Source organism: Echinococcus granulosus, assembly GCF_000524195.1.
Source record: "Echinococcus granulosus chromosome Unknown EG_S00009, whole genome shotgun sequence".
Classification (NCBI taxonomy): domain Eukaryota; kingdom Metazoa; phylum Platyhelminthes; class Cestoda; order Cyclophyllidea; family Taeniidae; genus Echinococcus; species Echinococcus granulosus.
In genome coordinates this window covers 1,663,701-1,735,789 of record NW_020170389.1, presented here as the reverse complement: position 1 = coordinate 1,735,789, position 72,089 = coordinate 1,663,701, and the positions used below count along the sequence as shown (strand labels likewise).

The following is a 72,089-nucleotide window of genomic DNA, read 5'->3' as shown; positions in this document are numbered from 1 at the left end:
GACCTAATTTATAAAGGATATGGTCTGATAGCATGACTTAAATAGAGCGTTAAACTGCTTTTTACGCAAATTAACTACCACATTGTGAAAACTCATTACTGTTTTTGGAAATTTGAAGTAGGAAATCTAAGCACTGGAGAATAATCAATAGATTTACTACTGGAGATGGGGTTCTGGACAGCAAACTTCTAAGCTGCTCATATTTTGAAGCAAAGGTTTTCAAAGAAATGCGTTAGCAGTAAGGTATTGTACGGCCTTCACCTCTATTCTAAACAATTCATTTCACTCTATCTCCCCTGAAAAAACGTTATGGAAGTCTATGTGAAAATGAGCCATCAAACTTTGGTCTTTTCACTCAGTTGATTTCACATTCCTCGTTTGTATTTCTCTAATAATTTGGATCTAGAGGTGCGACAAATAAAATGTCAAGAATGACACTCGAGTCAGGATGACCAAACAGCATAAGTGCTGATTGAGGTATAAATCTTATTGTGCAGTTTACGCGAATTGCCACGTTAAGGTTTCTGTGCTGAATGTACGAATGTGTTCAGTCGAGTTCTCGACCTTGACAGACACTTTCCAGTCAAAAATACTTAAAAATATGCTAATACACTTCCGGACACGAAATCATTACAAATAATAAAATAGAGATGTCAGAAATGATCGACTCTCGATCCCACTATGTAAATAAGGGTAATCGGAATAAATAATGGCCTCAGAATTTGCACATTTACAAGAGAGGGCCGCATAAAAAATTGAGGCAATATCGAAGTATTATTATTTGAGCAATTTTTTTTCCAAAGAAATAGAAGTGAAATCGAACATAAATAAAACAGCGATGAAATCACAGTTTGGAAACAGGTGTGTTTGATAAAATGAAGAACCTACTGCAATTTGGAATGAAAACGAGGTGGCTATAAGCAACGCACTCTAACTACGTTTCAAAACCGTTCTACCGAAAGATGATTTACCAATGTGTAGAACTTATTCGAGAGGGAGACGGGAACGACGGGAGGGAGATTTAAAAAATGCAATTTCTAAATGACCTTTCAACTCATTTGTTCTTTCCATTTAAAGGAATTTCCGACGTGACTTCGACTGAATATTAAACTACACCTCCTTGAATTGAACTGAGGGGCTGGCACGTGAGGTAATCTACTGTAAAGAGCGACAGAAAGGAGAAGCCTGACCTTGAGAATGGGTGAGAGAATGGGCGCGATGAAGGGCGAGAATTCGTTGCGAAAGACCTCGGGCAGGTAGATGAAGAGCATGAGGTATCCGTCGCGCACGTAAGGCTGCACGTTGGTGGACTCCGCAGTGCGAATGAACTCGGGCAGGATGGACTCCAGTCGCGGCAGACCCATTCCACCGAGTACCTCTGCCAGGCCCTGAGCAGCGCCCGACCGGTCCACCGAGGACTGCTCCGATGTCAGCGTCGTCATTAGCCATGGCAGAAGATCCTGGGTGAGATCAATCCAAATGAGTGCGGAACTCGGTGCAAAATATCCTGGCAAAGATCAACTATTCCCTCTTCAACCATTCCAAATATCACCATCAGGAGGGGAAGACTTATCAAGTTTTTTAGCAGTTGTTTTTAAAGTTGATTGCACAAATGCATATATTATAACCCTGAATGTTTTGTGAAGAACAATAGCTTAAATTTTCCACTTTTAACTAGCACCATCACCAGGGGAAAGGAGTGTGGAAAAATTTACATGTTTTCGCAATTTCCGTGAAACTTTATTGCAGGGGCACTTGTTTGTCCATTTATTTCGAATAGCTACGAACCTAGGTAGCCACTTTGATAATGTACTTCTTTAGAGCCCTGAGCTGTACCCTTGCAACATGATCCATAAAGGAAAATTCGAAGTTATAGATCCACCTGAATCTGAAAAGCTGTACTATCATCAAATTTTCAAAATCAAATTAGCTAAGACTGGGAACAGGTTAATTCAACTTAAGTAGGTAGTAAAATAGACAATTCATGCCGAGTTCACACCTTTCAAACACTGAAATCCTAATTAAATCTTTAACCTGTTAAAAAGTTGAGTGTGAAAAGTTAGAAAATTAATACAATGAATATCTCTGAATAGAGACTGGTTGTCCAAATAATGTGCGTGATGTTTACATCGTTTTTCACCCTTTAATCTCTAGCTAGTAAAATATGTTCAAGGCTCAAAACCCGAGTTATTCATGGTAAGGCATTATTTAGGCTATTAGTATTTATATGGATGCACAATCATATCGCATTGAAATGCAAATTCAAGCACAATATGCAAAAGATTAGCCACAGACTCGGACTTAAGGACTTTAAAAGCACAAGCATACGGAGAACCAGATTAGGGTAACTGGGTCCTTTCGCAAGGTCCGAAAAATCGCCCTTCTCGATTAATCTAAAGTTTACACCAAGTTTGAAAACAGATTAGAAGCACACATGTTTGGAAAGGTGGAAGTTAAATAAGGTCAACGAATCTCGTTTTCTTTTACAGAAACACGGCCGTAAAACGAGGCGAATTTATCAAAACACATAGTACTCTTCACTGGTGCTCTGAGCAAGACGTTTGGGCGATTTTAGAACTAACCAACATCTTTGCCTACAGCTTGTGATAAGTCGAAGCAAGCGTTTATCTTGCAAAATGGCAAGCGCAAAAGAGTCTGTACGAATCGCTAAAGTGTATGCCACCTTATCCCAAATGAATTGAAAGACCGCTATGTGTGAAAATGTATCCAAGAGACTTAAATACACTAATTCAGAAACACCAAAGGCAAATATTATTCACGAAATGCACTCAAAGACGCTTCCGTAGAAGAAGCCGCAATCTGAATTTTAAGACGAGCTCAGAAGGAAAAAGTAATTTAGTGAAATCTTGCACATTCATATTGGAGCCTCCACGCAAAAAAGAAATATAACAATGACAGGTTTTCAATGGAAACAACTCGACGCACTTATTGCTAACTTTCAATACGCTTTAAAAGTGAATGCTTAAATGTAAATATATACAACACCAATCCTCCGTAAGACTAAGCAAAATACAACTAAAAAAATGAAAATAAGACACCTCTATCTCAAATGTTTTTAAAGAATGCCCTTACTAAATGGTTTACAGCTTGACTTTAAGGTTTTCGCAGAACGAACTAGAAATTTGCGTTGATCCCAATTCTATGTTAAAAGTCATTATATCTTACGCATGAAGGGTCACAGAACAGGATAAAATAGCCAAAGCACCAGAAAATAGACGAAAATAACACAAAACGCTTCCGCTTTGAATGAAGGATAACACTACCTTCACCGTTAAGCCTATAGGTAAGTCTTCGAGTTGGTTTCATAACAAATCGGTAAACTTTGTGAGACTCCCTATAAAGCGAAACAAGTTCTTATTTTATGTTTTTAAAAAATCGCATTAAAACGTGATGTATTTGCCAAAATCGGCTCATACAAACCTTTGGAAATGGGCCTCCAGTTGAAGTCTTGAGATAGCTCCAGAATAGAGCCATACGGAGCAAGAGCTTGGCAAATTTATTTGGTGAGAGCGAACATAAGTCCAGATAAAACTAATGGGCGAAAAGAGGATGGATGGAAGTGAAAGTACCTTGGAGCAGGCCTCACCAATGCCTCGGACCATGGCACCGAGGGCGCGCGCAGTGACGGAGCGCACCTCGGGCACGGGGTCGAGGAGGCAATGGCGCAGACCAGGCAGGATCTGTACAATGTAGGGCTCGAGGTCTTCTCGACGCGCGAGCCTGTAGAGAGTGCCAAAGATCTGCGCCGCCGCCTTGCGAATCGATGTGGAGCGATCATCAAAGGCGCGGTGTAGCACAGGCATGATCAGCGCCAGGCTGGCAGCATCCACCACGTGGGTGAAACAGGTATCGCGCAGAGTCAGGAGACACGTCCCCTTGTCGGTCAGTGGATCCTGCAGGCTTTTGATCAGGCAGGGCACGAGGGCTATTTCAGGTGAGAGAATACAACCAATGAGCCACTATCATGTTATTCATTACTAGGTAAATGCAAAAACTATGGCTGTCATCAATATTTGATTGATACGCTAATTTGTATCAATAACGGATGACTTACTGTTTTCATCGTGAACTGTCGTAAGCTTTTATTCAGCCACTCCAAGCATGAAAATGAATAATTTGGAGGAATCACAGGCTCCTTTCACACCACTTCATAAGCTTTTATTAAAGCTATTCAGACTTACAGAGGACTCAGGTGTTTCATGTGACCTATTTACAAGATAATAATCAGGTATCCAACATCTAATGAAAACAGCTTGTAACGGAAGACCTTCGTAATTTCTTGATTACACACAAAACGACGTAGCGAAAACAGATATCATGAAAAATTTTGGGTTGATTACTGCGCTTATGTGGTAGCACCAACGAGCCATTTTTTATTGCACCACTTTTAAGTAGCGCCAAGGTTGGATACGAGACTATTCCCAGACATGACTAAAAAAACTAGTATTCGGAATCCCTTTTGATGAAAGCTGACCGCACTAAACGTGTCAGAAAGGTTTGGGCCTATAGATTTATAGAACAGCCTATCTATTTGACATATCAGTGCGACTACGATTAAATACAGTCATTTGAGAGGTCGGTGAATTTTATTCTCAGATGTTGACTGGTCATATTGTGAAAAAGAGCATTTTCAGTGCTCCAAGTGTCTCAATAACTCAAGCTATATAAAAAAATCCTTAATTCATAGCAAGACAAATGGATTGTTAAGTATTAATGCCTCTGCTCCAAAGGGGTTTACTGTTACAGTTGTCTTTTCTAATAGAAAACTGCCATTCCAAAGTCAATCCATTTACTTCAATATTGTTGTGAATTTGACGATTCCCGTTTTATGATCATTGTTGGAATTCAGTCAGACTTCACCGGATAAAAATCAGTGTAGAACCTTGGGGAAAAAACAGAAAAACAGCTCTGAAACACGTGCAAAACGTTTTAAAATCAAAGCCAGTAGGGAACCTGTCTAGCTTTTGCGCCTACTTTGTTTTTTGTAGAAAGGACCCACAAAAAGATGTAATTAAATTATCAAGAAGAAGGAGAGAGGGCATTGCGCACCTTGAACCTCGGGATTGCGAATAACTGTTCCTATGCGTTCAAGGGCACAGGCCCCGGCCTTCTTGAGGTTCACCTGCGCGTCGATCAGCACGGTGAGGATGCGGGGCATAATCTGCGGCAGACAGGAGGAGAGTTGCTTGGGTGCGCAGCTAGTCATTGTGCCCAATACCTCGACCGCCTCTACAGGTACAGAAGGATAAGTGAGCTCCCCGTGGAGGCAGACACATGAAGGGGTGCAAGCAGACGTACGGCACTTTGTTCGCCAAGAATTGTCCTCGTCAATGACTTTGAGGAGAAGTGGTAGAATGAGTTTGATGCCGTGAGCACTGATTTTGCTCATGACAGCCCGACTGGTAACTGAAGCGGCCTAAAGGCGCATACAGGATGGAGTTAGTCCAAACAGAAAAAGTCGCGGCTTAAGTGTTGTGTGGGTCGGTAATTACCTCACGAACACCCAAGTTTGGATCTCCGAAACAACTGAGCAGTTGGGGAACGAGCTTCACCACATAGGGTTCAAACAGTCGCCCCAGCACGAGCGACAGGCGTTCAAACGCGAAAAGAGCACCTTGAAGAAAGTTGTAGGATAATAACCTCGAGAAGTCAAATATGCTTATTAAAGCAGTGAATATTCGCGATATCTTACGAGGGAGGGGACTAGGCTACAGCCATGACTGACCCATCAACTATATTATTATCCTTTGGAAGAAAAAAACGGGTGTTTTATGGGTTAACTCTCACTTTCTGCAGAGAATATTTCGATCAGGGGTGATAAAAAACGACTTAATAATTATTTACCAAATCCTAGCACATTCTTTCCAAAAAGTACTTCAAGATATCAATCAATAAAGTGGTTGATACTGGGCGGAAGGGATTAGTAGAGAAAGAGGTGAATATTATCATTTAAAAACGCGGCATTATAAAAACACTAATAAATCTAAAAAATGCTGCTAGAACCTAAAATGAAACTATTTCCACTTTCGCAAAATAATATTATGGATTATAACCACCTATAATATAGCCAACGGAAAGAAACTTGATACACTGCGACCTAAAACAACAGTGGCGAAGTAAATATATTCGCACAGTTTGGACGTTCACTGATAGAACGCAACCAAAATCCTAAGAATTCAGGAAAGGGCACTATATCACCGTGCTACAAACGTAGGTTAGATAAACCATTCCCGCCACAGATCTTAAACGACCCCCTAGTTACGGTGGCTTAGGGCCTTAGTTACACAAAGTGGACTTACTCTCCTTGAACTTTGGATTCTTGTCTTCCAGAGCAGCTAAAAGCCTATCAATGATGCCCCTCTGCCTCAATGTGGCAATACCACATCCGCGGACGATGCCAGCCAAGGCGTACGCAGCTCCACGCCTCTCCGCGTAACCCAAAGAGGAGAAAAGCGTAGTCATGAGACGAGGGAAAACTTTCTCTAACTGCTCAATGGGTAGCTTCGGAGCCAGTGGGGTCATCGCATCCTCGACGGCCTTTTGCACCTGTACACACACACGCACACCGGAGGTAGTTTTAATAATACTTCTTTAAAAAAGAGGCCATGCATCACTAACGGATTCTTGGAAGAAAATTGACTATCACAACCCAGATGTTTTATTATTCTAAGATGACACCGAATGCCCAAAAACTGAAACATTAAATTATTCTCAGATCAAAAACACCTAAATTCTACTCCACTGTTTAAAACTCAATCTGTTTGTCAAAAAATTGGGTGTTGACAGTCGCCGTAAACTTTCAAATGTTTGCGAACCCAGGTTTAGGTAAAGAATTCGGGAGGATCACATATACAAATACGAAGAACCAATTGTTGTCCAAAAAACCGGCTCAACTTTGCGCCAATACATCAAAGGCAAGCTTTAAGATCACTTCACCTCTAGAACTCGCAAAAGCTATTTTGATAATTGGTCCTCTTGCCTTTCCAATCTCTTCTAAGTTGAAACTGAAGCGCGTTTTCTAACCCTCCTGTGAGTCTACATGCACTTTCGGATCTAGTCTTTACCAAAGCAGGTTTCATTTTGGTGTTACCTAACACCTTGGTATCAGTTCAAGCCCCTCGTATGGTTATATTGCGACTAAAATTAGAAATGGCCTGAGCAGAACATCCCAAACTTTTTTTTACTAACCACACCCACCGCCAAATGTGTCAATCTTTGGTGTTTCAGGCTGCTTCCACCCTAACTCGTGTAAATCACAAAAATACCCCAGTTATGATAATTTTGTATTAATAATTGCGCATTCACATTAATTCAAAATTGACAGTGAATTGTTGGAGATAATGTCGGCTCTCAATCCATTTATTACTTAAGGAAATAGGATATTTTATAGCTAATGACAACACTTACCACATCAGCGGGAAAGCTGACAGCTGAAAGAAGACGATTGAAAATAACTCCAACTCGAGTATCCTCCTGCCCAAGGTATTTCGCTAGGGAGCCGAGAAGAACAACAACTGACTGTCGGACCATATCCAGCTCCTCTATGTTCGGCGCTTTGTTTAAAAAAGCCTCTAGAACTGGAAGTAGCTGCTGCAGATTCGTCTATGAAGACAAAGAAGGAGAAGGCATTATACCGCTTAGGATAAACGAGTGAGAGAGGAGTGTAACCTACAACTCCATAATTTCGAGTGGCTCCAAGACCAGCCTGCAAGAGGGCGCAGCGCACTTCCTCCTGCGAGTCGTGTAGACCCTCATCCACAAGAAATCGAAAAATTTTCTGGAGCCATATGCCAGCCTTCTGCTGCTTAATGTTCACATCTATGACAATGGGAGCTTCTTGTTGAGACGCCAGATAGTAGCCCGGTGTCCGGGAACAAGTCACTATAGCTTCAAGAGCATGGGCAAGACCAACTCGCTGTTTGGTGTACTTTGGTGGCAATGGTTCAATCGGCTTCCCGTGAGCATCCACCTTCGGTTGAGATTTCTAGAAATCAGAGGGGGAAGGATAAATTGAGGGTTCCTTTATGATGAATAGAGGAAGTGTTAAGTATGAGTAGGCACGCACTTCCATTAGGCAACGGTAGACCTCCAGCCAGTAGTCAATAACACGATTAATCTCGTCCTGAGACTTCCCATTGAGACACCGTTGAAGGGCACAGGCAGACGCCTTTTGGATGTCAGCAGATTTTCGAAGGCACTCCAAAAGAAGTCGAGTTGCCAGTACAGGGGGAGAAAGAACGTCAGGGTTTCGTGGACGTTGAAGCAAGACAAAAAGATGATGCTGTTTTGGTCTTTTCTCCTCTTCCTCGTCTCCAATCTTCCCCTCTTGCTGTTGTTCTTGTTGCTGGTCCTGCTGATCATCATCAACTGGTTCTGCGTTCACCACCATCTTCTCCGATTCACAACCGTCACGCAAACCCACAGCAGTCCACAGTCTTTAAAGCGGTAAATATAAGAAGGGAATTAAGTTACTTAATTTGAACTAAAACAGGTGAGATACTCAAATCCTACCGGAAATTTTCATCTCATAACTATAAAAAGGATGCCATGATGAAGGCATTACACAAACTAGCAGGTGACAAGCTGGCAAGCTCCGTGTACCAGTACAGACATCATTGGTCAAGGTAGTTGGCAATAGTGATACTGCCTGCATGGAACGACATACGGTGAAGTGTCTTGCGAAGACTATGAATCCTCGAGTGTCAATTCACTCAGAAAACTCCAAAAAATAGCAGAAATGCGCCTGTGCTAAACTTCCCATTGAGCAATTCTTAAGTATATGCTATTGATTTACTCATGAAGAACGATAAATTTGATGCCAAAGAACACCAAAAAACAGCTTTCACAAGATACCTGTCAGCATCGATAGCCACCTCCACAAAGGGATCGCACCGAGAGATAAAGAGTCTCAGTTGGCTGTTAGCAATGAGACAGAGAGTGGGCCAGCTAGTAGGGTCTGCGACACTCTCGTCCATACGCAAATCTCCCTCACCCATGGCCTTGTTAGAAACGACCGCCGTGGCAGCTCGCTTCCTCTTCTTCTTTTGCACTCTGTTCAGATTTCCATCGGATGATTTTGCACCTGTGATGGCGACGACAGAAGCAATATCCTCCGACTGCTGCTTTTCCTGTTGATCTTCAGCGTTGTTGCCATGTGCGATAGGGACAGCGACGATAGTTGTGAGGATAGGAGGAGAGAGGGAGTGAGTGAACAGATCCGGGAAGTGTTTCGCTAGATTAATCATGCCCTAAAAGGGTATGGAGATCAAAGCCTGTCTCAAGTAGTCTGGGCCAGTCAGTACAAAACTCACCGTCAAGGCAGAGGACCGAGTGAAATGTGTCGGTGCTACAAGACGTTCCATTAGGTCATAAACTATGGGAGTCATAGAGATCAGAATAGTTTCCCTCTTTTCTGGCTGGTATTGCAGCAAGTAAAGGAGGTAGTGAATGTGAAGCTTTACTGTATTTTGGAACACATCGTTAGAAAAGGCTGACAGGCCATCATCGTCTCTGCTGTTGCCTTCAACAATTAGACCCAACTCCAGAGCCAAAGAGTGTTGTTCAATTAGGTGCAGTAAGAACTGAAGGAAGAATTTCGTCAGATACTGCAAACATTGACATTACCTATTTACACACCGCCATCAACTCACCTTGTAGATAACACCAAATTGCAGTGCCTCACACAGCTTGGAATAGGAGCCAATATTATCATAAAAACCAGCAGTTGGACGAACCTGGTTCCAAACAGTAGCCAAAAACCCACCATAATGAGCACACAGAGCCCATCTTTTCTCCTCTTTCTCCTCATTCCCAGTGCTTTTAAGCTCTTCAAAGTGTGCAAAAGTAGAATGTTTGACGAGAATCTGATCAAAAATGGGGATGGCAGCGGAGATAATGATAGCCCCTGAGGCTGTTCGTTTTATGACCTGAAAAGATGGAAAATATCTCCATACCGACAGCCACACTCAAAAGCGCAGATATCGCTCCCAAGCTCACATCTTTTCGAAGACACTCAGTAACTACCTCAGACTGTTCTCGCAGAGTAAAAAGTCGACAGATTGCATGCCACTTCCCGTTTTCCGCGCAAATCGACTCCTCTTCGACGAAAGACGCAACCTGGAAGGAGGGCACCGGTGGCTGGTTCCTCAAACAGATTCGGGGCGGTTTTAAAACCCTGATGGACCAGGCAGCAAAGTGCTGAGCCTTCTGTCGACGTATCCTTGCATCGGTAACGGCAGGAACCATCGCCACTTCGGCCATCAGACGTCCGAGACGACTGTGGGCAGCGATAGCAAGGGGGGAAAGGAGAGGTAGTTGCAAAAGATGGACAGTGAGGCTCCAAAGGTTGAATGAATTGCGTAACAGAAATTCGAATGAAGCTGACTGGCTGTCCTCATTCTCGTTGAGAAGGGTGTCGTTTAGGATGGTGAGAAGATCCATTAAGTGACTCCCCTCTGTGAAGAGCTAAGAGAAACGAAGAATCGAAGTTAACGTAGGTGACTTCTTGAAACCGAATAACCGAGAGAAATATGAAAATGTACTTTGGAGATGCGTTTGCGTATATCCTCTTCTTTTTCCATCTCAGCCTTGATAATTCCGAGTTGTTTCGGGGTTAATTGTGGGGCAACGGAGGCCAAAAAGTCGGGCTCCTTGCCACCTGCTGCTAGCCGTCGTTCCTTTTGCTTGGCCTGAGCCTCTAAAATGTCCATTTGGGTCTCATGAGAGTATAGTTTTCCTTCTCTCTTAATGCTTGACCTGTTTATCTGATAGCGAGGGAGACTATCTAAGAGCGCTCGATTGTAAAGGGTGCCAGGTTGGGCTAGCATTATTCCAACCTCGTCTGCAGTGACATTTGTGTACTTGGAATTTGACAGTTCAGAGCAGAGTCGGGTAGCCAAGTGGGATGCGAATTTCACTGGAGACCATTCTATGAGGCGCTGTAACATCAAGCGATGCGCCTAGGAAAATCAAAACATAAAATCTTTAGCATAAACAATCAAGGCTCGATGAAGATTTCTCGCGAAATTAACAAATTCAGGGTCATCATTTTCTCAGCACATAATATACAACTTAAAGATGGTTCATTGTCGAAGCTTACATTCTAGAAGTAGAGTTGAATAGATTATCTTGGAAACGTAAAGCCGGTGAGTCAAAAAAAACTCAAATGCCAACAGGTCCGAACCTTTTGTTAACAGACACACTATAGGCTTATCGTTGGGCTTTAAGTATTGCCTTGTGGTTTAAAAATATGAAAGCTGCACTTACCACATCCAGTTTTGGCAGTTCAAAAAGTCGATCTACGACGTTGTTGAAGGCCTCAATACCTTCTGCTTCATTGAAGGCCGCCATTGCCTCCGCTTTGCGAGGCAATCTGATAATCGAAAGAAGATCTATCCATGCGTTCCGATTATAGTCGACTGGAATAAAAATAGTCGCAGTGAAAACCACCAACGTATATTCCGTCCTTAAAGAGTTCCGCCATCTCACCTGCAAGTGGATGACTGAGAGGGTAGAGAGTGGCGCAAAATAAGCCCAATTTCTGTCCTTCCGATAACGCCTCTTGAATTAATGAATCCCCGAGAGCTGGTGTAAGTCTCGAGTTAGTAAAGATGGACTCTACAAGTTTTAAAGTAGTAGCCGAAGCCGCCTTGCCAACCATGGTCACAAGCTGTACCAAACGTCGGCCAAACCGCGGTGCATTTTCTACTCCCGCGGCCAAGAGATCGCTTGCCCTGTTCAGGGACTCTAACACCAAGAGATTGAGGTGGTTCTGAATTATCGATTGACCGACGACGCGGTTACGCTTGCCCTCTTTGACTAAGTGGATGAGGAGGCAAAAGTGGATGTCCTCCAGGACTTGACGTGAGTCGGTGTAGAGCCAGAGCAAAATGAGGATGCGATAGAAGGCACTGTAATTAGGCACATATGCGTTGAAGGAGCGTTGCAACAGTCATGACAAAATTCTCATAAACGTACCCCCTTTGGGTGTGGGAAAACTCATTGGCGTGGTGCGTTAAGAGAATATGAATACACGAAATGAGATAGGAATGAACTACAAAAGAAATCGAGACGGTAAGTGATTAATGTCAAACGAATCAGGTCACTCACCATCCGGAGAGGTGGTGAGAAGAAAGCGATCCTTGAGCCACAAGGGTATAGAGTCCTGATCTTCGGGAGTTACCTTAAGGCCACTCAGAACAGACCACATATTTTCTGGAATCTTGCCCGGTTGGCTAGTGTTCATAAGCCACAAACTTGCTGCTGCGACCGCCTGACTCACAAGGGGCGACGCAGGAACCTCCTGTTTAGCCGCTTGAGCTGCCGTGGCGAGGAGGGGAATGTAAGCTTTAGGGAGCTTCCCACCTAAGAAAGAAACGTCGAATCAGACCATACGGTACTGGTAATGTCGGAAGAAGTATTATGGATGTGTCTACTTGATCGGCGAGTTTCATCAAGGAACCGGAAGATTGCCATTTTCACTCGATGCGAGGTCTTATTCGCGAACAACTTTTCCTGATAAAAGAAAAATGCAGTGAAAGCTCAAAAGATGGCCAGCACTTCACTTTAGAGACTCAGGTGAAGAGATAACACCAAATTAGTCCTTGAGCAAACACCTTTTATTTTCAGTAACTTTTAAAACCATTGAAAATAGTGTGCAAATGCTTACCTTAATGGTCGTTTGAGCCTTCTCGTTAAGCGAGAACTTCGGCAGTTTCAACCACAAGCCCAACTGTTTCAGGGATGATTCGATCATGTCCTCATTGTCTAAGAGAAGACAAACTTCAGTCACCAAGGGGTTCACTGAAGAGCTTAGGCTTGAGCAAGACTACTCACCCTCAGAAGTGATCATATCAATGAAACTCCTCTGCACTTCGGGAAAGGCCTTCGCATTTCCCGATTTCGGTTGTGACAGACTGCCGAGAGCGTGAAGGAGCGTCAGTTTCACCTCCAAAGATGCACGCCGACCATCAGGACCGTTAAGTTTCGATAGTACCTATTACGAATGCTTGTTTAATCCTTTCCTGACGCCCAACATGCACCTCTTTCTAGCCTGCGCCTTGTTAATTAGATCTGGATGTGAATGGATGCGAAGCGATACCCTTGGTACTACTCAAATTTCAAAAGAAATCCTGATCGACCTCTCGGAGACAATGGGTAATGGAACAGAACTGACAAGCCGGAAATATGTTACAGAACTTACTCGATTGTAAATGACGATGGTGACGCTTTGGACACTGCAAAGTTTTGCGATTGAAACGAGTGAAGAGACACTAGCTTCACGGATGCTTGGGTCGGTGGCAATGAGATTACTAATTAGTGGATCAATTATTTCCGCACCGATTTCACCAATTGTTAATTCAAGTTCCTTTAAAATCACTTCAAAAACTGGGGAAAAAAACAACTTTGGTGAAGATGTAGACTTGAAGCATACCAGGAATGGCTGTTTCCGGCGACCGCAGAAGTTTCCTACCAACAACTGGTAAGAAGTGCTTCTTGAAGGAATTCTCATCAATGCAGTAGTTCAATATTCCTCCAGCTTGCTCCTGAAGGACAGAACTAAATCGGGGAATGGAACTCACCAAAAAACGGGTTGAAGAATCCTGCTTCCCGGAGAAAGCATACTCGAGTAAAGTGTTCACAGTTTTGAGCTACATTTGTAAAACTTTAGATGAAATTCCTACCTTATCCAATGATTTCACGGTTTCATCGTCTTTTCGCAGAGCACAAGCAAGAGAAGCAATGGGTAGACATCTTTCAATATGCTCTAACGAATGCAACATAGAGAACACCATTTTCAATGAAATAGGTGCCTGAAGATGCCATAACTTACACCCAACTTACATAATCCCATAGTTTGCAACACAATTCGCGACCCACTTGATGGTGAATAAGTCGTTTGGAACAGAGCAACTCGGAGACGCAAAAAACCCACGAATTATACTAATAACTACTCAGGAGAAACGAAACGCTGATATACCATTTCCCTAAAAATTCTTAGTTCGAACGGGTCATTAATATCCAGTTGTTTGAGCATAAAGGTGAGATATTTTGCTGCAAACACAGTTCGGGAGAAAAAACTAGGAAAGTTATAGGACCATAGGTTATATAGTACCTGACCGTAGTGGTAACTTGTGGCAGGTAAATTCCTGCAACTTTGGACAAAGTGTCTGCCTTATCCTCAGAGAGAGCACGAATAGTGCACTCTACTACGCGTGCAAATGCCTTCCTGTTATTTAGGAGCCACGACTTCTTTAAATACTCAACAAGGATGCTTTCGTAACTTATTGCTGATGATGTTCCCGACTCGGCAGTCGCCTGAGGAATGTTGAACATCACCACCATATTTAACAATAACAAACACGGGCACCGCACTAAAGCTTGAGCTTAGGAATGGTCAGCGTGACAACTTGCAAACAGCGCATGGTGTGCCAGTCAATTATAACAATCAGTTTCCACCCCTTGTACCAACTCCAAGTCTCTAAGAGCTTAGGCATATTTATAATTAATAGAATTGACTCTTAGTCCATAAAACCACGTTACCTTTTAAGAAGTTATGGGAATTGACCAAAACCCTCCAAAAAACATACTCTGTTTATGTTAGCGCACAGAGTTATATCATTTGCCATTAAAACTTTAAAAGAATATTTCCTCAGCCTAGACCACAATTTTTAAGCAAATGCTGCATACACCCAAATCTTTTTGACGTTCCTGAGGTTAAATTTCGTTGTATTTCATAAGGTGGCGAGACTGAAGCAGAACTAAATATTGAGCTATTCTACATTCTGAAAGTTAATTTATAAATGCAAACGCGATATCTATCACCCTCCCCCCCTTAAGGCCCATGTGCCAAGTATCCTACTTCATTACGGGACCGCATGGAAGTGAAAGACAAGAACGGGGGTCAGGAGAAGCCGGGTATCAAAGTGACAGAGCCGCAGCCACAGATATTAAACGCAAACAGCACGAAGTAATAGCCTAGGGCCCAATCTCGCATTTTTTGATAACTTGCTTAGCACCCCCACCTGCAGAACCACCACCTTTAACCCAAGCGGTTGGATTCTGTAGTGTTCCCATTAAGAAGTAGACAATTTAAACCAAATTTGACGTTTTCATGATCATTCTTGAGCAAGAATTAGCTAGACTATCGGATCCTGTGCATCAAACAATTATTTTTGACAAACTATATAAGGTCAAACTACTTCTCTTAACTAGTGGTTTATAATAGTAACATTTTTTTCTTTTGCACCGTGGTCGTATTTTTCATTGTTTGGCCTTAGCGTTACCGTAGGGATTTAGGCATGAGTGACGTTTATTCTTAAGCGAATTTAACTTATCTAGTCAAACTATTCATCACAAAAGCTTGTACTTGAATTGTTATGGTAAAGTAGTGCTGAGTTTTGATGCTGAAGAGACCTTGAAACCAAGGGTCCAATATTTTATTTATTTCACCTAATTATATGTTAACCAATATTGAACTCGTGACAGTATTTATCTCTTCACGTGCATGCCACTTCAGTACACTGGAAAAAGCGTACTTCATTGTGAAAATCTGAGCGTCTAGTGCACAAATCCGTGGTTGTGTAATGCAGCATTTCTTGCTCAATTTCCACTGAAGTCGTTTTGGAAAATCATTCAACTTGACCTGTAATGCTACTTTTTTTACAAGATAGATTTTCGATTTATTACAAAAAAGTAGCTACTGTAGCGTCCCGAGACTCCCTTAAGACAAAAGAAGACACACTACTCGGGCAGAATATATATATTCAGCACGGAGAAGGTGTCTGGGCTATCGGCATGGCCCAAAAGGCCAGCCCACCCAGCGAGGTACAAGGGGGCTAATTCAAAGTCCAAAAGTGGCGCCTCACCAGAACCGAGGGATAAACCACTATTGTATTACACTACTACATGTTACTTGCGGCAAATTAGCCTGCGAGAGATGCTAATCGATTTGCAAAACATCTTCAAGGCCCACTTACTGTCTTCTAAAGTCTTTTCTGCATTTTAGCACAATCGGACTAATAGATGTGTTTATGTAAACTGTACAACAATTGACACCTTTTAGCAATAAGTATTGGATTAAAATTAATGCATTCTTACAGTGTTCCGCAGAAAATTCATTTCTTTTATTTATTTCGTCAACTAAGAGTTGAAACTAGCAAATGTTTTTGCTGTTATCCCTATCAATTAAACTCCAATATAGCACTTTTTAAACACTTTACTGAAATAAGATATTGGCTGAAACAGAGAAGAAAGTTAGAGCTAGAATTTTAATGAATGAAGACATATGACTGAAATTAACTGTGGTATCTGTTCGGTATTTTTAGGTAAGATCTGTCCTCATTCCTCATTTGGATATGATTTAAAATGAAAATTGAATAATTTAGCAGAAACAAAGTAAGTTTGATAGGTTGAATACCCGCAAATATTAAAATCCACAGATCGGATGATTCCAAAGTGGGAAAGTAGTATCGTCCCTTCTCTTCATAACTAACAGAGTTTGAAAAAGTTGCATCACCTTGAGACTTCTCTGGAGACGAAAGAAGGCGTAATACATGTATTCGACATACAGTAGGGGTTGAGGCCACTGGCATGGCCTGGAGGGCAGCCCACTTGGTGATGGTACAATAGCGGAGCACCCAAGCGACCCTTTACCAAAAATCGTGAACTAAACAAACAACATTATTACATAGCCCCCCCTTAGTTATCCTCCCGCATCAGTCATTGTTAAAGCTGTAAGAACAAATACCCACAAACCAACCGCTCCAGCCATAGCACTGATCCCTCTTGGCACTTCTACCAGGTTCTGAGTTCCGCCTTGTTTAAAGAAAAGAAGAATGTGCAGGTCATCACGTGTGTCCATCGATGGTCATAGGAATACTTACCCAAAATCAGAGTCATTTAAAAAAGATGAAGTTAAAATAGCTTCGTGGATATAAGGTTTGCATCTACACATCCTTTTTACCTAGTTCTCTCTTCAGTGATGTCCAGCCATACGTCTGTCTAGCTTCTAGCCAGCTAGTAGGAAGGTGGAGGAGGTATTGAGTGTTTGCTTAAATAGCATCTTTATCCAGGTACAGTAGATAGCTCCGCAGCGATCTTTTACAGACGGATCACGACTAATGTTGCCTCAGTTGCCAACTGTTTTCCTGAAGAACACGGGACTGGGATATTTGCCGAAGCTAAATGCCATTTTTAACCCTTCTGTTATGAGTCGTCACAAATTCTCCCATCCGCAGCAATATGCACTTCTCCGTCATTTAAGGTTTATCACCCAGCAGTATAAATCGGGGGAGGTGTCCTGTAAGATCATGTTCGCTTTCCACTGCCGCCAGCATAGCTCCTTGCGACTTCCATGAAGGCGAAAAAAACCATGGCACTTGAACAGAATGGGAATTTTTGACCTGCGGTATGGCTTGGGGACTACTGGCATGGTCCGGAGGCCAGGCTACGTGGTGAAGGTACAAAGGCGGAACTCTAAGAGGTCCGTTGCCATAACTGGGTGTTAAACAAGCGATTAAATTATTACAATATATGTGCTTATTAATAATCACTGGACCAAGTACCAAATAACGAATCATTGTATGTAAATACAAAGCATATTTTAATTCATTTAGCTTGTTAAATCCCTCACTTCTCAGGGTGGGTAATTTGTTGTGGTTTAGTATTCTATTCATTTTTTAGCATACGAAGGTCAAATATGCAACTAGTACTTGATCGGTAGTCTTATGAAAGTGTGTCGATCCACATGATCAAAAGTTATGTGATAATTTGCAAAAACACGAAATTACTTCTGCTTTTCATTTTTTTGCGTTATGTAAACTTCTGCTGCGGTTGTGGTCAGTACTTAATGCAAGTGAATCTTCACCATTGCCGCAGATCAGGAAAGACGATAGAAGAAACCTAATTACAGTAGAAAAAATGCAAAACTGATAACTTTGAAAGACACAAGCGGACTTTGTGGGGGTGACATCAAATGTTCTAGTTCTTATGGACGCTTTTGAATGGTCTATATCTGAGCCTATCTAAAGTTATTTCTGCTGTCTATCGCATTCATTCCAAAAAGTGTACTGCAAATCTATCCTTATTTTGTGTACTTTGCAAATATAATGCAGAATCCCCCATTAAATTTTTGTAGCAACCATCCTTGGAAGCATGTGATTTAGTGTATATATAGAATGTGGCCATCTGCCGTTGTTTATAAAACCGATCCCTATCTTCATATCACTAATAGAATGGTCTTATTTTGTTACGATAATATGCACATATATGGTAATTTATTAAGAAATAAAGTAGTAATATTAGTTAGGCGATGTAAGTGTACTTAAAGGGACGGTCACAAATACTCACAAATCTGATACATTACCAAAAGCACTGGAGGAAAGTTGTCATGGAGGCCTTCACCCCTTCACTAATCTCATGTCAAGTTTGAGGATGGGTCAGGTGGTTCCTTTTAAGAGCTGAAAGTACCGGTCTTGAGGAAATGATTAGTTCCATTTTCATGATACATGCGTAGTGTAACTCCACAGCCACTCACGATAATAGGTTATGTTCCCCTTCATGAATAAGAAAGATCATCATCTGCTCGTCGTTGAGGCAAATTTGGGGTGGTTACATATATATGGTTTATCATTCGTTGCAAGATTGGTCTCTGACCTGTGTGAGGAGAAGAACTTAGTACTACTTTTATTCAATGAGATATTGTTGTAAGAAGTGCTTTTATGTCAAATTAGGTGTCAGTTATGATTAATTTATGAGTTTTCAATCAATTAAATCAGTGCCCAAGTCAATTAATTTAGGGAAAGGCTAAAGACTAAGCAACTCGCTTCTATCCCATTCTATTTTTCAATCAGACCTTAAATTTGCGCATCAACTAATTTAAATGTCATTCTGAAGGTGAATAGACCCCAGTTTGAACGTGCTCATGGAGGAATGAGAATGTGTAGTTGAATGATCACTAGAATCTACAGCGACTTCTGCTACTGCAAGTAGGGATGTGCCAAGTATACATTCTTGGACCAATTTCCTTACACAAGCCAAATTAGTGGTATTTGCGTAAAGGGTGTATTCACAGAGCTAACCTCAAAATACGAGTAACACGCTCCGGCAGAAACTACCTATATAAAGTGTATTCAAACCACTACACACAATAGAAAATGCCTTTATTCCATGTGTAAATAAAGAAATAGACGGAACTAATCGTGTACTAGGCAAGTGTTTGTTGTGGAATTTGTGATCTCAAAAACATCCATTAGTGTAGTCTGTAAATCATTGTATTCATCGCACAAAACATCGCAAGGTTTTAAAACATTCAGTCATTTTTACTCAAAACAAGAAGCGCTCAAGTAAATATGGTGAGGTAAGTGACTGTTGATGTGCACTTAATTACTTAACTTCATGGGTATTTTGGAACTGGTTTTTAATCACATGTTAGCGTAATCTGGATATAGACTGATTGGAAGCATCAAGGGAGTTGCATTCTTCTCAACTAATGTAGGAAGTTCAGAAGAAATCAAATCGTTTAGTTGATATTTTAGGAAAAATACAGCATAATTTCACCCAAATAATATGAAAAGAGCCAGTGTATTCTTGCCTGTTAGACTCCTTTGATGAAGCTATCTAGCACAATGTATTCGCTTCCTGCAAACTTGAGATGCACCAATCTTTAGGTGACTTTACTACAAACGGAGGGGTTGAGATACAAACATAGAATGTAGCACAGATATCCAGGCCACCGGCATGGAGGCCGAATCGCGAGAGACTGGAAAGGCCTTATAAAGGACTCCCCTCGGCCACGTCAAATTCCCATTCCTTCCCTCCATTGCGCTGGCATTTCAATGCAACCCAGCTACCTATTTAGATTATTCCCTTTTTGGGTCCTTGGATAAAGACCGAAATAATTTTTTATACAGCTGTTCTTCTATTTCCGTTAAAATATTACCTCGCAGCATTATTACCCCTTATACAATTTTGACAAATAGACGTATCCAGCAGCTGAAGGCTCCCGTTTTTTAAGTCTTGGAATTTAATCCAGTCATTTCAACTCGGAATTGTTCATTTGGATTGGATTTCCCAACATTCACAAAGATATTTTTAAAGACATGACGCATAGACCCAGAATCAGCCTTATTGCGAGAATACAAAGGGACCAGGTGACAAGTCATATAAATGATACCAATATTATCCTATCACCGAAGACAAATTACTGCAGAGTATGAAGATGAAAATAAATGTCATTATATTACCAATGTCTGTGTTATTGTGTTTAAAATTCAAACAGACGCAATATTTGATCCGCAGCATACTAAACTTATTATCTTGATGACATTTAATGGTATTTGAATTGTCCATGTCAATCGACAACTCCCGTTTGCCGCTATTTGATAAATATTGTTTAATGCTCCCAACAAATTTACTAAAGATGTGACAAGTTATCTACTAAGGGTACTTGAAAAGGCGTAGGTGATTAAATCAGGCTTTCAAAGGCATGAAAACTCATAAAACGTGAGGCAAAGTGAAATGAAGACTTCTAAATTTTGCGGATAGTTTGATGGCCTTATTCCAAAGTTAGATTGAGAGCGCTTTATTTGCAAAAAAACAATTAACTATGTGAAAAGGCTGAAATGCACCAAAATATAAAGGGGACAAAGCGGAGGCAGCAGAAATGCTAAGACAATTGTGTGCCCCCAAAAAAAGAATGAAAAGAATCATTCAGCAAAATGTTCGACTTTTGATGGGTGCAAATCAAGGTGTAGAATTCGCGCAAGAGCTGTCAGATCTGTCTTGCATTTGGTAATAAATGCTTTGCTTGAAATGAGAATGGGAGGCCAATTCTCTGCTTTAATGGTTCACAATCAGGAATCTCCCATGCACAGAAATAAACACCCTCTAGTGAACAATGCCCTCATGCGTTTGTTTTGTACGGGGCCATTTTTGCCCATTTGGCGGTGGTAATGGCTGGTCTAAAGATGTCTGTGGCATTTCTGCCAGCTGTCAAGCGGCTAGAAAGACTGGCAAAATACTATACAAATTTTTGCTTACAGGAAGACGTTGTCGTTCGAAAACGCATTTGAATAAACGGACGAAGACAAATGACAACCTTTGCTGGTCGGTGTTATTCACTGGTGCCGCCACTACTACCACTTTGAAGTCATAAAGCAAGGAAACTCCTTCATTAATTTAGAATGACTATCAATGTAGGTGATTTCTAGATAAGAGACTTTCAGAGCTACCTCAGGAAACACTAAATGTAAAAGTAAGGTAAAGACTAATCTGATTATTTATACTAAATGCATAGTGTTTTAAGGCTTAAAGCTATTTAACCATTTAAAATATAACTGAATAGTACACGTAAAAGAAGAATTTTATACCCAGTATGCGAAGTTACTCGGATATGACTTGCAGTCCGGATTGACTATTCGTGGGTTTTGCAATTACTCCTAATTCGTCCTTTTAGATGGTAAGTTTAAGAGAAATTAACCAATATAAATCAGATTGGTTCTATCCACTTGGATATTACATAGATTACTTTATCATCTGACTGTCGTTCCCGCTGCTATTCCTGGAGTTGATAGTTCTGCACCGGTGAATAAATTGCTGGTTGGTGAAGGTCTAATTGGTGCGGTAGGATAGATGAGGCCGTGTAAAGGAGAAGGACCGTCTCAAGCGCACTCGAAATTATGTTGCCCGAAGCAAATGCACAAATTTGTCATCCGTGGCAGCATATTTGGCGTCTAAACCATGATGTTGGTGCAGGCATTTAGTGTGTAAATGTATCAGCCAAGTATTCGGAGAGGAAGATGGGTAGAACTGGTAGAGGAGTGGATGCTGAGCCTTCCCTGACGTACAACGAAATGAAGAGAAAATACGAAAGTCAAATCGTTGGGTTGAATTCCATAACAACTCTTATAACAGGGTGCTTTTGAATTATGGTTCAATTAATTCGTGATTGTTCTGTTGTCTCAACGTTAAGTAGACCACAGAATTTGCAAGCTCACTTGGATTCCATAAGTAAAGCTTATAGTAACTAGGTATAAACAACTGTAAAAATTTAAATGACACTACTAGTCGGACACCTATAGTAGTAATTTTACTGAAGAGTTAAGCAGGTGAGCATCAATGCATTAGCTTATTAATTCTTAATTGTTTTAAGCGTTCTCACCGCCAAGAAACTTCGAATCACTTGACTTATGGCCGCAAATCAAACGGGCATACCAAAGGCCTGGGCCCAAAGCCAATATGTTGTGATCCTCTTACGTACTTTGACAAGTTAGTAAATTTAACGCACAGACTTCCACCTTCGTCCAAGTTTTGTGCTAGTTTTAAACGAGACATCAAATTAATGAACGAAAAGAAATGCGGTAGTGAGATCGCTGGCGTTACATCGTCACATGGCAAACATCAACGCCCTACAAGACAGGGGCGCAGCTTTACCTACCCTACTTCACTTTGGATGCACTTGCTTTGGGGCTGATTTACCACGGGCGGAATGTGTTTGGCCGTACTGTCCCACCTCTACAGCTGTTAATACCGCACAATTTCTGCCAGTGCGTGTTTTGACAAGCATTTTCTCACCATACAACCACTCTCCGGGGTAGCTTTGTTTACCTCTCGCTGCAACATGCGAAAGGATACTTTTTCGGTCGTCACTGTAAGCCAAGAACTGCCTTCACGCAACGGATTCCTCTTACAAACGGGAGATTGGACGGTAAGGTGTCGCTTTTTTCATACAGATCACAGCCACTTCACCGTTCCTTCACTCATCGACCATATAAATTGCGATTGGAAACTATTTTGTGCTCCACTGGTGGTGAAAGATTGGGTTGACTGAAGCAGATGGATTTTGCCACTGAGTGATGTAGTGTTAAAAGCACCCAGTAAATCTCCAAATGTATCAGAACTAGTTGCATTCTTGCTTATACAAACATCATACAATCAAAGAATCAGACGCCAACTCACTGCAAGCTAGCAGCAGATTACAGCGTTGTGAATGCACTGAGGCAGGGCTGAACATCGCAGCGCCTATTTCTCGGCCCAGTTGTCGTGTGAATGGGCCACTGAGCTGGGCAACGACGCCCCGATCACGTGACTCGGAGTTTGCCAACATTGAGGCCATTTAATCAAAATAAGCCTAGTTTATTTGCACGGTGGCAGTCAAGTAGGAAATCGGATGCTACCAACGCGCGTGAATTAATCATTTGCAGTCGGGAAGAGGTTATGTGAACTTGAACTTTATGTAGTGTAGATTAGGAACCAGTTTTAACATAAACTGAATGAAGCTGACCACCATGAGTTTCACTTGTGGAATCCCAACGAAAATAAGGTTATTACATGTACTTCGTGGTTACGTTTTCACCCTAGACCTGTATCTCATTTAATTTTTTTTAATATCGCTTATTTCAAAGATACTTATTATATGTGCTTATTCCTTTTCTTGTTTTTATTGTTAAGTTAATCTGTTAAGACATGTTTTAATACTACGTCTGACATAAAGATTTAACTGAATAACTTCTCAAGAAAAATCTGGATAAAGTTTGGTTATACGCTAGCAGAATGCAACGAGTACAAGGGGGAGGAATATGCTAACAGCCTGTCAGGTGCCAGTGGTGCAACATGGATATGAGAACTCGAAACTTCGTAAGAGTTGCTGCTCCCTTTTTAGATTTTCCTCTTCCTCCTCTTCATTGCACACTTGCAGATTTTCAACTAGGATTTCTACGCTTCCAACCCGCCTGAATACTTGGCTGATCCATTTACATGTTAATTACCCGCACCGACATCGTGGTTTAAAAGCCATGTATATTGCCACGAGTGACGACTGTGCGCATGTGTGGCTGTTAACATCATTTTCAGCGCGTTTGAGACGGTCTTCCTCCTCCAAATTCCCTCATCCCTCCTGTGGCACTAATTAGGTTGTTCCTCGACCAGCAATTTATTCACAGGGGAGAAACTATCAACGCCAGGAATAACAGACACGACAAAGTTCAGCTGATAAGCAATCAATATGATATCTATGTGGGTGGAACAGTTGTTTGCTTTGACCTCGCCTATTCCTATCACTCACCCATGAAATATAAACATTCATAAACTTGCATCATGTGTTGTAACACCTATTTATATCAGAATGTGAATTCTCAATACTATCCTCCACAATAGGTAATTTACTACCTTTCTTCCAACAATCAGTCTTGAAAACGCTGGTTTTTTATGAAGGACCAGACATGCATCCAATGTACATAATGCTATTTATCTTTTCCACTTTGTTGGGGTTTATTGTCACTCTCGACCGTTGACCTAGATTTAGATGATTTGCATTTGGGCTTGGTGTGGATCGTTGGTCGTGTCTTACGCACTGGTGTTTTCAGGACGCTATTAATCATTAGAGTGTAGCCGGTGTCAGTAAAAAAAAGCCCACCGACAAGTATTGGCAACCCTTTCTCTCCCTCCCTCCTGACAGAGTTGTGCAAAAACAGTACTGATGTACGAGTAAGTGATCGCCTCTATTTCGATGGTCCATTGGGCAGCTTAGCCATTGAAGAAGATGGTACAGACATTGCTAAATCACTTACCATCATCAAACGGGCACAAGTAAGCATGTGGGGACACTGTGCCTGTGACTACATCCATTCTGACGACAGTTCTTTTGTTTGAGCAGCAACTCCCCACATCTTATTCCTAGTATAGAGTTGATAAGCGAACATTTTATGAAGGAGCACAAAACGTATCTAACGGTTTTTGTGCGGATTATACACCTTGATTTTCTCTTGTCTATCAAGTAAAATGAATGGATTCCTTTATTTTTGCAGTACGGTTACTTTACCGACGTTTACCCGTTCTCTGTACTTTGCCTCCCATGTCTTCCTGGGCGTTCCCGCTTCTTGTACAGCTGATTTTATGGCTGTACTATGTGTATTAACTCTGATCTATTCACTAAAATCTTTCAGATCCGTCCATTAATTTATAAAAGTTCATTTTCAATTCTCCAGAATTTCCACACCGAAAACTCCCCTTGGGTCTAGCTTATTTGCTTGGGTAAATCGGTGGCAGTCTTATGTGGTCTCTCCTACCGTGGTCATCGCAGATACAAATGGTTGTGCATAAATGGTGCTTAATCATGGTTTCTGATTGGTTTGCGACACTCCTAATGGATGGATCAATTTGTTATTGTAGTTTCGTGGAGGCGCATGTAAAAATTACATTGGATCTCACAGGAGAGAAGAAACATTGTAATATTTGAGAAGTTTGATGTATCTAGACGAGCAAATGGCTTATTAAGAACTTGTAAACTGCTTTTATAGCCGGAAATGTCTAATTTGGCTACGACACTTCATTGTGTGATGAGAAGACAGATTTGTAACAAAATTGGGGTGCATGGTCCGGAAATTACATCAGTAAGACTGCTATTACTGGGTCCAGATTCAAAGTATTCTGTAAAAGTTATGTCCATTTAGAGCTCTAAAGCCTATTGTAACATTATTTTTCACACGCATCCATCGAAGGGACAGTCCCATCAATAAGAGCAGAAGCTGTGATAACAGTTTCCCCTCCCCCATATCTGAAGGCAACCTGTCCGGGCAGAATTGACCATGACAGTTTGTGAATACTGTCATTCCTTTAGCATAAATAATAGAGTGTGTTAGTTTACGAAAAATAAAAGGCGCGTGACGCAATAGAATCAAATTTTCTTTTCATTTCTTAAGATGTCTTTGTTAGGGTGCCTAAGAAAGCTATTTTTCGGCCCCGGTCACATACATTAATCAGGTAAGATCGAAAAACACAAGATAATGCATTGGTTCAATGACATTTCATTAGATAGTTGTACAAGTCTATTAAAACTATGTTGAAATACCGTTTGTTTCTTTAGCACCCCATGACTATCAATAGCGAAATCCCCATTTTACATTTCAACAGTGAAGATAGCATATCTTTACTGACTGTGTGAAATACGTATGCACTACATAAACGCACACACCGATTCCAATATTGAATCTCAACAAATACTTGCATTAGCAAAAGGATTGAATTAAAACCATAGAGTTTACTGTTCCTCCATCCCCACCACCATCAAACCGCACTAATTGAAGTGCATTTGGTAATTACTAATGGTTTTATTCACATTCTTCGGGATTAAAATGTTATTAAATCAGACAGATTAAATTGCATTTCAACCATAATCCTATGTATAAGTTGGCCTAAATGATCGTACAACGTCGGCTCCCTTCAATTAACCGGTACATTTGAAGTTGAATTTCTAAGAGCCAGTCAAAGCCCATTGTTGTAACTTCCTTTCCAAATCCAGCCTTTAACTGACACATTTCCATTCCTAAATAAATTCAGCTAAGGTAATGCTCACCTCGTGTCGTTAAGCATTAGTTGAGGCAACAGCATTGTTTACCGATCTATAAAAAGTAATAATTCTAGTCTTGACGCAATGCCTAGCTTCTCTGATGACACACAGTAAATTTTATTTCAGGAATTCTTTAAAATGCCTTGCTGTACGAAATCTAATAATTTATCAAGAGCCCTATACAAGTGAAATATTTTACGTCAGTGTTACGCCTCTTCAAGTGCCACTTGCCTAACGTTGTTCCCATTTTAATATTACCAAAATTGTTTCTTATTAGAACTTGGATGCAATAATTAGAAAGTGGTAGCATTTTCAGCATATTCACAAGAATACGACTAACTGATCTGAATCTTAAAGTTTGTTTAAGCCCATTGTTATTATAGGACATTTGAACGTAGGTGGATAAAACCGAAGTGTGTAACAAATTAAGGAAACCGCTGCATCTGGCGCCCTTTCCTGTGATGGGATTTTGTTTAACATTGGCAGAACACCGTGAAATTCTTCACAATCAACCAAAGGCATCCAATTTGTACCTTCATCTCACCCAAATTATTGTCAGGGTCATCCTCGTGGTACTTCTTAAAATCCACAATACCTCTCCATTAAATGATGGCAACCGATACGTTCTGCTAGGTTTCTGGGCGCTAGTCACTTTCATGAATTTCAACGGCCATTAGTACACATTAATGTAGTGTTTGTGCCCCAGAATAATCTCCTTTAAAGGATATCCTACCATGGCGCTTAAACTTGCGTTTTTGGTCCTTTTTTGACAAAATAACGACTTTCCCCAATCATTTTATTGTAGACTCCCGAATACACCATCAATGTAGTGGTGTGCATTGCAATCTCTAATATTATGCAATAGATAATCATTAAAATCTGCCGACTAATATGGAAAAAAGGTACAACGTATACATGCTTGAGTGGTTATGATTTTGCATACCTGATGGATTGCTTTATCCTCAGCCAGACAGATCGATAAAGGTGATCTATATTTACGAATGGGTGTCGTGGTGGTCTGGCCTGTCGAATCATGTTGAAGAGATTACAACTTTCGATCTAGTTTTGTTTAGCCAGGCGATGTAAGCAGCAAACATTCGATCGCTCCTTCTCCTCTGTCAAAAACGCGTGAGGGACCACCTATTACGCTGTTTATGTTTACTAATTCCATCTTAGGGACTAAGGTGACTGATGTATGTGGAATGATCAAGCCGAGTGTAAGAGCACTTGTAGGATATTCACATGCTGTCATCTAACATGCGATGGGTACACAAGAACGCTGCTTAAAAACTGTAACGAACTTTTAGAGATGGATTTTATTTCTCTCTACTAATTGTAATAAATGGTGAAATCACTTTTTTCAAATAATGTATAATCTAAAGTGTTTGGATATACCTCGAGGCCTAAGCATAGCAAATATATCGACGTACAATTTACAGTTGCATGTCTGGGATATTTTTATAAAATCTAATCCGGTTGCTACCACTTATCATTAACGCTATATAATCACTTTACACCCACACACTTTAATCCACTCAGGAAACGATAATATTAATCGAGGAAATAAATCGATAATGAGGGAATTTTGATTCCTTATTTAGTTCCTCGAGAAAGCACAAAGCAAAGGTCTGAAGAGCAAATGTTGTAGTACTACCAACGTTTCATCGACTATGTGGAAACGGGTAAAGAAAATAATAATAATAATAAAAGCCGCTTTTACATCATGCCTACGAAAGGCATTAATAAGAAATTTCCCCTTCAAAGTGGTCAAAATGTTTTACACGAAAAAAGGCCTTGTTGGTGTTAATGAGGCGTTCCTGCGTGAGACGGGGTATTTTTATTTACTCTTTCTGTTTGTATGCTGTCATTGTGCTGTTCGCTTGTTTAACAAGATAATTATAATGCCGATTTAGCCGATTTTCGATTCGAACTAATTTACACCTTAAGTTCCAGTTTGGACAAAAAATTTGGAAGAGAATGATATTGATTGTAAGGGAAAAACGCTAAAATGCTTGATTGTGTTACCAACCTTCCATTGGAGTCTTGAATATCCAAACTTGTAGATTAACTTTCAGGTTTTATGATATCGAACTGTTTTATTATAATCATATCACTGTCGTCAATACAGCGACTTAGTTGTCAAAAGGAATTTCTCAAGCTATCTTTGTTTGATAATGACGTGAAAAGCTAAGACTTGTAAGGAAAGGTCTTTTGCACCGGATGTTAATAATGCGTTCTCATATCTCAAATTATGATTTTCAATCAAATTGAGTGCCTATGTTTCACCTAAAGGTGTCGTGAGAGGTTTTTATTCTAGTAAACAGTTTTGCCATGTGATTTAAGAAGGCCATACAAATCGTATTAATACATCATGCGCCAGCGGTGTGAAAGTCGTGATACTGCACAGGTAGATCACGCATCAAGGTACCACATATGCAATTTATTCACTGAACTTGTGTTTGAGAGCAAAAGTGAAGAATGTATCAACGATCATTGCCACAGGACTGCTGCCATTTACAAATAATTCAAAGCAGCCAAGTAAATCTTTCAAGGGCATGCATGTTCTTTGTCTGGGGGCATGGTTGCTACTCCCGCTGGGTATCGAAATGCCACTCATTTTACATCGCACAGAATCCCAGATTGGGTTTGTTTGACCCCCTTTAGCTAGTTCAGCGATGACTAGTGGACTAAATAGGCACTGGAACACAATTGCAGCTTGGGCGTTATAAACGGGGGCCTCATGACGAACCCTATCTTTGACGCAGGCTTGGATGACTATTGGCATCTATATCAGATGAGTCACCGGTACTGTGGGTGATGGGACAGAAGATCGGTGGGCAGCCCAATTCTTACAACATCCCCCAAACCATTTGCTTGATTTCAAACCAATTCTACCTCTTCCTCCCTTAAGTTGTTGCCAATTGACATGAATCACTTTACGACTTCGGTGAGACAGCGCTAATCACTACCATAAATGTCAAGTTTTTAAGACTAATTCAGTTTTATCTTAGTCCTCTGATCCTCCATATTTTGTCGGGGAAGAAAACTCCGTGTAGAGGTAACGGGAATCAGGTCTGTCATTCAATCAGTCGTGAAGGATGGGTTTTATTGTGTTTGCGGAAGTTCACGTTGCGGTGCTGAAACACAGGACATGTGGTGAGAACAAAGGCGCGTGTCGCGTCATGTGGCTGAGAGCACCGTATTTTTTCCCTCTTGCACTGTGCTCTAATATTTTGACAGAGGAGTAAGTAGCTCCCTGCGCACAGCCTTAGGATTGTGCTAGCAATGGAGCGTGAGAATCCTGTCACTTGTGTTCATCTCTGCCCATCACGCATCCCTGATGCCTAGGTGGATGATTAAAACGAGGGCAGGAGGCTGTAGGCATCAGGAGAGGGGGAGAAGTTGATTCAGGGAACGCAACCTGTAAGCACGATTACCACAAAAATAATGATCACGTGATGATTGTTTCTCCTGAAACGGTTAATGAAATCTGCATGACGCCTTAGTAAACATTTCATCATTTGTCCTGCAATTTGGTAATAGTAAACTGGAGCAAATCCATTCTCAGGCAGGCCCTTGATTTCAGTCGTTTTTAAAAAATGTGAGTCTTACCCAGGCCTGCTATTCACTTGACGTTCTGATACACCGGTTATTATTTCTCCCCATAATGTACGGTGTAGGAATGGACCTCTACCTTTAGTGGAATTAAGTGTTACTGGACATGTTCGATTAAGCCCAAGGGAAGAAAAGGCACGCATATCTCGGGGTGGATATCCCTGAGGTCACTAAGAGGAGGTCGAATAAATTAATTATGGCGTGGATATTATGCTGAGTCTTCACCTCGCGGCCTTAGCTGATTAAAATAACCGAAGACATATTCTTTCGTTATTAAATGTACTTTAGTCCATCACATTTGCGAATTTCAGGCAAAGAAACTTGACAACTCCAAGCCAGTTAAGTGTTCATATCTGCGGGTCACCTGTTTTTACCATATTTTTGTGGATTAATGAAACTGAAGTTAGGTATTTTTCTTAAGGAGAAAGCCAAATAGATATCACTGGTAAATAATTTGGCGCTTGTAGAAGGCGAATAAGGTCATTTTCAGGTAAAAGGAACCGAAGAAAGTGACTTCGCACTGCATATACGTGTCATAATTCAAAGTGTGGGAATTTCTGAGGAGACACTCCATGAGCACAAATTCGGATAGGTCTTGTGGAGCAGAGTGCAATGGATGAGAAAATTATGAACTGCAGAAACTGGTAGGATTCAGCTACTTCATACCGGTTGGTGCGGTCGAAAATCGATCAAATGCCGTGATACAGGTATCGTGTGCAGTTAATGTATACATTTTCAAATTAAACGTTTGTGGGATAAGTTAGCACGTGCCAAGGGCAGGGTTTATTTCAATGGTTACCCATAGTAGGCCGATCTATGTCATCGAGTGTGAGGTAAACTCGTGTGCCATTTTATGACCAACGCGTCGTTGACCTTAGGGTACCTGTTTAGAGGTAGTCAGATCGTAGTTACTTTCAGGGCATGATAGCATGTACAGAGAGCCTTTAAAGAGGTGGGAACCGTTTACTTTCACAGCGTAAGATTTTTCAACCCGAGAACTTGTAGCAGTCGCGATGCCCATGGTGCAAAACACACTGCTTTGTGACGTTATATCGATTGGACCAGACCACTATGACAATTAGGAGCCTCTCGTTACCATGTTCACACACACACACACCCCGGCATCACACAGGCTGGAGACCCTTTGTTTTATTGTCCGAAATCTAGAGGCATCACACGGTACGGATCGAAACAAAAAAACATAACAATCGAACTTTTGCCAATACCAACGTAAACATACAAACGGGTACGTTTTTGAATTGTTATAAAAGTAGAGCAATTCGAATCACTCGTACAGCTGACATTCACCTCAACGAAACGAAGTGTGGCGATTTCATCAACACCAGGTGGCAGTCATTAAGCCGTGGTTGAAATCTCAATAACTTAAAACTATTAAAGTTTATTCAGAATCATTCCTAAGTTCATTATACTGCAAAGCAATATCAAATACCATTTTTGACGACCAAAATAGAAAACAAAGCAAAGGAAATATTAATAGCTGCCAGGCTGAGATTACACTGATCCCAAAAACCTCACACAAAGCAGTTTTAGGCAGATTCACTCATCTGAACAGGTCCTCTGGCAATATTTAAATAACCTCTTAACCACACTCACGATCAATAAAAATATTACATCTGTGTGGTATAGTATCCTGTTTCTGAACAAAAGTACACCAAGAAATGTGCTAACAAGCGAGGGAAGGAGAACTGTGCGACGGGAAAGCCGTGGTACACGCTTCTTTTGTCCTGCCCAGCTGTACAGGCTGCTGACAGAGCTGGGAATTATGAAAAAGACGGATGATTGATGTTAGTCCGTTTGAACTTTGTTTTTGCGTATTTTCATAATACGCGTGCGAGATTGTTGACTTGCGCACTTTAGGCCCCTAGTTTTAGCAATCAGTGCCCAAGATTTAACAATTATTAGAAGGGCTATATATATATGTATATATTTGTAATACTTCGGCTGCTTAACTCTTGGTTTTGGAAAAAGGGCCACTTTGAGTCCCCACCATTGTACCTTCGCCGGGTGGACTGGCTTCTGGGCCATGCCAGCAGCCCCGAGCCCTACTGTCCGAGTATTATGTCTTCTTTCGTCCTCAGGGAAGTCTCGGGTAGCTATAGTCTTCTCTAAATGAATCCAAAAAATTACCTTCTTATTGTTTTACACAATCAGAAATAGGGAAATTTTGGGCTGTAAAATATCCCCTCCCCCGCTTCATTGCTTCATCCTTTAAAACACTGGCATTATCGTTCCGGTTTAGTATTTATTTGAAATGTTTTTTATCCCATCTGTTATATCGTCTACACGTATTATGAACATTCTAGATTTTATTCTCACCCACGACCTATACTGAAAATCATACGTATTTGATTGATATTCGGTCTACTCATGAACATAGATTATCCCAAGCTCAAAGACCACTTCTCGTTTTCATCGGTTCACCATTTTAACATTTACACTTATAATTGATTTATGTGGCGTATAGATGACGCCTTGTGCTGATTCAGGAAGTCACTTCTTAACTTTGCCTACCAAGTAATGGTTTGCTAAAATCTTAAGGTATGAATAATGGCGACTTTTAAATTATGGAGACGCTATCATGTTTTCACGAGACCACATATGTGGCATGCTTAATTTGCATAGTCATGTATCGCTCTGGCTAAAATGACAACTCGGCGAGTAGTGTGTATGAAATGAGGGAGTGTGAGGCTAAGATCGCATAGACACGCCCACACAGATTCCATTATTCAACGTAACACCATCTACTCATGAGAATGCCGCAGACGCTTTGTCAGTAAGTAACGAAACTATGTCAGTGTGTTTACTTAAGAGGCCATTTTTGCTGTTCGATACGCACACATATACAAGCGCACAAGCGCTTACACTCAGAGAGAATTTGCTTGGCTAATCAGTCAGCTTTGAATACAAACCCAAAACTAGGGATATCACTTTTACAAGCCTTGTACTCGTGTGGAGTAGAATTTTGCCAATCCGAAGAGCCACTTCGAGGCCATTAGTTGCGCACTTTGATCATTACCAAATTACTGATCACACGAGCGAAACCTCCCCACGTCACTCAAATGGCTAATCCTTTAGGTTAACTGAATCCCTACAAACTATAACCTCAGCACACATCCGAGCACCGACCCAAATAAGTCATTGACCAAGGGCCATGTCAAGACATGCAGCCGGTGTAAAACCAGCCCCGCGCTGAAGCTGCGGCATCTCAGATTTCCCAAACTTGAACCATAGAACCAGGATTGTATTTCTAACTACTTATTCATCCTACCCTCAGAGCGGGTCACGGCGACGTGCTCTAACGATCCTCTTCCCAAATGGCAAATAATGCCGTCATTCCCATGCGACTACGCTTCATTGTGCGTCACCAGGCGGAACGGATGGGCAGAGACGCGCGCGCCAACCAATTTACTGCTGAATCAGCCAACCCACAGAAAATCAATACACGCTCACGCAGAACACGTGCCAATCAGCTGATCAGCCTGACGGCAGTTCGTATTTGAAATATCGTCCCAGCTATGGCCGCCATTAAGGTCAGCTCTCGCGCCACGCCACTTAATCATGGTGTAGATGCTGCCACTCAGGAACAGGGCATGGAATAGAGAAAAACAAGCCTTGACCTTTAAAGAAATACATTAACTGGATATGGCGAGAAAGTAGTATTTTTAGTACGAGAAAGGTCCTATAACGCTAAGGAGAGTTGACAAGACCTGCTGCGGTAAGCGGAAGGGAAAATAGGGAGGGCAGAAAGCGGAGAGGAGGATGAAAGTAAGTCGATTTACATCAATTTTTTTCGTTTGCTGCCACTCAGGTTGGGATCGGAGAGGGGGGAAGGGAAGAGGCAATTCTAGGGGAGAGAACGTGCGTGGATGGATTTCACAACACGTAGATGTGTGTATGCTAGACAGGCCGCACCGTCGAAGCTTACAGCTCAACACCAGAGGGTGGACCAGAGGAGAGGGAGGTAAAAACAAGTATCAAGAGGGGAAAGAGGGAAGACAGGGTGGAAAGCGGAAGTGGCGATCACAGATAAAACCAGACTTCTTACTGCTGTTTTGTTTCTTCTCCATCGACCCGCAGCAGGGTAAGTTAGCAGAAAAGAAGTGCCGAAGAGAAGGGAGAGGGAGGGCAGGAGTGTAAGAGTAAAGTATTTTTCACCTGTATGGGTGCTGCTGTTTCTGTAGGTGACAATGCAAGAATTAGGAATTTCGGCATAACTAACCCTGACCGCGGGTATTTAGATCTCGCGCAGACGGTAAGAGAAAATAACACTAGTATTACACACTCACGCACACGAGAAAAGAAATAACAGGTTCGGGGAAGGTAAAATAATCGCCCAGGTAAATGATAGCCGCATATAACTGCTTTTGAAAGACACGTAGCTTCAATTTTCCGCCTCTCTCATTAAAATTAACCACAAGGGGAGGCAGTGACACTCGAGGCTGGAGGGCTTGTGAAAACAGCGATTGTCGTCTTTTCACTACAAGTAGTGAAGAGAAGGACATAGTGGGTAAACTGTGACCAGGAGAGGGCGAGAAAGATATGAAATTTTGAGGGAGAAGACCCTAGAGCACACACGTGCGTACCAAAGCACGTGGAAAAATGCATCCATTCGTAGGAATCAAAGTAGGACCCACGCAGAACTGTGTGAGGGAGAGTGGGTGCACGTGAGTTTTCATGTCGATAAAATAGGTTTGTCGTAGGACTACCATGACGAAAACAACGACAATGGGGTGGAAGAGAGAAGGGAGAGGAGTGTGTGTAGGTGTGTATTAACTTGAGCCGAAATCGATTTGTGTGTGCAATCTTGACTTGCGCCTTTCGTTTGAGATCATCCACACGCACACACCAGCAAGAGCACGCGCAGTAACGAGGAATACTGAGAGCAGGGGCTGTGTTCTTATCTCATGGCTGCCAGAAAGAGATCTCTTTTGGAGGAGAGAAAAATGAATAATGAACTTGGGATGACATGGAGGTAAGTCGGCAAAACGGAAACTTCCAACACAATTCAGTAAGCTTTGAAGCAGTCACTGCTTTGGTAGGCGGTGTAGACCACTTCTTCGGTGTTGGAAACAACAGGCTGGACCATCTTCAGAGTCTGCTGTTCATCGACAGCGTTTGTCGCCGTGATTACCTCCTCGAAACCTGAGTCTGAGCTGCTAGCGTCATAGGCGTCCGTTGGACTCATCCCATGGGCTCCACCTGATGGCTGTGGAGAGTGTGACTCCACTTTCTGTTGGTACGAGAGGTTATGATGCGTCTGGGAAGCTGCATAGGTCATCACTGCCGCTGAAGTGGCCGTTGCTGGTGCCGTTACCGTAGTTACTGAGTCCAAAATCGTTGTAGACACTGTTGCAGCTGCCATTGTCGCCGATGAGTTTGGGGTTGCAGCTACTACACCTGCAGTGGTTTCATAAGGCGAGGCGTAGCAGTGATTATCATTAGCAGAAAGTTGTTGCTGCTGTTGATGGTGTGAAATAGGCAAAATGCTGTACATATTTGAAGGTATATGGCGCGAGCCGTAACTCATCTCAGAATCCTCTGAAATGAAAACACAAGCCACTATCAAAACTCCTGTGTAAACAGCTAACCTCATTCGATACCAGAAAAATAACAAAACCGAGTTAAATTAGTTCAACTGTGCAAGTTCGTAGAATCTTTTACCCACAAGCAAAGTTCACGTCAAAGAACACACTTAGGTGGGCTTTCTGGGGAACCTAAAACCATGCCTCCACGAATAAACGAAAGTATGGCAAGGGTTAATCCACCTAAATGCTAGTCGCCCGAAACGCTTGATCCTCTCAAATTTATTAGTGAAATGTACGTGAATAGTGAACTTTGGCGAAAAGAAGAATACCAAATCAATCAAAACCTATTTTCATCTGTCCCTCAAGTAGACGTAAACATACTGACGGCTCACTTAGCAGCTGTGGAAGCAATAATTCAAAAGTTGGGGGGCAATTAAACGAGCTTCGCATCGATCGAAGTGACACCGTCGAAGAGGCACAACTATGGGACAAAACCCCTCATTAATAGGCTAAACTTAGAAAGCGGCTTAATTTAATCAAGACAGATTAGATATGATGGGATTTTCCTAGAGGGTTTCACAATAAACGCTATTTCAGAAGTGACACTCATTATTGCCAGGCGTCTCGGAGCCAGGTGATAATATGATTCAAGCTGGCTGTAAAACCGGGATTTGCAACTTTATCTGTGGTAAAAATGGATGCGGCAATCCAACTAAGTGTATGTCCAACGGAGAGTTGAAAAACCCGTCAATGTTAGCCTTCGATAACATAACTAGTGAAACAAAAACCCGCCCTAAACCCAGTCGCATCAACACACCAAAAGCGTACATGTGACATGTCTATGAGAGAAACGAGATCTGTTACGCTAGTTCAACTACAGCTAGATGACAAATAAAATTAAAACATGCTAAAGTCAAGCTTATGCAGAAAATGTAAGGCATGTAGGGGAATAAGCAAACTGCTTACCGGAAGATGTCGTTAAGACCGAGCACTCAGAGTAGTTCCTGTTGCGTTCACGCCAATTTTGGATTTTTAGAGTACGATTGCGCTTAGATTCGATCTTTTTTCGAAGAGCCTGGCGACGCTTCATAAGCTGTGAAAATCGCTGTTTTTCACCATCCTCGCAAGCTTCAAGGTACTCATTTCGTTGTTGCAATTGCTGAAGAAGTGGGAAAACATTATAAGTCAAACAATGCAATTGAAGTGAGTTCGCACCACTACAGGCAGTTGCTATCACATACTTGAATGGTCGAGGTGGCCTTCCGCAAAACTGTGAGGGTGGTTATCCTAGGCGCTTCATCATCAAACACGAGGAGCTCCTTCAGTGCATCCATACAGGTTCGTAAATGCGCGCGTCTGTCAAGGTTTCATTATAAGATGTCTGAAAGGAGTGCATACCGGCTTTTTTCAAGCTCATTGTGGGTACATCTAGTGGAGGGAGCGCTTCGTCTATGAATAGAAGATGAGTAAGGCGAGGAGAAATGTGCGGGCCCATCGGCATAGAAGTGTCTGGAAGACCCAGTACGCGCATCCCACCGCTCTGAGTGATGGCAAGTACTTTTAGAAGATTCTATCACATATAAATGAAAAAATAAGTAAAATGTGTGGAAAGTAGTAGGCATATGTAAAAAAGAAGGGCAAAAAATGTTATGAAGGCATACCTCGATCTATCTTCTGCGCAGCTTGAAGTAATAATAGGAGTCCATCTTTTAAGGGAGATTCGGTCATGAGAGGAACTCGAGCCGAAAAACCAAAGCGTAAGCTACCGCAAATAGAAATGCTGCCTAGACGCTTAATTTATAAAACGGTTTCGAGTTCCTCATTGGCTAAGGCCGGAGCGATCAATAGTACCCACATGCTTGCATACTGCTTGTTGTAAAAACACCATGCAAAATGACCAATCAAAGCTTGAATAGATGTCACACTGTCGTACGCGCGCGTATATACGTGCGTTGTGTGCGTCGTGCGTGCAGGTGGGACAGAGCTAATAGCAAGCGAGGATTGCACTCGCGTGATTCCTTTGCCCATGCAAAAGCCTTCTGAGTCTAATGTGGAAGTCACGTGCACATTTATCTACCCACCTACTACGTTAGCTTTCATCTCGAATTTATCCGATAAAAATCCTTCAAACAGCGCAAAAATATCGCTATTACCCGCAACGAGCCAACGGAGTGACAGCCCCCCTCTGATGGGCTTCACATGAAAGATCTCAATGTGTGATTTGATCTAGATTTTGTTTGTTAGTTAGCGTTCAGAGACAAGTGTTCATAAATTCTGCAGTTTTACCATTATGACTTTTTCTCACATCTATGTTTTATTTAAGTAAAATGGGTTGGAAATGACTCTCGTTACTCCACGCGGTTTCAGCTTAAATTCTGTGGAAACGCCGCGGCTTGGGTGCTTACCGCAAATGTTATCGGCTCTATTGCATAAATTGATGCATGACTAGTTCTATGAGCCGATATTTTATGCATAAACAGACTTTAAGTAACCTTTTAAGGCAATTGTTTCTCCTGCAATTTTTTGGAAGTAGACACATTAATCAGGAGGTTTTCGTACACGCGTTGAATTTGCCAATTACGATTGGTTCCCTTAAGGTCATCAAAGCGGCTTTCCAATTGGGCAAGAGCCTAGCGGGTTGCACTGCTGCAGCAGCTAGAAATCGCACTGACTTCCAGTTGAGAGCCCACGTTTACTCACAGAGTAAATCCTTTCCTCGAGGAAACAGGTCTTTTAGAATTTGGGTCTTCGAAGTCTTGTGCTTTCTAAAATTGAAGAGAACGGATAATTATTGCAAAACTAGGACACATTCAAAATCCGTTACCGGGTTTTTACCTTACTTTTCACATAGCGTATGCTCTATATTAAAATAAACACATTGCCCTGTAGTTTATAGGTAAGTTAAGCTTTGAACCAGCCGGTTAAATTGTATATGTCTCACCAAGAATGAAAATATATTTTCACTAGTGCCTGAAGCAAATTGTTCCACCTAGGAAAATTAGGCCGGTAGGCCATGAAGATAAGGCCGCGTCACGATCCTTTCATTCCTGACAACTCATCTGCTTTAACCTCTAATGCTGTTGCGGAATATTGGACGAGGTTGCGCTACGCATTCGACATCAACGTGACCTACGCTGTTGTGTAAAAGTGTTTGTTTTTCAATCATTAGCTTCAGCAAAAAAGCCTTCTTATTCATTCAACTATTTAAACTCTACGTTCCTTCTGTAGCCATGAACTAGGCCCTTCTAATGACCTTTTGACCAATTAATTCACCTTAGCCTTGCGCAGGGTTTGCAAATTCGCTTGAACGCGAAAATCAGCCATTATATCAGGCGTCGAGTCTGAGTGTAAACACAATTTGCATTGATAAAAAATATGAGAAGCTAAAGTTTTAAACGATGCAGACTCTGAACGACTATGTGTTTAAATTTGGACTTGAAATTAACTCCAACACTTACTTACAGACGTTTCCTTGCATTGCTTTATGATTTTAATCAGACATTTCCACACATCAAGCCATGGATAGATCATACACGATTCTACATTACAAGATTTTCTTATTTCTTATAATGATAGTCAGTCACAATAGAAACTCTTAGCATGAATGTCTACGTGCATTTGTGTTTTTCCTAAGGAGAAGGAATTTCCTTGCGTAAACAGAATAAAAAGAAGTAAGAAAAACAGCCCCCGTTGTCATCAATGGGGAAGGAAAAGGCCTCTCCTTTTGCTTGTTTTGGCCAGTCACAAAAGTTCGTCAAAAATTTAACGAGTTTGCTCAGTCGGCTGACAAAATTTCCCTTTCTCATTAGGGTGTTTTATGCAGAAAATGCATTCATATGAAACAATAGAGGTCAAATCCAAGCATGGGTGGTATCATAACTGGTGCTTACCGAAGTGACTAAAAGTACACGCGCATTTTTAATCAACAAGGGTACATTCATGCAGGCCGGGGTAACTCAAGTAAGAACTAGAACTACAAAAACTACTTGTATATGACAAATTGGGAATTTCCAAGAGTTTGGCATATGGGACTTGAACAAGGAATGTCTTATTTACATTATGTGGTCCTCATATCGTTCAGACTGAGTTGAAACAGTAGAGGTAGGTGGTTCGGTCTGGCGCTCGTAAAAGTGTAATTAGTCTACCACCTGTTAGCCTCGTTTCACCTTCAAATGATGGGTCCGGGTGATGAATGATTCCATCCATTGCTCTCATCTCCCCACGTGGAACCCCCTCAGTAGGTCAAGTCAAGGGGAAGGGGACGGAGGCATTGATTTGATCTTTATTCCTCAAGAGCCTGTCTAGTAACCCCAAAATGAATGTTTTCATGCTGTCTCTCGACAGGTTCGTCATCACCATCATCCCATTTCACGCTCGGTCCAATTCCTGGAGGGAAATATACTCGTGGACACTATGGCCATTACTTCAAAGTTCCTGACCCTTTCTACACAAGGGTGATTTTAATATCTTTAATCTTTTCTAAATATTACTCATGGCTCTTCATGAGGATTTGCACTAATACGATTGTCATTTAAGCCTTGTCTCAGCCATCAAGCAAAGTTTGTTCTTTTTTCCTATAGTGTGCATTTCTAAATTCAAATTCTACTATGCGAGATTATTTAGTTCCATAAAGTATGAGGGGGATGCTACACTAACTAAATGGCTACATTCTTGCGCAATTTATCTCCGGTGTGATAAGATATACATTGAGCTAAAAAAATTGGGGACTGAATTCACACATCTAATTACCAATGGGGTGAGTTTACACAAGTCTTTTAATTATCCACCACATCTCTTTATACCTGACTTGTGTCTTGTGGGCTGTGCTACTCACCCAGGTGAGACAGTTGGTCTCAAGCTGGCGCTTAGCAATTGCTTTTCATTCTATCCGATAAAATGCATTGGGAAGGCTTGCAGTTTTGTGAAAGGACTAGTGTTGGACAGGAAATTCTAGAAATAAGTGCTTGTGTACATATCCATCAATGATGACGCATCGAGCACCTGTGGTGAACACAGACAATACTCAAATAAGGAGGTGCGCTTTGAAAAGTACCGCACGCCCGTGATCGGGCTTTACCCAAATTCCTAATCACGCGCTCCTCCTGTCGTGCCCCATTCGATAATAGCTATTTTCCACCAATGAAAATAGTTAATGCTAGAGGTGTGATCTTACCATTGTACTGGATTGCTACTCTTTCTCTTCCTCTTTATTTCCAAAACATGCTGCTGTCATTGCTGGTTTGACAGTGTTGACAGCTTAGTATGCACACGCAGTTCGGAGGTACACTGCTGACTGGATGATTGGACCGAAATGTCAGGCCCTATGCACTGTTTTTTCCGAAAACATGCTCTTGTGATTAGGTTAGAGATACAAATTCTCAACCACTCCCAGGTATGAATCATCACTCCTGCCAAATACGTCTGAATGGAACCATCGATTTTTGGGATCACGGTGAAACAGAACTGGGTATCGACAGTGCCGGAAGTTCTTCTCAAAACAGCGGTTATAAGAGCACTTCCAACATATCAGAAAAAAAAACATAAATTCCTTTGAATAAATTACTGCATTCTAATGTGATTTACGAGTTATTGAACCATTCCAGGTGTACAGGAAAAGGTCACTAAAGTTTTTTTTTCTAATCCCCAAATGACCATGTGAAAGTGAAAAAAGTGGTATTGAAGGTACCAATAATGGCAACTTCTTCCTCTTCTTTATCATCAAACTGCGCACGTGGCATGGCCTCATACGGCACCATATTTGTCGCCATTTTAGGAAATTTACAAATATACATAATAGTGCGCGCTAATCTTAGCATACAGTATAATGGAAACCACTTGTTATCATATGAATAATTTTTAACAGCGATACAACAGGAATACAGTGGGCTCGTTCCACGGAGTTAACTGCCACCTAGTCAACTAAATTCTTCAATAAAGAAGGGGAGAGTCGATGCATGACTCTACCATTTGGACGGCTTTTTCCACTAATAACCATTCATTGGTCTCAAAGGGTTTGCTATTTGACAGGCAATGTTTGGACTGCTCTATGCAAATCATGCATCAGTGACGAATGTTTTGTTGTTAAGGTCGGAAGCCTTCCTCAATTCTTCTGTGTTAACACCTAATCTCATGGGAGAAGTAAGAGAATGGCCTAACGAGAATATTAAATATATTCAAACATCTGCCAAGTTACATTAATCTCCTTTGTCAACCAATTAAGATCACTGATGACGCTAAGTAGGAGGGTGAGAAACGGGAAAGCCCTTCTACTAGCCTTTAAGTCAGCAATTTTATTTTACTGTTGCTGAGCCGACCGAAAGAACCACCTCATGAGTTGACTGTGAGGGGCTATTTTACCGGACCTATATCGCAAGAATGCAGAAGCAAATTCTCACAAAGTTTAATGCCTTTAACTGTAGAGAAAGGGACCAAGTAGAAGGCGCGGAAGGAAGAATAGTCCTCCATGTGTTACTTATCACCTTACAAAAACAGAATGCACAATCGAATATTCCACCATCAAGAGTTATTAAGGCAACATTGGGAGAAGGTGGCATAAATGTTCTTTACTCACCATCACCTTAACAATTTAATTGTTATCCATGTTCATTTGAGCGTGCAAGGTCGTCATAGTAACATGGGGACACGAGCATAAACGTACCTTCTGGTGCGGTGCGAAGTCGTCACGCCTAGGTGGTCAAAAGACCAATATGATGGATGAAAACTGTTTCAACTCTCACATGGTAAACCAACTTGTACATTCACTAGATTAGGCGAGTCTTACAACTACATTCATTTGCATGTCATCCAGCCAGTCCATTAAGACAAAGAGTGCAGTGTAGTTGCTAGAACTCGTATCAATTTTTACAATTTCGAGTACTGCAAAATCGATAACCCGTGTAGTGGACAGTTGGTAGAATCACATGCAATACAACAGTCGTTTATCGACCGTGCGCACATGTATTTATGGCCTAGACCATTTTGTAAACCACAGTGTTCTTTGTTGCTATATAGCCTTGCCCTTCACATGATTATTCTCATCCATCCGTGGCTGATTGTCACGAGATTGAAGGGGGTTGTCAATTGAAATTTTTTGGTGCTTTCTCACAAATCGTACGACAGCACAGACTTTAAATTTAGGTATTACCTCAGAGGACTGGACGTAGCCCTGTTGCAGTTGCAGGGGAGCGAATTCAACTATAAATATCACATTTTTGTGGGACCATCCAATTCAAAATGGCTTGGGAAATTACGCTCTTCATTCAACGGCACCGCAAATCGAGTAGCCTTCCCTCATATGAACCCTCTTTTACGATTACCGCAATTTATGGCGAAAATACATTTAAATGATGAAAATCCTCTTGTTTTTAAATTGATTAGAGGATTAGTAGCAGAATATATGTTGCATTTTTGTATGAGCATAATTTAAAAACTAGTCTGAAAGGCATTTTTAAAAGTAAGACTTTGGACTTTACCCGCCAGGATTCGTAAGGAAAGATGGTTTGTTGAAAAAAAACACACCAATTTAAGGTTGAGAATTTGAGCGGTGATTATGACAGGACACAATACATGTAGCGCGTGTTCTGAACCCACCTGCAGACAGCCCGACGGTAAACATTTAAACACACAAATACACAGATGGGTATGCAAACGGATATGGTCAGATGCACCAAAAAAGTTCCGCGCAGGAGCAAAACACACAGCCACAGCCTCACTTGATTTTCTTCATCAGAGTCTTGATTCAGTCTTGCATACGATAAATGAAATTCATCTACTTAAAAAATACATCTCTGTTGCTAGAGTCATTCACCGGCAAGTTTGACTATTAGTGTTAAAGCATGGTATGTTTGTAGCAAGCATCTGCTGGTAAGGCTATCTCCGATAAAGCCACCAGTCGGCACTATCTGGTAAAACAATCAGTGATTTGATCCCACAAATGTCCTGTGAGATCCTCCAGTTGTTAGGACACTTAATGGCTCTTGAGATGCACTTGGCTAAAACGAATTATGACAGTATCAGTCAATGGGGCCAGCAAAGCACATGATTGAAGTGGATATGGTCCGCTCCATTACTTAATAATTACCGTAATGTTTACTTAAGAAATATAGGCCAGAGAAGGTATCAAATGAGCCGCATCGGGAGCAACGTAAAAGCGGAGCCGATAATGAATTTTGCATAGCACTCAGATGAGTATTTATCCACCATGATTTTATGTACCAAATGGAACAGCAAATATCATTGGTGTCTGGAAGGCGAGTTCCATAACTGAAATTCCAAATTAATGCACAGGAAAGCAAATTCTCAAATCCTCGGGCCTAACCTTCGGCTGGACCAGATTGATTGAACAGCGGGAGCAAATTGTGTACAACGGATTTCATCTAGATGCATTGTGATTGGATGCTAATGGCCATCTTGGCTCATAATTTGCCCAATTAGTGGGGCGTATTTTGCCATTTAGACCAAGGAATGCGTCTGTAATCTGCGCTAATAGTCGCGTCAGCTTGGCATTGCATACGTCAAATCTATCAGCCATATATTCAGGCAAGAAATAAGCCAATTGAAATTTTGTTTCATCCAGCAGTACAGATAGATTCGAAAGGCTTTGAATGGCGCAGTTGACCCTGAACCTAAGCCGCGCACTATCGGCATAGACCTCCTAACGGGGGCTAAACCGACTTCGCTACAAATCAATCACTGTAACAATCGGAATGGCACAGGGTCTTGTCTTTTTATGACAAAATATGTGGATTTTCGGCTGGGTGTGTGCCCCAATGCGTGCACGCACCTGACAAATATCAAACACCGACAACCTAACCTATGTGTATGCACACCCTCCCATGCATTTGCCTGGAACTCCTGACTTTTTGTAGTTTTCACTCAGACAGTATTTATGGCATTTCCCTCTGCTGTCATCCCACGCCTTCCACCCTACATATGCAACGCACCGATCACACACTTGAACAGGAGCAGATGGAACAATGAGGGGTTGCCGAAAGGAGACAACTCTGCTTCTTCACGACTGACCATCGATCAGTTTAGGGCTCTCCTGCCTCCTCCACTGAACAAAATCACTTTTAGCTCCTTCTCTGCCACTTAAATGAGCAAAGAGAGCTAGGCAATCATTTAGTGTCAATTCCTCCTACACGTCATTATATGAATCTGTCGAGAGTTTCTAGAAATTTCTGCATCAGAGGAGTTACGACAACGTATGATAGAATCACGTGGAAACACTTAAAAATATGCACTGGATTCTCCACCCGCCACAAAGTCGTTTAAGAGCAAGTTCACACGAACACGCTTACGCATTGTCAATTTTTGCGCTGAATTAAAGTTAGCTTATGTTGATATGCAAATTCTGTTGGAATTCCACTTGGGCACAGTTTAGCGACCGATTCAGCTAACCTCTCACCCAACTCGACTGCTCTCTGTAAGCCCTTATTCCCTAGAATTTGAACCAATCGAACAATGAACAATTTTCTTATCGTTTCATTCACTTCATAACTTGGCACTTTTATTTTTACTCATTGTTATGCTAATATTCTTGCAAAAGGTTTGAGCTATTATTCGAAATATCATATTACATAAATAATTTATGCTTTTTCCGAAGACTGAATGACAACGTTTCGGGACGTTTTAAGTGAAGAATGACTCGATCAATAATTTATCTACCAGCAGAGGTTAAAGAGGTCCTTAAAATGTGATGATGTATCTCGCGGAAAAGGACTTGATTATGGGGAAATGGTTGACGTATTATGGAAATTATTAGCCCTCAGCTGACGGTTTCAGTTCACTGTGAAATGTGAATTACCTCGGCTCAATAATGCAAATAAGGCTAACACATGAAACATCACAATGAGGGTTGCCGTTGAAAGACTTCCCCGTGTTTATGATGAGCTACGTGAATGTTTGTGCGTGTTCACTTCCAACGCCACAAAAGCAAATTTGAGTGACGCTCGACTTACAAGGTGTTTTTGCACCAAAACCTTGAGAGAGAAACGAGCATATTTTTACGACTATCAAAGAACGCTAAGCTAGGAGGCGCTACCAGCCTTGGTAAAGCGAGCAAATAATCCAACCTCCAGCACTCCTATTAGAATGGACCCATCTCATTAGTGGAAATCTGATCTCGGCTCCCTCTCTCTCTTTTTCTGGTTAAGCGCATTGCAAACATGAAAGCAATTTAGGCCTCTGCAATGCTGAATTTTGTCTTTTAGGAAACGAATACACCATGTGTGCATGTGTGCATTCGCGCATACGTACAAGCCTAGCAACGCATCTTGAACCATAGCAACCTAATTTGTGGCGTCAATATTGCCATTTGAACATAGTACCTGATGGGAGGGACTCGGGAGCCCGGGTAAGCGAACGAGTGCGAAGTAAAAACGATTAAAGCGACCCAATGCGACATTAAAGAAGAAATCATTTTAAATTTTTCTGAACTCTTTTTTATGTGATGGTAAATGGGTTTTAAACTTGTAAATTGAAAAAAGGGGGAGGAAGGTAGGTTAGTTTACATTGTGGATGTGTTCAATAGTGGCAAGGTTCTGAAAATTGAAGTCATATGCATACACACGCATGTGCTTCACACTATGCTAGCGGTTATTCAATATTTTATTACGAATATAAGTCACATAAAATGAGAGTGCAATAACCACAGAATTCCATCAAATTGTTTAACTAGCGGCATCTCCAATCACATAACACCAACATGGGGTTAACGTTTGGACAGGTGGTAACCTGCTAGTCCTATGATATTTCAATAATCGGAACCCTCATTCGAAAGAAAAAAGATTTGTGAAATATGCGTACAAATTACCAAGAACATGGTCGACTTACACAATCGATGAACTGAACCCATATTCTCTATCTTATTAAGGAAATTGGAGTTTTATTAGGTAAAAGAATTACAAATTATGTGAACACTCCGTAATAATGGCAAATCATTCCAGACCTCCATAAAATTTTTCGATGGGCTCATAATTATCCAACGCACAGATCACATTCATTCATAGATAGAGGTGAAATAATGGACTATTACAGAAATTTGATGATCAAGTGCATTCTGGATGTTAACAGAGAAAATATGCGCAACTCCGATCCCATTTTCGAATGGGAGTGGTCTAGTGGGAACTAAGCCTTTGTTAATTTAACCCCCAAATCACTGAGTTTTGCCAGTTCTAGACTGAATAAATGAGTCAGCGCTAATGTGGAAATGCGGTGAGGGTTATGCGGAGACACATTAAATTCCATTGAGGAGCCTAGTCCTAAAATAACTGTCACCTCTCACAGGAGTCTTTACGACCGCACAAATCAATTGTCTAGTTTTATGAGCCTCCTTAATAGTCGCGAGTGCGTTTTTTATTGATGAAGCTTGATCAAGTTGATAAATTCCCAACTCAATTATGGGAAATGGGATATTAATCCACATCCACTTGAACGCCTTATAATCCTTGTGCGTTGATCACTAACCCAATTGAAATGCAATTTTATTTAGTGACAGTTGAAGGCGCAGATTTTTAGGCTGCGATTTGGATACGCCTTAATTCAGGAAGAGATGGTAAAATGAGGCATTTATGACCTCATAAAATTTGGGGTTGACCCAACTACAATTTCTTGCTGCTAGTAAAACGGCAATAAAGACTCCCTACAACTTGCCTGTGTCCAGGGGGTGGGAAACCACGAGAAGTAGATGGCGGGTGTTTTGAACGCGACTGTGGGCGCAGCAGGAGGCAGTAAACGAAAATGTCAAGAGGTATATGGAATCTAATTGATAGCTAAAAGAACGACATCTACCCACCCGTCAAACAAAGAAGGCTCTCCTGTGTAAATGAGAACCCCCCTCGGACGTTGTGGTTGTGGTTTTAACTGATGCCACTATTGCTGCTATCAGCGCTTGATGCTGTTAATGTAGACAGCTCAAAGTTTATCGACATTAATGTAAATTTAACACTATTTTGTTAATCGTATGGAATGCATTACACCCTTATTTACCCATATAGCTTCGGCAGAAGGAATGAGATAGGTTTCAGAAAGGAGTGAGTTTTAAGGTGAATGAATTTTAAAGGATTCACCGTTTAAATTTACATTCCAAACTGTAAAAGAGCTTGGTGTGGGCTCACTCTTTGAAATTTCGTACGTATGAGAGAGTGGCTACTTTGGTCTCCTTTTAGGCAAAACACTTTAGTGAACATGCGAGAACACTGGCATCTGGTAAGCCACATATGACTGGCCTGTGCATATGAATTTCGCACTGATAAATCACTGTTTTATGCACTATATGCATACACCGATTTCGACTGAGTCAGTGGAATGTATAGCATTCGGACTGAAACAGAGTGGACCTGCTTTAACTCACCGATGAAAAGTTGTAGCACAGAAATGCACACACTGAAAGCCTTTTTACCAGCACCTTTAACTTCACTCCGCACTATTCTGACGTGGCAGTCATATTACGTCTAAGCATGTTGTGATTTACGTGAAGAAAGTCACCAATGGTATTCTATTTACACAACAGGTGACGCGTTGTTACACTGCCTTGAATGATGGCGAATCTGAAGTAGTACAGATAACTTCTAATGCTCAAACCTGTTGTAGGTAGGGAATCTCGGTGCTATTATTAATTGTTCATGTAGACTTATTTCTAGCCCAACTCCTGCTATCTTTTCTGGGGTTCGGTAAAAAACAGGTGCAAAATTTTCTCACACTGCCATTATTATTCGCCGATTACAGATATGGACTCCTAAATGAATAAGAAATTGCTCACTCAAGTGTGAAGTTAAAAGTGATAGGAATTTGCATATCACTATACATCTGGATATCTTCTATCATATTTTTGGTAAAGAATTAAATCGATAAGACATTGGTAAGGTAATTAAATGACTTGACACTCACCTTTACACAAATAGGTTGTTTAATATCCCATTTATTATTATGATTTAGAAATAATGGAAAATCAATTGCACATTAATTAAAAATGGTAACCATTGTCATGTCCCAATTGTTTGTTTAACTCTCGATTTTGGTAAAGGGCCGCTTAGGGGGTCCGCTATTATGCCTTCACCGGGCGGCTCGGCCTCGGGGTCATACCAGTAGCCCCAAGCCCTACAATGCATATTCTGTCCATGTATTATGGCTTCTTTCATCTTTAGAGAAGTCTCGAGGCGCTCCACCATATTCACAAAATATATTTCAATCAGGTTGCTGATCATTATGGAGTGGCAGCAGCAATTGAGCAATAACTTAGTATTTTGTTCTAAAGCATTTAGCTTTATCTGGAATCCATTCAAATGCTTGAAGTTTAGATGATATATTAATTTTTTCAACCACGTGCAAAACCCTCAAGACAGATCCGCTGTTTATAGAGATTGCTTTCGAGGAAAAACACCCTTAACCCTGCACAAGATTGAGGCTGATAAAGTCAATGAAAGAAGTGGTTAGATGGACTGAAACCCTGTTAAGTCATATTATCGGCTTCATCAATTCCAATTATTCTTACCTTTGGTGTTAGATGGCAAACAAGATTAACCAATAGTAATGCTTGTCACCTAAGGAAGACATACGTTTAAATCCTTCACTGGCCGACAATGCTAGTTTGTTTCCTAGTTTAGGATCAAAGATTTTCTCAAAGCAAGAAGGAGAACTGTAATTTGCTTCCCGAACATTTATTAATATTATATTTTGCTAACCTATGAATGAAACCCAAATCCAATAAAGAGTGAATTTTAAAAGGCAAACAACAGATTCACATGTATTTATTGGTCGCGACAACCAATGGCACCTCCAGGCAGTGAACAAAACCTATCCTTCTTCTCTTGGTCGTGAGATCAGTATAGGAAAGAGATGTAACTTTTCTTAATCTAGAGGCGCGTTAATTGAAATGATTGACTCCCAGTCACCTCCTAGCCCCAGTATATAAACGAGGCAGCTTTACTTACCAGTCGGATAGCATTATCGCTAAGACGTTGAGCTGTGTACGCAAATATGGGGACAGGTGGTTGGATAAAATTGAGAGGTGGCGTGAGGGAGGGAGAAAGAGGAGACAGGGTGTTCCACTATAAGCAAGCCTAGCCCTGTGCGTCTAATGTCTACTGAATAAGCAGCTGCAGATACTCATGCACCAAGGGGCAGGGAAGGGGGAGAGCGACAGAGGGAGAGGGGAGTCAGAAAGTGACACATAACTTGCTAGTCATCGCTGGTGTACCTCTAGGCGGAGTGGGAGAGAGGTAGGGTTCTTTTAAGCGTGCCTGCCCACACGTGGGAAGCACGCATATGCATCATCGCACAAAGCACGTGACCTCATTTATGGTGAATGACTTAAAGTAGGGGACATTTCTGTACCTCTACAGGCGCAGCATCCCCAATTTCCGTCCCCCTCTTAATCACATGCTCTAAGCGGAGAGGAAGAGATGAAAACAGAACGAGGAGTTAAATGGGACAAAGAACCGATATGGCTAAATCTTATTAACCATCTGATTGCATGACTCAATAGACGTCTAATAAATTCTTTGCTTGTATCGAAAAAAATCGGCATGCATATTATTTGGGAGGTGATGCTGGACTATATATCCGTGTCTATATCCGTGTCAGCAATGCAAATATGCAGAGTACTAAAGGCAAGTCCCAAGGCCAAGCTCAGGGTCCTTGGTGGCATTTTATAATTGTCTCAGGAGGGTATTATCAATGCATGTGTCGAAATACCACTTTGAATGCACTGGTTCTGTCGCCAAAGGAACAGTCTTAAAATGCTTCCATTAATAATAATTAAAAGGGCTCTCTCAACCTCCCGATGCATAAAAGCAGGGAGATCTATTCTCACGTTAGGCTAGTGCAGGTATTCTACAGTTCTTCACTCATCTAGCTTATTTAGAGTAGAGTAAATTTGATTGGAGAGGTTTGTCATGTAAAATAGCGAAAATTAAGGAATAGGAAGTATTGAGGGGGCTAAATGTATGCTTCTAGTTTTCGAATTTTCAAGGCTAGTGATGAAGTCCAAACACTGATAAGGGATTTGGCAGTAAATCCCGCTTAACAAACAATTGTTGGTGTCTAGACTAACTTTTGCTATAGTGAATTGACCTGATTTACCTTCAGGTTGCTAGATTTCCAATGGGAGGCTAGTTCACTAGTCAACTCAGGTATCAGAGGCTTTTTTGAGACCTCTGTAAAGTGCTTGTGGTATTTTCCCACTACATCAATCCACTGATTACACACAGCCGCACAAAACACCCATACCTATTGAGATTCAGCAATTAATGCAAAAACTGGATTAATTACGAATGATTACCCTACCACACTTCACTCTTGAATCCCTACAGCAAACAAAATCCTTTAAACTACAATTTTCTAAAAAGTGTATTGTATTGTAAAGCTGTTTTTGTATGAAGAGCTATGGAGTGCGATGGTCATGTGTATTTTGCCGCCCCTTATCGAGTGGCAACGACTTGGACATGCACTACCGCTTCATCTGAGCGATTTCTGGCAATCTGTCCCATGGGATACTCTATGTATTATACAGCACCTTTTTTACCCATTTTGGTAGTGCTTAAACATGTTTATCAAATTTCTGGTGGTAGAAATTCCGTTCATCAATACAAAAATAAAAATAGGAAAAAAATCGTAGTTTCACAAAACGGAATCAAAAAATGTATCATATCAGAGATACTGTCAAAACAAATTAGGATTCTGCAGTTCTACACATAACCTACTTTCGCACGTGATACTAGTCAGAGTGGAGAATTACATCTGTTTCAAGGATTTCCTTCAAAAAATAGTAGAGGAAGTTTATGAAACGAATTGCTTCAAATTTTCCTTTCATAAAAAATTCTTTAAAAACCTAAAACTGGGATAAAGACTTAGATGCATAAAGTAAAATCCTTACTTTAATTCGGTCACTGCTGGTAAATTTTGCCTCACACAGAAAAGATGAAACATCAAATTGAAGAACTGATTTGCTGTAAGGGTAGGTGGGTAGTTTCCTCTTTCCAATATAGGGGCTGGGACACGTTGCATAAAGAAAGCACAACTGTCGTTCACATCATTGGAGTAGAAGACAAACGGATTTAAAGAAAAGCCCATTTCAAAGAACGTCAAGCCACATTCGTTGCGTGTATTTCTACTTTTAAATTAAATACTCTTCTTCCTCTAAAATCAAATTCCACTCCTTTGCATTCGTGAAGGACAAATATTGTTCTAAGTTATAGTTAAAACAAGTTAAAGTTTAACGACCCCTCCTCTACTGATCACAAATGTATATTTCTTCATCTGTTCAGGACTGCACCAAAACAAGTTGGCACAAAATTTAAGGAAATTGTAGCTTGCACTTTCTTTGGAGTTTGAAGTTCCGGTTGATTTATGGCTATATCCACAGTTCGTAAAAAATTCGGGTAATGAGTCATAGAATGGAGTCTAAAAGTCTGCTCTATGATGTATTTTATGGAAGTAGTTTAAAATAAGGTATACTATGATTAAATTGAGTTAGAACAAGTTTCTTGCTTTACAGCCGGTTACGAAAGGTAGTAGCGAAACTACTGCAAATTTATCAAGTGTCAAATTTTCGCTCAACTGCTTTTAAAAGTAGTTTATTGTTTTGAACGGAAAGAAAATGCTTTCAAAGTCAAAGATGATGTAAGAATAATTTGCTCGGGTGCAAAAAAACAGTCATTCATTCTTTGAAAAGTTGGTCTTTTATAACTTTACTGCATTGTCCGTAAGTTTCGTTGAATATTTTCATGACAAATCCATTTAAACGAAAATTTTGTCAAAATTTCGTCGACAAAATTTTCAGCCAGACCCTAGTAGTGGCATTTTTGAATTCTTTCAATTTGCCCAGTTTTAAATCCCGAAAAACCACTAAATAGGAAAAGATCATTTGGTTAATATAAAAAGAAGGCATAAGATAAAATTATGAAAATCGGACGAAACTGCACCAAAGTTATGCCTAGACTAGCTGTCAGATAATGAAATTAATAGAAAAATCAATTTATTTTTGAGTATAGGGGAAGGGCAATCAAGGAGAGACCGTTCCAGAACGAAAAAGAATTCTGAATAATGTAATCAAGAGACAGACTTCAAGTGTGTTTAATCGTACCGTGAGGCACATACACGTGTGTTCCACGTAGCCGTAGTAACTCGAGGTTACTGCTACTTCAGCGGACTTTGGTCTTTCCTCTTCGTTGTGGCGGAGCACGACGATACCTTAAAGATGTTACCGAAATTAAAGACAAAAATTTCTCTTGGAAAAGTGACCTAGTAGTATCTAACCGAAGAAAAAATCAAGCGACACCTTTTTAGGAAATGGTCTGGCCGTGTGTGCAAATCGTGGGTAGTCAGCCTTGCAACTGATTTGTATCAAACATCTGTGGAAAACAATTGCGTGCGGAGAACGTACAAAAAACATAAAGAAGAAATAGATTTTAGAGATTGTTAAGCTGAAAATACGGCGCGAATACTTAGAGCGAATGAATGAACAAATCCAACCATCTGTCTTCACATAGATCCTCTTTCAATGGCTTGCAAAATTATAAAATTAGTAATTATATTATTTGCACTTTAATTTATTATCCCGCTTGCAGGGTTAATCGCTCTTTTGCTCATATAATAGGCAACATACATTATTTTCCCTATAAGTACAAGAGTGACTGCCTCAAGTTCCCGTGAATGAGGTTCACACCTAAACACAGAAAGGCTCGATTGTTGCCTAGCTGTAAAGCTCCGCTTTTTCGAACGTAAATTTCTTTATGATTGTCCGGTGGCCAATTTATTGTATTACTTTTAGCCAATTTTTCACCAACCAAACTTTACGGTTTAAAATATTCTATCAGTAAAGCTGATGTACCTCTTGGCCGGAAGTGATTTGCCAAAATGCCGCAAAGAGTCTACACAAAATAAAAAAGTAATTATTGAATGACTTCTGGTTCGATTAGTAGCCAAGCGGCCGACTCTGGATTTAACCCACAAGACTGTCATTTAGCTAGCTGGCCAATTTCATGAATGAAAAAGGACTGAGCAGAAAACTCCAACTATTTGGCAGTATGGCAATCATTTCTCCCATTACGAGTCCAAAAAACTTGTCGAGACAGCCAATGCTGCCTAACATACAAGGAAGGGAAAGAAAAGGAGAGGAGAGAAAAAGTTCTACCAAATTGATGCAGAACCCCATGCTTCTCGTGATAGCCTCAGAATCAAAACTTTGTGCAAAATAAAGTCAAAATGGGGAATCAGCTGTCACTTGTTAACAGGGCCACCGGTATTTCGAAAAGGCGCTCTTATTTAAAGGCCTCTTATAACAGGTGCCAATATAATTCGGCATCACGTGTGTTAGTGAGTACCTTAGTCACTACGACCGATTTAAAAGTACATCTGAAGACGTGATGATCTATTTAAACACTTATCCACCCACCCTAGAGGACTCCGTGGTGTTGCCTTAGGCCTGGAAAGCCAAATGCACAACTTTTAGTTACAGAACTTGTCAATGTGCTGTTAAATGAGGCATGCACGCTTCATTCAAAAGGGTACATGTGCAGTACACCCTGTAAAAGTGCAACCAACGGGTTCACTCTGAAAGTTGGCTAACTGGGTGGGTAGGTACGCGGGTTACAGCGGAAAATCTCACTGCAGTTTACACAGTGAATAACAATCTGGATTTTGAAATATTTATCTTCATCCACTTGAACTTTAGCAGAAATTACTCTCCTGGATTTAGTAGTGAATAAACAAGTGTTTCGAACGTGAATATGAACATCTATTGACATCAAGTTTCTACCTGCAAGTAATCATAGTGCTAGCAAGGAACGACTAATCACCAGTTTATAAAATTAGACACTGAAGTTCCTACTAAAGCTGTGACTTGGCTAGCGTTGTTTATGAGGGGGTTCATCGCTGAAGGAAATTCCCTAAATCAGTCCATAACCCAAGTAAACAAATAAATGGTGTAAATAGTGATAAAAGGCGACATTCGTGAAATTAAATAGACTTCGAAAAGGTTTGCACATGCACATGAGTTGTTTAAACCACTTTTTTAGTCGAAAACGCACAAAGGCACCAACACAGGTGGGACGGGAGTTCATTCACACGTACACACACAGGATTGCATTAACCTGAAAGGATATTTTGGACTCCCTTATCTACTTCCCTCCCCTTTCATCCCCATTAAAAGGTGGAAATCATGCTCCGGCTTCCCGACAGTCACGAGACTATCAATGAAAGTTTAGGCTAGAGAAGGTTCTCGAGTTTTCTAATTATTGTTACTTAACCACAAAATACAGGCCATCCTGACATCGCAAAAAACGGTCGGTAGGATTTTCGAAAAAAAGCTTGCTATAGTTTTCCTTTACCAGCTTGAGGGAAGAAATGCCTCCAATAAGTTTGAGGGGTTTATTATTGGTATTGTAAAGTATCCTTACTGTATCATAACATAGCTATATTTTGTCCTAGATTATGGCCTGATTGTGGTTTTGGCGCCCATTTTTGGCAAGAGGCTCGTTTACCTATTTACACGAAACGGATTTAACTTATAAAAGAATGTGTAGTTCACATAAAATCAAGACGGCAACTTTGTTAATTTCCTCTCCTATGCAGTTGGTCACCTGAAGTTTTTTAAGGCGGAAGTTGAACAGTTTACTCCTAAACTATTCGAACCATCGGGGAATCTGCTTTAAGCAATTCTAAGTAGCTGTGTAGTTGCGAAGTTACTACAGATAGAACCAAATAAGTAAATGAGCATATGCTAAGGGCTTGATGCGTACTTTACCATTCTAATGCGTATATTCCTAGAAAAACAGGAAATTCCTAATCTATTTTACGAGGCAGATTTGCTCACTGAAGGAAAGTAACTTATTTTATTCTCTTTGTATTGACAGAAGTGAAAGATTGTGCATTCAACGGCAGCAACGACTGTAGGGGAAGGTAAGCGAAATAAATGTTTGATTTACCGTTTCCTATTAGGTTTTGTAGGTTGGTGTTCACAGCCCTACTCTCTAGCTATAATTTTAGGTCCAAATAGCTTCCCACAGTTAAATATGTCGCATCAAAAAGTTCTCAACAGGAAGGAAAACCTCTAGCGCAAATCCATTGCCCTGTCAATAAAACGAAGACAGCGATAATTTTACCTAAATGCCTTGCAAAACAATCTGTGCGATATTCTCAAATCGAAGAAATAACGACTATGTGACTACAAAGGTGAAAATATCAGAAGACTGTCAATAGCTAAAATGACTTCCTGATTAGGCGATTATCAACCATTATCACCACTTTCTTCTCTACCCCTATCTTCCCTCCTCTTCTGCTCTCACAGGTGAGTGGAATTGACAAGCACAGGGCAGGGGAAGTGGAAAGGAAAGGCAGGTCGGCGCGCCTGCACACCGACAAGGCAAGCGGACAGACGGGTCTTATAATTAGTGGCAGATGGAGGTTATTTACATAGTACAACTTCTCTTTTTCACTTTCCCTCAGTGGGTCAGATTACAAAGCCATACGTGTAACGTCTAGTGGTGGTTAGTCAAATTCGCAAAAAAACACGGAAATGGAAATCGGTGTCATTTTTCGAGGCGTGACTCCTTTTAGTCAACTGCATACATGAAGTACAAGTAGAAAGAGGCAACTTAAACTCGACTAAAATGTGTCACTCTGTAAAACTCATAAACAACTCTGTCCTGCCTGATAGGCGTTTGATATGGACAATTCGACACACTGAGCAGCCAAAATTATGCATTAAGTGATGCAATCTATGATACATCAGACATCCCTCATAATGCCATGCTACTCAAAATACGCCATTCATTTTGGAACATGAGCGCTAAATTGCTTCTACAAATTCTTCCATTTTAACTACCTCAAACAATACAACAAACGGGAAAGCGCAACATATAAGCTGGCATCGCTTTAGCTTAATTTCCATTCTGTATGCAAAACTGGAAGCATCAGTCAAATTGTTAACCATCCACCACTTCGTCATGCAGTCAAATGATTTCTACCAGTTGGGGTAGGTAATTGAATGATTTCTGACAGTTGAAACTATAATCTCAATACTCCTGCAGCCACTTGGGATTCAATCAGAGACACCGGTTGATGCAGTTGCTGTCTTCTAAATTTACGCAATTGGGTTAAAGTAACCAAGTTTGTATTGGGACAATCAACAAAAAGCAAACTCTTTTCAAGTTTTGTATGACGTACTGGGTTGATATTTAGAATGAGAAGTCACGGTAAGTGGACGATGTTTATAGAAGTGCTGCTTGAAATGATGGCACTTGATAAACGCCACAATGCATACATTAGACAACGTCATCTCACACCTCTCTATAGAGTACTATTTAGTTTGCGAGTTTCAAACTTGTCGAATTGTTTTGTCCAAATGTAGGTTAGTGATTGAGTTTTAGCTGCAATCCCCCCGATACGATGGTTCTCACGTGCTATCCTGAGTAAATGAGTTAACTTTACGCTAAGTAATTTCCTTGTTCTTATTTCAAGTTCTTAAAAATGGCATAGTTCATGCTACTTTTTTTCATCTTGACCAGCTAGAAATCCATTTACGACTCCTAGTCAGGGCGATCTCTTCATTTAACTAACATGAAATATGAAAACTTGGGTTTTCGTTTCGAGACTTTGTGCAAAGATAATGCTTTATACCGTTTTAGTAGTTACAGGAAAAGATTCCGATTAAATTTAATCATTACTGGCTTAAAAATATTTTACTGAAGGTTAAATAATTTCAAAAAATTTTTATCGATTTGCATCAGAACCCAATGAAAACTGAAAGTCATATTGTGTTGGTTTTCACATACCTTAGCCTCTATCCTCCGCAAAATTGCCAACACTTACAGATTTTTTCAAGAACTTAGAAAATTACGGCGCATAACTGTGTAACACAAAAAATGTTTTACTTATGTATCAAAATCAGACAAATTCTTCTCTCCAATCAACAATTACCAGAGATTGAGGGGTTTTAAACGACAAGCACCAAATCCTACACTGACAAATAGACTAAACAACATTTCATATACACCTTGATCAGTATTTACATTTAAATCACGTTACAAATGACGTGCAACTGTTCAAAGTTTTGATGTTTTGTTATTTGAATTTCAATTTTTTAATGAAACACCTGCCTGGCATTGGGTTATAATATTGACAATTAGCTAATTTTCTATTTTAGTTCTATGCGATTATACGTTCATGGGACGTTACTATGAGACTTAAATAATCACCATTGCCATTAATCCAACTAAGCGCATCTCTCCTAGGAAGGAACTATTTGATTCGAATGCTTTTCCTCTGATAAATTTAAGAACTGCAGACTTCTACTCGTTCTTTTGATAAGTCATAAAATAACTGGTAAAAATACCAAAATAAGCTAAGGTGAGATTTTGCACTTCAGTTACATTAAGGGAAGTAGTGAAGGTAACCTGGTCAAAACCTGGTGGCTCATTGGGTTGAAGTATCACTTCATCTACAGTTCTGGCATTCATAAACCAAAATCCTCTAGAAAAGAAATGGGAAATGAAAAACACAAAAGCCTTTATTCCCCCCATCTGACATGATTTTTATTTCTGATAAACAATGTCATTTTCGAAAGGCACATGCATAGAAGCGGAAGTTTGAGAGCACATTAAATTTCGCTTTCGTGAGCAGATTAAGATGAGGCGAATGAAAGACATTCCAGGTTAAAGGGAGAATAAGAAGAAACAAAAAACCTTATATGTCAAAATCTGTACCTCGGAAATGCAAAAATTTAAAAAGCAGCGAGTCAAATTACACAGACTACCTCTGTGTAATTTGAGGCGCCTTTATTTTGTGCACAGTTAAACAAGGTTTCATTTGGTTTGCCGCCCTCTCAGTGATTCCAAAATAGCGTAATGCCCAGTTCACACAAATATTATTGCTCTCTCCCCACCCACAAATAGAACACACGAAGTGATCAGGAAGGCCGAGAATGAAGACAAAGATTTGCCGCTGAGTGAATGGACTGTCGCTGCATTGCATGCGTGCTTTTGTCATTATAGCAAGACAGATTAACAAGAAAAGTAGACAAACGACTTTCCTTCGCACCAATCCAAAATTGTAGTCTGGGTATGGAGGCGACAGGTCTGATTTTTCCAGCGATAAGAGTCGGCGATGTCTCTGTTCCCCCAGTCGCAGATTTACTGCCGGTAAAGCTACTTTTATTCCTACGTTGGCTGACAACTTAAATTTCTTGTAGGAAGGCATTGGATTGCGGCAAAGATGATTCTAATAGAGGAAGAGTTAGCCTCTTCTACGTCCACTCTTCTCGCAAAAGAGCCCACATAAAGTAGTTTCAATGACTTATTGATATGTCCTTTTATGCTAAAGTACAGCAGATGAAGTTCTCTCCCGTATCCTAGCCTTATTATCTCAGTTCGAGTATAGTATGAGCAGGTGGCCATTTGGAAACAAAACGATTAGTAGCTTGCATTTTAGCAGCTAAAACCCTGTGGACATGATGATAAACACCACTAATTAGAGGATTTTTCATCAAAGTTATCAGAGCCACCAAATGTGTCTGTGATGGCAATCAATGGAGCTGATTTTGGGTTGAACTGTGTCCTTAAAATCAATTAGTTAGACCGTTGTTTACCTGTCTCCCTGCAGCTGTCTTCCAGTTCAACAAGCGATCATTACATTTTGCTTTCAACACCCTCTAGGGTGTAAAAACCGAATTGTTTTTCACGTGAGTGATCGAGTAATATGGGTAATAATAGTCTGATACAAAGCTAGACCAACATGTTTTGAATCTAGGTTCCTGGAATTTTATGGAACCTTTGCACACCTAACATTGCCAAGATAGCTTTGGCACCTGTGCATAGGGTAGGAAATGCTTGAATAGATGAAGAAGCGACAGAATCGCAGATATGAGAAAAAGCTAAAACACCTGTTCTGTTAGGCTTGTTGATCATTGATAACTAGACGACATTGATTTCCACCGAATTGATAGCGGTGTGGATTGGATGCAAGCACCTGTCTGGCCCAGATTTTGCTGCCGTTATCGTGATTTCCGATGAAATTTAGACCACTTTTTAGAAACGGCAACTATGTGGTGATATTGCCGTTATGCATGCTACGGTGGCTCTAGAAGAACTTAGCGTCTCTAATATGAAGAGCTATCTCAAAGCCACCATACTGTGTTACTATATTGAACAATACTGGCTTTCAACAAACAAACAAACACATTTGTGAGAATTGTCGTGACAGTGCACTTTTCAATTTTGAGTTAACAGAGAAAGGAATTAACATAGGATTTTTCCATAAAAAGGAATGAAAGGTCTTTTGCTGGAAGTGAGCGAGGAACTCGGGCTATATGAATGTGGGTTCGGGCTAAACCGACCACCGGTTAGTAGCGTCCTTAAGTGCTTGTGACTAGCATAAATCTGCGCCATCGGTGGAGGGATGCCGCCATACATCTGCTTCAGTCGGTGACGATTTTTCTCCCTCTTGAGGCCATAAAATACCCACAACCGACCTGCAAGCAAGTTCAGAGTGGGAGCGCTTGGGAGAGAGGGAGCGAGGGAAAGAATGAAATACACCTGAGAATGCTGTGCGTGCGTGTGTTTGTGTTCAGAAATTGTTCTATGCTCCTAATTTATTTCTCTGTCACATCTTTCCTCTGACTGGACAGTATTTGTGTGCTTTAAACGGACTGGTTTGAAAGGTTAGTTTGTCATTAATCTACACACCTTATGAGCGTCACAGTGACACTAACTTCGCATACTATTCTTTAAACGTATTAAGGAAAGGAATACATGACTCTACCAAAACATATAGCTAGAAGTTCCTTATAATTTAACCACATACTAAAATTTAAGTACACTAAAGTATTTATTCTTTAAAATACACTTAAATCTCGTCATTTGAAGGTGCAACTGCTAAAGAGGTGAAATTTTAGTAGTCATGATCAACGACTACTGCTGAAGCTTATGTTACTTCAAGGTTACGTATTATCAGGACTCTGAAAGAAATTTAAGCTCTTATCCGCACATAGTACATGGCTCAGCTGCTTCACGCTAAATTATGGCCACATTAACCGGATTGTCTTTGAATTAATGGGCTCAAGTCATTTTTTAAGAAACACACTCACTAACTATGCCAATCTGTTAAGTCCTTTGACTTCAAGCAGATTTGAAATTTTGGTTAAAAATTATGAGAAGGCTTGGTAAGTAAACATAATTAATCTTGCCAACGATAGTTAATGCTTTGATATTTCCGATTTACAGTTCAGATGACATCCTGGAAGTTTCTTTTTAAGTAATAATGTCAAGCTAAATGCGGGAAGAAAATGTTTTTTTGAGGCCTCAAATTTTTAATACTTTATTTAAAAGCAAAAACAAAGTTGAAAATAAGCAGGAATGTACATAGATTGTACAAAGTTATTGTTGTTACTATCTAATAATTGGAGTTGATCTAACACTTAGAATTACCAAGTTATGCTAAACTAACATCAACTGTAATATTGTAGCGATCCCTAAAATGCAGATCTTCTATCCAAAGTTGCTTGATTCACATTTAATCTCCCCATCAGTCAAAAACACCACGTCAAAGAAAATAATTAAGATAATTTTACAAGAATACGATAGAAGGACCATTTGATTAGCTTGATTAAAAAGAGGGCATCTCGGCTGCCTTCGTTGTCTAGATTTGAAACCACACAACACCTAGGTTAGGAGGTCGATTTGGACATAATTGATGGCATCTTTTTCCATTCATGTTTTCTGAAAACTGGCCGCTGTTATTTATTCTGTGGGGAAAAATATTCCCCTCATTATGAGGACGGTAGGGTTAGGTACCCCGGACAACTGAATGATAAAACAAAAAGCGTTTTCGCAACTTCAAATGACAATGTCTGGAATAGCATGCGATCCCTTCTCCATGACACATGATAGTCTCGCCTCCTTGTGGTAATATGCGGCTATATAAGGGCTTTTCTTAATGACCAACCGTGTAGCCGAAAGTCATAAAGTTTCTGTTAACCGACCGGTTTTCCAAGGTTTAAAACTATGCAGCGGCATACCTCAAACCATCACCTCCCAGAAAAACCCACGAGTAGCGACAGACGAAGCAGTAGGTGTTTTTAGGTTGAAATTATCTACAGTTTAAAGCATTCTGAGGCGGAAAATTTAATTATAAACTTGTAAATAGTCAGGTTAACAAAACAAAGTCGCTCTAAAAATTAATAAAACAATAGCATGAGTTAACATTAGTTCCAAAATGTGAGCGGTGCTTAATAAAAACGACACCAACTTTAGTGGGATTTAATCTTTGAGTCATAGTGACGTTCTAAAGACAAGGTTTGTTACTAATTCAACCTACTTTCTGAATTACTCTCCTCCCTCTTGCGAATATTACAGAATTTAGCTTGAATAAATAAATTCCACGAAATTTTCGGTTTCACATTAATGGACACTGTTTATGTGATACCAGATGATTGGGCTCCACTTTCCTCTCCTTACCTTCCATAATTAAATAAGAGCAAATATAAGTTAGAAAAAGAAAGAGTAATGATTTAGTTTTACTTATTATTTCTATTACATTAATTGCAAAAACCAAATCTTTATTGGCTTCTTGTGAAGTCTAGGAGTTGATCTTCAGCTGTAGAAACCGAAATTCACTTTATCCCTTATGAATTTTACTTCCAAGTCAACTATTAGAATTTTTCAAAGTTACACTCTTATGGACTTTGTGTGGTAGACACATCTTACTTTATTCGGGCTTTGTTGACCTGACAAATTAATCTTGTAATTCTGCTAAGGGCGTTGTAACTACAACCTCTCAAATTTATTATAGGTGTATGTGAACTTTACACTGTTTTAAGAAATAATAAGTTGTTAAATGTGCTTTACTTGGGATTGTGAAGTTCGCATACTTGATAACGTATTTGCACTTGGCCACTCTCCGTTGGGCGTCAGAATCAGGCTCTGCAATGACTTTGTCAGACTTCGTAAATTAAGAGCATTACTAGGCGTTTTAAACTATTAAAGTCGCTTAAGTGATACGGAGATACAGGAGCTTCCATTTATACCACTCAAATAAAACCAAATTATATGCGATGAAATCAAATTACTTATTAAAATACGGGTGGTCATCAAAAATTAAAGTTGAGTTGGCAACACTACATTATGTGAAAAATTATTCCTTTAACAAGAACAAAAAGAAACGGACATTGTTACAGTTGACTTGAGGAAAAAATTAATACTTATCCTGCTTTTCTACTTAATACGGATGCAACGAAACATAAAGAATTAGGGCTCGTTGGCAGTCCTCCCAAGGGGGCACCGCAAAACAAATTTCTCCGGTAAGGCAGTGAGCATTGGTAAGATGGATTACAAAATGCACATAAAATACGGATGCAAGAGACAGAAAAATCAGGAAAAAGTGAATGTCTGAATGAGTGGTGGTTAGCAGTAGGAAAAACCTTTTTGTAATGGCATGACTGCTGCAGCGAAATCACGCTTGCCAAATTTCATTTTGACAAGAGGCAAGAGGGATTTACAACAGAAGGTCAGGGATAGAAATAAAATATTCCCTGTTAGTCCTGCAGATCTAGAGCTGCCACTAATCGGTCATCAACTGGGCCTTAAATCATTGTGTTTTCTAACATAATTGTGGGACCGCATTTCAACCCGACGAGACTTCACTGAAATTAGAATAAACACTTCATACTAGGCATCAAGTTCTAGCTTGAATGACAGTAGGATAGGGACTTAACAGTGGGTTTAAAAATTTAACTTTATATTTACCTTTGGTTTTGAAATCGTAATTGTGCCGAAGCAAGATTAAATTGTACGTGGAAAGTGACCGAACCCACAAAACACGTTACGCAAAGGTGGGTTAGCTTTACGATGCGATGCGCTAGTTGTAAATACACACTATTCCATGTATTCGCAGCATATTTTCATGGTGAATAGAATTTTAGCTACATGCAAAATGAGTCTTTATTCCCTTCTTGCTCCTTCACACTGTTTTTTCAGAGCCTAAACAACACTGCTCAAGTGTGCTTCAACTCTAACGAGGTCTGTGTACCACACACCACAAAAAACCAATGGTTTACATTTTAGTTCAATTGCGTAAACGAAGAGTTAGGATAACTAAGAACTTAAAAGGCATAAACAACCTTAAGTAATTCCCCACCATTACGTACGACCTTCAACTCGAGTCGGTATAAACTCCTTTGTTTCTAATTAATATTCACTTTTCAAGCACATATCAAGTCATGAAGTAAGATTCAAGATTTTAAATTCTATCCCCACATCAAATCACTCGATAATTCATTTTTGGTTTCGACATGACCCCTTAAAAAGGTCGGAAGTTTGCATTTCAGATAGGATTGAATTGAATTTGCCAGACTGAGCCTGGGGGGATCTGCTCAGCTTTCCTATTGAAACACAGAAATTAAACGTTTAAACTGAGTTGGTAGAGGTAATTGTAGAAGGGAACGAAGCAAAGCATTGCATGAAACTGTTAGTCTTTGAAATTCCGGGTTCACAATGAAGTAAGTAGTAGCCTGGGATAGGGTTTCACTTTGCCAGTTCGGCAGGCAAACTCTTCTGCAAATGACCTCATTCTGACCGCGCGTTTTCCATTCAAAGTCATAAAATCACTGAAGTAGATGATAACACATTTATTCTTTTATAAGACATGCGAAATTAGAATTTACTTGACCAAAGCATGATTTAACTAAGGGCGAAAGAAAAAGAACTAAAGTGGTGTACTTTGCGGCATTATGAAAAAACGGACCACATTAACTGCCCCAGTTAAGGACTCTACCAAATTACCTTCTACCAATGGCAGTAAATTTAAGAGAGCGGAATATTATAATTCAAATCAAGCGGCAACATCAAGGTTTAATAGATGGGGGAATTTAACTGCATTGGGGAGGAACAGGAGTATTGACTAGATTTACCTCCGTTCCACTAAAATCCTATAACTTCTCTTCCACATCTCAAAAATTGTAACAATTACACTGTCTGGTTATTTCCATTTCTGTAAATAGGCGGAGATGAAGTCTCTTTTACCCCGACATCTTATGATAAGCCACAAAAACTTTAAGTAAACAATGCTGACTAAATATCTTTTTTGAGGAAGAGGTTAAAGAAGTTGGGTTAAAATACAGCCACAAGATTAGTTAAAATGAACATGAGCTTTATGTTGACTGAAAGAATAGGCTCAAACTTCTTAAATAGGGAATAGAAGCAATTAAGATCCCTTAAAAAATTCAATATCTTTTCAAATTACTTAACCATTGGACTATTGGAACGTGGCTAAAGCACCATCGGATCAATTTATTTGCGATGGAAAATTGATTCGAAAGTTAAGATCTCCACAGAATTTCTTTTGTTAATCAAAACCCCGTGAAGAGCATCCGTCTTTTAGCGAAAAGGCCGTTTTGCTTTACAGCTAGATTGTCATTGTTATATGTACTTTATTGAGGGTTATTGCTTGGGAAAAATATTTTTGCACATGGGGAATACTGTATTAGCCCTATTGTTTCTCTCCAAAATGGCAGATTCTAACTCCCTATAGGAGTACTAAGAAAACACACCTCTATTGCCACCCTGACCTTTGCTACAGTGGTGGCAATGACGATGGGATACGAAATAAATGAGTGGTTGCAGCCGTTGGCTGGTGGACATTGGTGGTAACGCCCTTAAGTTTTCAACTACAGCAACCACACCTAGACTTCCCAACATAACAAATCCTCAGGCCTGGGCACAATTAAACTTCCGGTTACGATGCAAAAGTACACAGAAACCTGATCAATCAATTCCATACTCTTTATTTGAATTTTGTTATTAATTCGTCTATTAGTTAATCAATTAGTTCAGGACTCGTTTTGACGCTGTAGTCATGCAACAACTAGTTTTATCAACTAAAGTTTAGCAGTACTGCAGGTGCTGCCATGAAGTTTCAAATATAATACCTTAGTTTTTTACCCCCTCATGAATCTATTCTTCAAATTAAAATTCATTTTAATTAACGAAAATCTAGCATAAACGAGTGACGAATCTAGGCTGATTTTAATCGAGCTAGCCACCACGAGGGTAGAGTTTTCTTTCTGTCTAGTCTCGCGCACTTTGCCTACAGCTATGAGCAGTCTACACAGTAGACACGGCGTGGCAGGTCCGGTATTGACTGATGCTGAGCTATTATGAACCTGGCAGATTTCGACTATAAACTTCGTGACTATTGATAGACGTTGGCACTAGCTTAAGTGCCTTGGGAGAATAAAAATGATTGCACAGATAGTTCAGTCCATTTAAATTTATGAGGTCATACTGGATATGTACGCGAAGTGAAAATGTAGTCCATTTTTACATCACCTTCGTAAACAACTTAATTTAGATATCCTAACACCAAAATAGTCAAAATTTTGGTTGCTATCATACCGCTTTGACATTATAAGACAATTTAAATAAATTGGAACTAAGCTGGATGAGTTCTTCACCCACAAATTTCTTGTGTTAAAGTAAATCAACATTCAAGCTTTATAGGTAAAAAATGCCATCATAAAAATGTATCAAACAAACAAGGAAACAGTACTTTTTCACTTCCTAAAATATATTTTTGAAATTCTTAAAGGATTCTAGGTAAAACTCCTCGATTTATTTAATGACTACAAAATTGTAAATCACACACAGAACAAATGTATGAACACATTACATCATAAAATTTCGTCGTTTTTAATTATGTTGGCAAGCCTCAGCACTCATGTATTTCACCTTTTAGTGTTTCTATGAATCCGTTAAAATGGAATACTTTGGAAGCCTAAATTCCAATTTAAAAAAGACTACCTGAAGAAAATGTGCAGTAGACTCAAACACTATATCGTAAGTTCAAAAATCCCTTATTGAGTCCTAGCTTTGGAGTAAAGCGAGCAATTTAAGCATCAACTTCGTCTGAGGCGAATTTCATACTTTTGCGCTTGTGACTAGTTGTACCAACTTCTTCCAAAATCGGAATTATCAAAAGCGGTGAAGTTATTTAATCCTTTGTTCACTTAACTAAATGCGAAACACGGCTTTATTCAGCATTTCCTTAAGTCTACAAGAACAAAAGAATTAACAATGATTACTTGTTCTAGGCACTTTAATTTCGATTGCTTTGTTAAACTGTCCACTTTCTTCTAAGGGATGCCTTTGAACTTGCCTTCTGTTCCATGTTTTGTTAACCTAAACTGAATTTTTTCACCTATCTGGCTTCTAGTAAAGCTAAAACCTTAGTTAATTTATCATCAACAACTTGAGACAGTACCAAATGTCGCTTCCCAAATGGACTCTGCCAATATGCATTAAGTACTAAAATAAGCAATGAATTATGTCAGTTACATCGAAAACTGCTTGATTTAGTACAATGACAGTTGCAGGGTTTACAACAAAGTAAGTTGCTTGATGTGTTCATTTAATGGCCGCTTTACCAGCGATTGTAAGAGCAAATTTACAGTTGCGTAAATGCAATAAAAAGCAATGATTTACGGCGTTTACTGTTCTATCAAATAGTAACTATTTATTATTTGATTATAAATTTATGCATTTTAAGGTTGGCGGGTGATAAAGCGATATATGAAAGCATTAATGACCCAACTATTTTGTGTGATGGTAAGCATAACGACTTAAAAAAGTAGAAGTATTGTCCCCTCTATGTGTAACAAATCATTATTATGCATTTTAACGCTTCGAAACTGGATCCTAAACAAACGCAGATCGTATTAAAATGTAACAACTCGAAAAAGGTAAATTATTAACATAGTAAGGATAATGTTTATCCTAATAATATCAGATTCACTCCAAAATATTTGCAAGTTTTCTCTACCAGGATATCTGAAAGAAGCCAAGCAACATAAGAAGCAAAGCTTGCCACTAGGTGACTGCAATTCAAATTTTACCAAGAAAATTATGGTAATTTTGCTCTGCTTATAAAGTAAAGTATAGCTGTATTATTCACATTGCATACGCACACCTTTACAATTATGATTTACAAACTTATCATCTTTATTTAGTTAAATAAAAATGCACTATGATGAATTATATAGCATATGCCTTTCTTGAGATCTAGACCTCAAGAACAAGACAGGTAAATTCTTGTAATTTTGTTAAGAAAATATAACGTGAACCGGTTAAACCGAGTACTACGTACATACTTTTGGAATGTGAGTTGAATGATTTGGATGGTTCCCGTATAAGGCTCAAAATAATAAGCAAAAATATTCTGAAGTGACTCAACTTTTAATTAAACTAACTCAATGGGATGTCGAGCATTAGGGATTAAGGTCTTAACATCCAATTCTATTTGGCTAGAGAGTTCCTTGGAAAACCACTGCCAAAATTTTCCGATATAGAACACATAATAGGCGGCATGGTGATCATCTGTAGCTCGTAAAATACATATTTCTGACCTCGAGATAATGTGTGTCCCTATTTTCACGATGCAGTTAATCCAGGACTTAAGTAACGAAATTTCCGCATAGATTTGTGCCGAGGTAGAGCAGGTGCACATTAGTTTAGGTTAAACCTTTTGCGTAGCATGTTAGGCAGCCTTGGAAGGCCAAGCTAGACGTGCTTTCGCGTAGCATAGTGTAATGTATACGTCAATTTTAAAATGTAAAATTAGTTTGGGAAAAATAGACAAATCAATTTATCCTTATGATTGTAGGGCATTGAGTGCAAAACACGAGATGTAATCTGCAGCTTCTAAAGGGATGAATGTGTACGCAATAAATCTCAAGAATTATGAATCGGAGTACTTTTTCTTGATAAGACCATTGGGTAATTTGATGCCTTATTAGAGACCGCTATCAATGAATGGATTGTTTATGAATGGGAGTTTAAAATAAACGTACATGCAGGTGTCATTTTAAGCGATGAATCGCGATCAACCGATTCAACTCAGGATCACCTCTCAACATTACAAAGAATAACCTATTGTTTCATCTATATCTAAATACAATTTCGAAGTGCATCGAACCACAAATAGTCAAGATTTCATAATTTACCTTAATTTGGCTCATTTCTCTGGTGAAAAGTCATGCTGCCTATGCAATTTATGGAATCCGCAAAGATGGATCCCGTTTTTGAAAATGTTGTATATGTCCACATATAAACTAATTTAGTCTCTAATACGGGCTTTTAAAATGTCCACTTCTCTTACTAGCTACTCCAATTATGGCATTGCTATGATATTTTACATATTGAACTCTAGGATTTGGTGACTAATCACTTGGGACCTTCACCATTGTACCTTGCTAGGCGGACTGGCCTCCGGGCAATGCCGGTAACCCTAACCCTTCTGTACATCAACAGTACATATTCTGCTCTAGCAATATGACTTTTTTGTCTTCAGGTAAGTCTTGGGCCGCGAGATTGGTGTCGGTGGAAAGCAAACCCTACCGTGAAGAACAAATGCCTTGAAATCCACTGCTAAGCGATAGGCGGATGAAGTGCACACGCTGCGGGTGGGAGAAGATATAACGATCATTAGCAAGTCTGAAAATGAAGTCTAGCTTCGGCAACTTCCCCAGCTCTGTGTTCTGCAGGAAAGCTATTAACAACTATAGCAACAGCAGCTGCGGCCGTAGAGCATCTAGAGAGTTTTGTTACGAGTTGTCCACAGCGCCTGTGTGAAAACACCTTTACCAGCTCGATAAAAACCAGACAAATAAGGTTAGGCATAAATGAAGTGAGAACAAAGTGGCAATGAGAAATAAAAGCGAAACCTTATCCCAAGGAATGATGCTGAAACCAGTCCTTCGTTATATGACTGCTTTTATGTCGGTATTCATACGATTAGTAATGAGTGCCACATCCCTTCCTGTCTACAATACAGTTCCCACGCAGGACATTGTGGCTAAGTATCTTCTTAGTTACATGGGAGTTTGAAGACCGGCGCAGTCGGTTCCAAAGTGGATTTTTACAGTACCATCTATGTTATGATGGCTAATGCGGAAGGCTGACTAAGAAGAGCACCGGAAACAACGCTTAAAAGAAGAGAGGTGCTTTATTAAGCTTTAATTGTTTGTTTAGTTTCCAGGTGTGGTAACGGACCACTTAGGGGCTTCGTCATTGTACATTTGCTACGTAGGCCTGGCCTGAGGGTCATACCTGTAGCCCTCCAGCCCTTCTGTGCTTCGATAGTGTGTATTCTACCCAAGTATTATGGCTTTCTTTGTCTTCAAGGAAGTCTTGGGTGGCTACAATACTGTGATGACTTGGTGCAAGCTTGGACCAAAGTCTAACATAACCAATTTCTCCGGTTGAATGTTCCTACTAATTATGAGATTTAAGTTACTTAGAAAACCATTTTCTTCCCTTGAATGCCGTTTTTAAAATTGATACTAGACTATGACAATGTTTTTGTACCAAGTTAGAAAATCGATTCAAAACAATGACTGTAGCACGAAAAGTTCTGTCGCGGGAACAGCTACTTGGCTCTACATCATGTGAAAGCAAATGAAGGGGGAGTTTTTAAAAATCCACTTACTTCAGCAACAAATTCTACTGTGGCTGAGGATTTAGTTTACTAGATGACGCGTTAGCCATTTGCAAGATAAAGTTACATATGAATTTATTATTTAGATTGAAGGTGGCATATCAATGGTATAATTAAGGATAGAGAAGAAATAAGTAATAATTTTGGAATGAGACTTTTCACAAGTAAATAAGGAAATTAAAGGAGGGTAAAACAACAATTACAAGAGATTTATATATAAAAGAGTCGTAAGGCTTAAATGCGTTTCAAATTTCTCACAGACTCTAAAAAGCCAAAGTAAAGGTAAAAACATGGGAAAATAAGTTGGAACTTTGGACTCTTCTTGATTTGTTTTGTTTTAACTTCTCGCCGGTAGCACAAAACACCCTGATTGATTCAGCCGCATAAATTTATGTAGATCGCATCACCCCAGTCCATTTTTCATCCAGCTGAATGATTCAACATCTTCGTGTGCAGCTTTTCGAGTGCATTTCCAGGTCGCGGTAAGGGAAAGGCGGGGAACCTTCAGAGGTAATTTCTAGTTTAATGACGATAAAGGCGAGAAATCATGATACTTAGGCATTTTAAGATTCAGTTTATTGAGTTATGCTACTAAATATTTTACCCTAAATGCACAGATTGCTTGGCGAGGACAAATGTTAAGTGCCTTTGCAGGTAGTGGAGGTTGCTCAAGCTATGCACGATACCTGATTTCATTTACTTATCGTTTTGCCAGTATGAGGGGTCAACCAGTGCATAAATACGACTCAACGTTAGTTTTGAATATGCGAAGGCCTTATCAATATTGCTTCTCATCTTCTGTGACACTATTATGCAAATAATGTCTACACTGGCGTGACGGAGTTTTTGAAATTTCAAAGCAGCTTCCTGTAAACTTCATGTTTTCAAATTGATGCCTCTACTGAAGAAAAAGGATGATGTTTTGGATGTTTGGAGATTAGTCACCCAACTCGTAAGAAGCTGAAAGCAGAGAAACAAAACAGCCTGAGCGACTAGGACCTTACTCTTTTTCAAATCCCCACGTTTTGATTCCTTATGAAAGCTTGAAAAAATTCTGCTAAGACATGCGTGATCCGCTAGCTTCGGGCACTTGACCAAGCCAAATCCGCACATTCATGAGAAAAACGCATCAGGGTATTAGGTGTTAATACCTTAAATTCAGCTCAGTGTAGCTCATTGCGAAGTCGATGGGAAGTTTGCAAATAAAATTTCGTGAATTTATCAGATGAGCAACGATAGTTCCAGTTATTTCCGGGCTTAAATTTACGGCCTTTTTAAAAGGTATGCGAAGTATAATGGGACGTAAAGGTAGCCGTGAAAGCAGAAGCAACAGTTTTATACCAAAGGAAATCAAAAAGGTTGGTAAGCCAGGTGAAGCGGGAGTATGAAGATGCAAACAAATGTAACACAGTACTCGGTGGCAATGAAGCAGCAGATCTAAATGCTACGAAATAATACGTCGAACCTAGATTATGCGATTTAAAGCACTTCAGTCTGGTTACTCGATTTAGAAGTAAAAAGCATTAAAATTTAGTAAAATATAGCATATTCAATGTGTTTGCTGCAATATTAAGGCCTGTATGGCACTACCATTCACTGAAAAGAATTTCCGGGATCTGAATGCAAATGTCTCGTATCTACTGCTGCCTCCACCAGTCCAGTCAGCCACATCACGCTGACTTATTTCATCAACAATGTTAGGCAAACGGTACTTCATGACTGACAAAGGAAGCATTGAATTCTTTGTCCTCTTTGAGTAGCTCTAATACCTGAAGTATGTTATAGGTATTCTACTCTCTGATGTTTCTGAGATAGGTTTTTGTAGGCTTCCGACAAATTTTTCTTGCTGACTTATCTCGAGCCTAGTAAATACTGTTTTTTCGGACACTGGCCTGAAGTGCATGATCTTTAATCCTATCTCCTTAATTTATGAAAGTCGTCAGACATTTGAGCCAGAGGTTATTCTGCATCAATTGCAGGGTTCGCGTTTCTTCTGCAAACTTGACTCAAAAGTTACCCTTTTACAGATTCCTTTTAGGATGCCCCCAGAGGTATGTGTACGATCAGTACTCATTTAAGATTCA

At 40.2% G+C, this 72,089-nt stretch overlaps 5 protein-coding genes across 5 annotated transcripts in view; 3 read left to right on the top strand and 2 right to left on the bottom strand. All coding sequences in view use genetic code 11, as the record gives it.

Annotated features, from left to right (window-relative positions):
* The window catches only part of EGR_02192 (Translational activator GCN1), a gene marked incomplete at both ends in the record, with an annotated part of 29,910 nt that extends 15,555 nt beyond the window's left edge, over nucleotides 1-14,355 (bottom strand). The window contains 23 exons of the mRNA XM_024491441.1: nucleotides 1,191-1,460; nucleotides 3,591-3,946; nucleotides 5,071-5,437; nucleotides 5,514-5,635; nucleotides 6,321-6,567; nucleotides 7,429-7,623; nucleotides 7,694-8,005; nucleotides 8,087-8,456; nucleotides 8,875-9,269; nucleotides 9,333-9,602; nucleotides 9,672-9,947; nucleotides 10,018-10,485; nucleotides 10,563-10,979; nucleotides 11,287-11,438; nucleotides 11,509-11,930; nucleotides 11,998-12,073; nucleotides 12,130-12,384; nucleotides 12,456-12,534; nucleotides 12,689-12,786; nucleotides 12,856-13,015; nucleotides 13,223-13,407; nucleotides 13,454-13,578; nucleotides 14,135-14,355. Coding sequence (XP_024354294.1) covers nucleotides 1,191-1,460; nucleotides 3,591-3,946; nucleotides 5,071-5,437; nucleotides 5,514-5,635; nucleotides 6,321-6,567; nucleotides 7,429-7,623; nucleotides 7,694-8,005; nucleotides 8,087-8,456; nucleotides 8,875-9,269; nucleotides 9,333-9,602; nucleotides 9,672-9,947; nucleotides 10,018-10,485; nucleotides 10,563-10,979; nucleotides 11,287-11,438; nucleotides 11,509-11,930; nucleotides 11,998-12,073; nucleotides 12,130-12,384; nucleotides 12,456-12,534; nucleotides 12,689-12,786; nucleotides 12,856-13,015; nucleotides 13,223-13,407; nucleotides 13,454-13,578; nucleotides 14,135-14,355 — 5,838 coding nt within the window. The remainder of the gene's footprint in view (nucleotides 1-1,190; nucleotides 1,461-3,590; nucleotides 3,947-5,070; nucleotides 5,438-5,513; nucleotides 5,636-6,320; nucleotides 6,568-7,428; nucleotides 7,624-7,693; nucleotides 8,006-8,086; nucleotides 8,457-8,874; nucleotides 9,270-9,332; nucleotides 9,603-9,671; nucleotides 9,948-10,017; nucleotides 10,486-10,562; nucleotides 10,980-11,286; nucleotides 11,439-11,508; nucleotides 11,931-11,997; nucleotides 12,074-12,129; nucleotides 12,385-12,455; nucleotides 12,535-12,688; nucleotides 12,787-12,855; nucleotides 13,016-13,222; nucleotides 13,408-13,453; nucleotides 13,579-14,134) is intronic.
* A 9,242-nt stretch (nucleotides 14,356-23,597) lies between these two features.
* On the top strand, nucleotides 23,598-24,669 carry EGR_02191 (hypothetical protein; the record flags this gene model as incomplete). Its single annotated transcript, XM_024491440.1, has 2 exons — nucleotides 23,598-23,655; nucleotides 24,476-24,669. The coding sequence occupies 2 exons, from the start codon at nucleotides 23,598-23,600 to the stop codon at nucleotides 24,667-24,669; spliced, it is 252 nt and encodes an 83-aa protein (XP_024354293.1).
* A 10,337-nt stretch (nucleotides 24,670-35,006) lies between these two features.
* EGR_02190 (Max dimerization protein) lies at nucleotides 35,007-37,254 on the bottom strand (the record flags this gene model as incomplete). The annotated part of the gene is made up of 5 exons (XM_024491439.1): nucleotides 35,007-35,539; nucleotides 36,493-36,685; nucleotides 36,768-36,882; nucleotides 36,925-37,096; nucleotides 37,188-37,254. 5 exons carry the CDS (start codon nucleotides 37,252-37,254, stop codon nucleotides 35,007-35,009), a joined length of 1,080 nt encoding a protein of 359 aa, XP_024354292.1.
* Nucleotides 37,255-39,130: 1,876 nt separating this feature from the next.
* On the top strand, nucleotides 39,131-51,222 carry EGR_02189 (hypothetical protein; the record flags this gene model as incomplete). The annotated part of the gene is made up of 6 exons (XM_024491438.1): nucleotides 39,131-39,197; nucleotides 40,107-40,364; nucleotides 40,676-40,764; nucleotides 41,554-41,664; nucleotides 42,904-42,979; nucleotides 51,062-51,222. 6 exons carry the CDS (start codon nucleotides 39,131-39,133, stop codon nucleotides 51,220-51,222), a joined length of 762 nt encoding a protein of 253 aa, XP_024354291.1.
* Nucleotides 51,223-58,586: 7,364 nt separating this feature from the next.
* EGR_02188 (hypothetical protein) lies at nucleotides 58,587-59,541 on the top strand (the record flags this gene model as incomplete). Its single annotated transcript, XM_024491437.1, has 2 exons — nucleotides 58,587-58,664; nucleotides 59,440-59,541. 2 exons carry the CDS (start codon nucleotides 58,587-58,589, stop codon nucleotides 59,539-59,541), a joined length of 180 nt encoding a protein of 59 aa, XP_024354290.1.
* Nucleotides 59,542-72,089: the final 12,548 nt, after the last annotated feature.